The sequence below is a fragment of the Typopeltis vanoorti genome, chromosome 19, assembly GCF_054136105.1.
Source record: "Typopeltis vanoorti isolate ZY-2024b chromosome 19, IOZ_Tvanoo_1.0, whole genome shotgun sequence".
NCBI lineage: Eukaryota > Metazoa > Arthropoda > Arachnida > Uropygi > Thelyphonidae > Typopeltis > Typopeltis vanoorti.
In genome coordinates this window covers 47,389,906-47,450,853 of record NC_143567.1, presented here as the reverse complement: position 1 = coordinate 47,450,853, position 60,948 = coordinate 47,389,906, and the positions used below count along the sequence as shown (strand labels likewise).

General features: G+C 35.7%; 1 protein-coding gene across 1 annotated transcript; it reads left to right on the top strand.

The window, feature by feature from the left end:
• The first annotated feature begins 5,731 nt into the window (after window positions 1–5,731).
• Window positions 5,732–49,031, top strand: RpS30 (ribosomal protein S30). The gene is made up of 5 exons (XM_090409211.1): window positions 5,732–5,809; window positions 14,630–14,709; window positions 34,713–34,854; window positions 41,361–41,416; window positions 48,858–49,031. The coding sequence occupies exons 2-5, from the start codon at window positions 14,635–14,637 to the stop codon at window positions 48,984–48,986; spliced, it is 402 nt and encodes a 133-aa protein (XP_090265337.1). The 5' UTR covers window positions 5,732–5,809; window positions 14,630–14,634; the 3' UTR covers window positions 48,987–49,031.
• Window positions 49,032–60,948: the final 11,917 nt, after the last annotated feature.

Genomic DNA, 60,948 nt, shown 5'->3' with positions numbered 1-60,948 from the left:
TAGTAGCGGCCCAAGAAGTAGCATACCCTTGTTGTGGCACGACGCTAGTCACAGGGTTTCTGGAACTCTACTCCAGAGTAAACAACTCCAATATCCCTTCACCAACCATTGTTCCCCTCACAATCCTATATCTATCCCCATGTACTGAAGTTTATTGATTACAATTCCATGTGGTATCCTGTCAGTCTTTTGCAAAACCCAGCAGTATCACTACAAACCCATTACCTTTATCCAACTCAGCTGAAGCTGCATTATAAAGCGTGAGCAAGTTACTGAGGCCGACCTACCTTGAGAAAAAGCCATTTTCCCCCATACAGTGTTCCATTTCCGTCTATCCATTATTTTGCTCTTGGCCAACTTCTCCAGTACCCTTGACAAATGCTTCCGATATTCTGATCGGTCGGTAATTTGCTAGATCAGTCTTGGATCCTTCTTTATCCAATGGAACTATTTTCCAATCTTTCCTGCCTCTTGGAACTAACCCATAACTGAAATTTAGATTGAACAAAGTGGTCAAGTGCAGTGACAATTCCCTAGCACCTTCACATGAAATTCGAGCTGGTATACCGTCTAATCTTCAAAAGTTAGGATTAAAACGACCTCGCTTACTCCCTATATGGGAATAAAAGGCGTTTGCTGATTCTATTATTATTATTATTATTATTTACAGCAGGGCTGTTCCAACCTTAGGTAATCCAAGGGCCGCATTACAAAAAAAAAAGTATTTATCCGACGGCCGCACCACTGTGTATCTAGAAATTTGATGAGCAGCAAACCAACCTCGATAGCTGAACAAACGAACAACACTAATCGCGGGCTCACGTTCCACATGAGCGCCCGGAGCATGCGCGATGGAACAAAACAATATAAGAAAGCTTCTTTGACACGTCTAATATTTGAAAAACATGTAGGTATATAGTAATGTAAAAAACACCAAATAAAATTACCAAAATCTATATTAGCGATAGAATTAAAATATCTAATACCTAGATCGCATCTCTGCCACTCTTTTTCATTTAACAATGTTTCAGCTAATTACTCCAGGTGGAGACGGAGAATTGTAGAATAGGTGTCCTTCCTCGATGAGTCTTTGGACTCCCTGGAGGTGTTATGAATAAATAATTCCATTTGCATAAAGGAGGTTCCAATACTTGTTACAAATTACCGACCGATCAGCATATCAGGAATCGTCAAGATTTTGGAAATATTAGTCAAGATCAAAATACAGGAATGGATATATGAAAATGAAATACTGTATGGAGGACAGCATGGTTTTGTGAAGGGTAGATCATGCCTCAGTAAATTGCTCACGTTTTATAATACAGTGACTGCTGAACTGCATAAGGTTAATGGATTTACAGTGATACTGCTAGATTTTGCAAATGCCTTTGACAGGATACCACATGGAATTCTAATTAGTAAACTGCAGCAAATACATGGGGATGGATACAGGGTTGGTGAGAAGGATAGAAGAGTTGTTGATGGAGAGCCATCAGAAAGTAGTTTATTCAGGAGTGTGGTCCAAAAGAAGGCCTGTTACTAGTGGTGGGCCACATGGTTCTGTTCTTGGACCACTGCTATTTAATTTGTTCATTAATGGTATGGGAAAGGATCTGAGAGGAACTGTTCATTAATTTGCTGATGATGCAAAGTTGGGTAGAGCAATAGTGAATGCACATAATGTCAGAATTTTTCAGGATGATTTGGATAAATTGGCAGTCTGGGCTGAGGAGAATGGATATCAGTTTAATGTAGCAAAGTGTAAGGTTATGCATTTCGGAGTGAAAGAATTAGCATCAGTATATATCATTGGGGGAACTGTACTTCAGGTGGTTGACGAAGCCAGAGATTTGGGTGTGTTGGTGGATAGGGAGTTGAAGTTTAGGGGGGTACATAGCAAAAGTGGCTAAATCAGCTCATCAGATCACTTAGTTACTGAAGAATACTTTGACAAACAGATAAGCAAGTTATTGTTCCTCTGTATTGAGCCTTGATAAGACCCCCATCTTGACTACTGTGCCTAGATCTGGACCCCTGGGTTTCTTCTTGATGGGGAGGAGGTAGAGAGGATCCAGATGCGAGTGACCAAGATGATAGCTGGTCTATGGAATGAACCCTACGAGAACAGGTTGAAGATCTGTGGGCTAAAGAAATTGGTTGATAGGCAGAAAAGGGGGTGATATGATTGAGACATTCAAATTACTAAAGGTTTTTTTTTACAAGATTAATTCAGAGGAAATTTTTCAGACCAGGTCTGGTGATTGGAGAACTAGGGGCCATCCATGGAAACTGAGCAAGAGTGTGGTTAGCAAGGGTGTTAGAACTAGGTGTTTTGCTTGGAGAGTGGTAAATGAGTGGAATAAGCTGCCAGAATTTGTTGTGGGTGCAATGACTGTAAATGAGTTCAAAGCAAAGTACGATAGATACTGTGAGAATGCCGAATAGTTGTTCTTGATGTGATGTTTAGGGTCTGCCGCGATAAGTCTAAGGACTTCTTGGAGTTGCCCATAATAATAACAATAATAATACGCATTTGATTCAGATTATTTTACTTTTTCGCTCGTGCAATCAAAACCACAGTCGAGCTGCGCACAAATGCACCGCAGGATGCATCCGGTCCGCGAGCAGTGCTTTGGACAGCCCTGATTTACAGCATCTCCATAGAATCCGGAGATTCATCGTGGGAGATCTAAATTAACCATCTTACAAATCCTATCATACCGCTCCTTGAATCCATTCGCCATCAGGGAACTCACAACCAATTCTAGCAAATCATCCCACTCACTCTCCATGCAAAAAAACCTGGTCTGCACACCCCTCATAATCACACTCTTACACAACTTCCATGAATGTCCTCTACTTCTCTCACTATTTGTCACATATAGAAAATTTTCACTTGCATCAATTCTATAAAACCCCTTTAATACCTTAAAAATTTCTATCTGTCCTCTCTTCTTTGCCTGTCAACTAAACTTTATAACCCACAAACCCTCAATCTATCCTCGGGAATATTCCATAGAGCTGTCACCATCTTTCTCACTGGTCTCTGAATCCTCTTCACCACCTCCTGTCCCCAAGAAACCCGGGTGACCAAATTTGTGCAGATTAGTCAAGATATGGCCGAAACATAGGTAAAGAGTGATCATAACTTCCTTATTTTTACTTGTTAGCATGTTTTTCAACATCCAAGTAATTGTTGAACTATTTTACCAAATAATAAATTTAGTTTAATCCTTTATCCAAGTGTGAGTAAACAAAGTTTGCGCCTGAAAATATCTTCAGGACTGCGGCAAGGTAGTAGAACACTGGGCAACTCGTAGCAAAGGTGTACCAAGCTAACATCACTCCTATCTCCCATAATGCAAAACACATCTCCTTGCGGATATGTATAATATTATGCATTAAGGATCCGCAAGGAGATGTGTTTTGCATTATGGGAGATACTGAGATAAGAATGATGTTATCTTGGTCCACCTTTGCTACGAGTTGCCCGTGTTGTACTACCTTACCCCAGTTTTGAAGATAGTTTCAGGCGCAAACTTTATTTGCTCACACTTGGATAAAGGATTAAACTAAATGTATTATAGTCTAACCAAGTGAAAAATAAACGTTCAATATTTTACCACATTTTGCAATAGGCCATCTGAAAACTTTATCTCTTTGTAAACCACTCTCCTCAAATTTGAAGCCTCGTAAATTTCCTGTAAACCAATTCCATCAATGTGATACACCATATGCAACCTTTTCAACACGAAGTGCCAACCTTATATTTTGCAATATTGAATAACAATCGTCCCTTTCCAAGAATGCCAATCTGATTAAATCATCCCTAGTATATCTACATCACCTTTATCAACTGTTCCTCTCCCTAGTTTTGCATCATCAGCAAACAAATGAATAACTACTCATAAATCTTTCCCTATATCATTGATATACAAATTAAAGAGTAGTGGCCCTGGTACCGAACCCTGAGTTACTCCTATTCACCATCATTCTCTAGACTGCACTCCACCATATACTACTTTCTGTTGTCTGTCCGTCAGCCATTCCTGTATCCATGCTACTATCCTCATATCCATTCCCATCCTCTCCAGTTTTTGTTATAGGTTTCCGTGTAGATTCTGTCAAATGCCAAATTCTATCAAAAAGTAGCAGTATCATGGTGTAGCTATTGCTTTTATTCAGAACTGGATAAAAGCAATGGCTAGACCATGATACTGCTACTCTTTATTATCAAATGTGAATAAGTTACTAAGATAGGACGTACCCTTTACGGAGCCATGCTCCCCAATATAAAATATTACATTCCTATCCACTCACTCTGGTATTTTACCTTTCTCCAACTTTTCCAGTACTTTAACAACCACTCCCGATATATTAATTGGTTTGTAGTTTGTTACTTCTGTCTTGAAACCACCTTTATGCAATGGTACTATCTTATCCTCTTTCTACTCCATGGAACCCTGACAGAGATGAGACTTAGATTGAACAAGTTCGTCAGAGGCAATGTCAATTCCCTTGCACATTCATGTGGTACACAGGATGATATAGCATCCAGTCTTACTGGTTCACATTCATATTTTTTATATGCTGAACACATCCTGTTCATCTACTTCAATGTTGATATTCATCTCTGTATCATCAACAACTGTAAAATCACCACCTGGATGATACACCTTTGCAAAATGATCATTCAGCAATTCAACTATTTCTTTTGGTTCAGTTACCTTCTTACAATGACCATTATTTAAAGTCATTCTATAATAGTCATTTTTCCTCTTACTGGCTACATAACGAAAAAAGTCTGTTGAGATTGCTTTGGCTTGGTTGGCTAATTCTCTCTCCTAGTATGATCTGACCTTCCTTACCATACTAGTTCATTTCTTGCTTGCACTTCGTACTGTTTATGAGTATTCTGATCACTTTTTTTTTGTTATATTTCCTCTACAATGTTTTATTTTTCTGCAGCTCTTGCTTTATATCCCTAATCATCCACTTAATTCCAACTTGGTTTATTCTCCCGACCTTGGGTGTTTTCTCCTCTTTCCAGCCTCTTCGGACTAACTCAGAGCCGACACTTACGTTAAACTTTGTGGTTGGTCAAAGGCACTGACAGTTGCCTGGCTCCTTCACATAAAACTCGTGCTGGTATACCATCTAATCCCATAGCTATATTCACACCAAGGTTCTGTAATATGCTATGTATCAGCATCATTTTATCAGCACCATGAGGTACTTTCTTTTACCTCAGTTTTTATATGTTTTTGCTTCTCTCGTTATTATAATATCTCCACATGGATGACATTCTCTTGCAATGTGTTCATTTAACTCATCGTAGGAGACCCAAATCAACCATCCTATACACAAATCGTATCATGCCGCTCTTTGAATCTATTCACCGTCACAGAACTCACATCCAAATTTGGTAATCCATTCCACTCACTGCTCTCCATGCAAAAATTCTGGTTCGCACACCTACCAACCACACTCTTACATAACTTACACGGATGTTTCCTAGTACTTTGGTTTTGTCATGTATTGAAAAATTTCACTTGCATTAATTCTATAAAACCCCTTTATATTGTGATTTATAGAAAGAACATATCGAGAAATATATTATTATGATTATAATTAGTATTATATATTGGGCTCTTCATGTGCTTATTTCCTTTATTTTGTTTATTCCCTCTATAGTGAAAACGCATCCAGGAGTCCTTTATCTAGCTGTTGCTATCTCTTTTCTATTTAATCTGGTGTGTGCGCCATTGTTTTGCGAAATTACGTGTTTTGGATTATATGTTTTAACGAGGTAAGCTTACTTTTTAATCTTTATTTCATGTGATAAAAGAAATCAGTAGCGTTTTTTTTTTTAAGTTTGGACGTATAAATCATTTGTGGTTTAAATATATGTCACCGTAATATTCAAAAGAGAACGTATGTATGTTAGGCTATCGACGAGTTTAAATTTTCGTGGTAATACATCGTTTTTAACAATGTGATTACCCATAAAAATCTTATCGTATATTATATGTTTAATAATTATTACATCGTTCCTGATTTGTTTATCTGTATCAGAATTGAAATAGTCTTATCTCCGCTTTCCCCATTTCTTCGTCATTCCAATGTTGGATTTCGGTTCAAGTTTCATCCTCATTGCTTCCCTTTTGATATGAGTAATTATTAATCCGAGCTTGTTCCTGCTATACTGATTACTGAGGGTATATTTTGTTTTAGGATTTTTTTCCATCTCCCAGAAATCAAAGATGAGAAACTGTATTCAAGTAGTCCTGATGCGATCTTATTAGTGTGCAAAAAATAATTTCCTTCTAATATTGATAGCGGCTCTGCATTTTGTTTATTACAGTGTTCTTTAATTTTCAACCTCTTCTTCACTCCATTTTACGACGTATTATCAGTGCTTTCTCTGAGGCTATTAATAGGGCTCAACAAATGATGCAAAATCCTACACTTCTCCCCCCCCCCCTTTTTTTTTTAAATGTTATGGCAATAAATCAGTAAGATTTCCATAAACTGATCACTAGTGCTGCAGTTTTGTTTTGTTTTGTTTTCATTAAATTCTCATGTTCTGTCACTGTTTATTCCTTGCATGGGCATACTCCTTTTCTCTCAACAGCAGTCTGCCTCCTTTTTTACTTTTCCTATCTTTGCAGAAAACATTATACTCCTCCATCTCTAGTCCTATGATGCTATTGTCCTCATCCAACCGTGAAGAGTAGGAGTGAAACTGATGTGTAAAATTAACTAAGAGATTCGTGAGAAAAATGGTTTGGAAGGAATATCATGTGCATAAGGATGTCAGTTCAGTAATTATAAACAGCAGGTCAGATGAGTCACAAGTGTTGTATGGAAAGCCAAGTCAGAGTATGAAAAACTGGCTCTGCAAGTTAAAGACAACCCAAAAGAATTCTATTGTTATGCTGCAATTTGAAAAAAATCTACCAAATGCTGGTGACTGATGTAGAAGTAATTTGTTCAATTAATGAGCAGCCATTTTGCTAAAAGCTATCAATATGGCATATGCAACATTGAACTCTCTGCTACCTCTTCACTGCATGAAAACTTGTGTGAATGAGGAGGAAGTACAAGAGCTGTTGCACAAACTGAATAAGAATTCTGCAATTGGAATTGATGTGATATCAGATGTTAAGAGTGTTCAGCTGAGCTGGCTATTCTCTTGACTAGACTAGACTATATAATTTGAGTCTCAGAACAGGGAAGATGTATGGTAATCCCATTGCACAAGCGATGCAAAGACCAATGTATTCAACTATCAGTATCTATCAGGAGTGGTGGCAGAAGATTTTTGAAAAGTTGGTTAGGGCTTGCATTCAGAAATGTGTTGACAGAGAATCTCTACTTGTCAATGGCTGATTGACAGATATCAAAGCGGTAGATTGGGGTGTGAATCTGCACACCCCATGAAATTCAAGGTAACCAGTGGTGTGCCTCATGGATCAGTTCTTGGTCCATTGTTATTCAATCTATACATTAATGATATTGGCAAGGATTTGACATATTGCTATTTACTGATGATGCAAAGATAGATAGGGTAATCAGGAGTTCTGCTGAGATGTGGTACTGGCAGAATGGGCTGGAATTGTGAGATGTGAAAATGGCTGTCATTTCAATGTAAAGTCATGCACTTTGGTGTGATTAGATATCCACTGTCTTATATTGGTGGGATTATGTCTGAAGAAACTGATCAGGCTAGGGATCTTGGAGTGCTAGTAGATAAGTTCAAGGGCTATGTAGCAAAGATTGTAAATAAAACTCATAGAATAATGGTAATGCTGAAACAAATCTTGATGCATAAATAAAGCCATTTTGTCTCTTTACAAGGCCTTGATAAGACTTCATTTGGAGTATTGCACACAGGTCTGGTCTCCTGGTTTCTAGTATGATTCTGTTACAGTGGAGAGAGTGCAAAGGAGTGTCAGAAATTATCAGGATTGTGGAATACAGGTTATCAAGACAGATTGAGAATTTGTAAGGCTGTGGGCAATAGCAAACAACAAAAAGAGGGATGATTGTGACTTACAAACTTTGGAAAGGGTTATACAAAAATTTATGGAGGTGGGGAAAGGATGCAAGGGCATCCTTTCAACATCATGGAAGTTAAGAATGAACGCTATCAAGAAAGGGATTAGGACTAGATTTTTCTCTCATAGAGTATTGAGTGATTGGAATGGATTGTTGCTGGGTGTTGTGTGTGTAAGTAGCATGAATGAATTCACAAACAGGAATGACAGTTAGCGTGAATAGTATGGCCTCCCATGAAGAGTTTCTGACTTCCTGAAGGTATCTCTTAATAATATTTTATTCCAACAATTTTTGGAGGATTGGACTTGACAAAAAAAAATTCCATCCTCTAATTCTGATACCTCTAGCACGTCTATATAAACTTCATTTCAGGGTCTATAACAAGTTCCACTAATACAGATTCTGACGTGACATCATGCCTTCCACTGGCAATCCTCTCATCCATCCTACAATCATTTTAGAAATTATGGACTTTACAACCGTGTTATAACCATTTTAATTTCCTGATGTTTCGACGTAACATGAAGGTCAAAACATCGAGAAAGCTAGATTCACGATAACGATATTTTTGATCACTAATTGTCCACAACTTTGAGTGTTTAGTTGACTGGTTCACTAAAGAGAATTGGGTTCTTTTCCAAAATATGTAATGTTTTGGTGATTAAGTCTTTATCCTGTATTCAAGCATGAGCAATGGAAAGTTTGCTTGCACTTGAATAAAGCATAAAATCAAGATCTTTGTCAATGTAACTTATTTTTGGTTGATTTGAGCACTTTTGAATTGCACTTTAGAGCATTTGGAAATAGAACACCATACACACAGTATGGTGTGTTATTTCCCTTTTTAAATAACATGAAAAAGCATTTGACATAATCTCTAACTGCTTATATAGAAAAGATGCATAAGGAAGCTTTTGTCTGTTTCAATTAATGGCATTCGATTGTATTTTGTTTTGGGTTCTTGATGTTGCAAATTGCTTCTAGTTTTTTAAATTGTGGCTGTTTGTTTCCATTCTGTTCTTACTTTTTTCTATCTGAAAAAAAGTAAAGATTTTTATTAAACAGTAACATTCTGTAAATGTTTACTCCTGTACTTATTTAAATACAGACCACCAGCATGTAATTCCTTTCTCCCATCAAACTCATCCCATACATCCACATACTCAAGCCTTCTCTTCCTACATGTTCTAGCTACCATTTTGTTCATTGGTGCCCTTCAATTCTCCACTATCATATCTAGGCAGCACACTTGCTATCCAAGCAGTCTTACTCCTAAATCTAACAGTTCAACATCTCCCTCAAATCCCTTGCCACTTGATTTATGCTGCTTCTCAAATCATTATCCCAATCATTTCCATCTTTACAGCTCTAGTCATACACTAAAGTACCTCCCGGCCAACATTACTTTAAAGACATCTACCCTTTTTAATCTACGAATCATTGAATCCCCTAGCATTATTTTCTTTACTTTCCCTCTACCATTTTACTCCCCTGTTTATCCATCTCTACCAAATCATCCTTTCCACATCCACTTCCCAATCCAAATCTCATTCTTTGCTGTCTGCAATGAGCCCTAGATCTCTTTAAAATCAGGTTTGCACTTCTGCTCTTCACTCATCCCAGAATCTTTCTCACTTTCATGCACATTTTGCCTTATATTTTCATGTATCATCTCTTTAGTAAGTTTACAATTCTCATATATAACATATCTTCCTTAATCTCGTACTTTTTTTTTTTTTTTAAGCCTGAAGTTTTCAAAACTGGAAGGCTTGTGTAGCTCATTGGAAGTGGTGCTTGCATTCTCAGCACTGGGCTGCCCAAAGAAGATACTTAAGTTTGTCTAGTTGCTGATGGAAGGAACTTTTGAGCCTTCGCTGGTTCCTGAGTTGACCTCTGACATGGACAAGCAGGTTTTTTGTCCCAGAAACGAAAATTAACTGTAGAACTCACTATTTCAGACAGAAATATATCCTGTTAGGGTGGGTACCAAGAGATGGTAGCATTAGTTTGCCAGTCTCTTCATCGGTTGCTGCTTATAATTAGTGATAGTCTTGGGCCAGCTATCTCTGATTGGCTACTGATGGAGGTTGAACTGCTCACTCAGTCTCCAGAAGCTAGATAGCATTTAAAAAAAAAAAAAAAAGTCTTGCTCCCTATAAGGGAATAAAAGGCAGTATCCTTTTTACAGCAAAACTGTTACCATCCCATACATTCAAAGCAAATCTGAAAAAATATCTAGAGTGTTTGATAAATAGCCATACACCATATTTAACCATATATCAAATTGGCAACTCACCTGTTCATCTAAGGACACTCTTCATCAGATCCAGGAGTATATGAAGTGGCCTGTTCTTGTGACCTGGATTATTATGGACAGACAAGAACTGTTAACATCTGCCTTGGAGACAATAATACATTTGACACTACTATCATTATAGTAAGTTGAGAAACTGCACAAAGGTCGTGAGTAAAAAGATTGTGCTTACTGGTTGGTGAAAGAGGATAGTGAATGCTCCAAGGTTGTTATTGTGAAAGGTAGTTATTGTAGTCTGAGTGTTTGATCTCTCATGAGTTTTCAGACTCCATGGAGACTTGAAAGTAATACTTATGTTTTGTTTTAGATGCATGTAATAACTGGCAAACACTATAGGCTGGATCAGGGGTTCCCAACTGTATGCCTGCAGGCACCATGGTGCCCGTCGATCAATTTGTGTGTGCCCACTGCTGTTCAACCGTGTGCCGTATAGTTTGAAATAATCACACAATTCATGGCATGCGTTAATGACACATGACGAGTATTAAACGCATACAATGTAAAGTAGATGTTCATTCCAGTTTAAGAACTGGAATATCATCATATTCTCCTAATTATGAAGCACTGGTCAATGAAATGCAGTGCCAAAGATCACACTAACTTACATATATATATTTAAATTTTTATATAATGTAAACTTAAGTAATAAAACATTTGATTATAATGTAAGCTTTGTATGTATTCATTTAACAAACAAATTCAAAAAATTTGTTTGAAAAAATAGATGGTGCCCGTCACCCTATCGGTATTTTAGAATGTGCTCTAGGAAAAAAAAGGTTGGGAACCCCTGGGTTAGATGGTATCTACTAAAAATCATTATCTGGCACTTCTGTGGAGTACTTAAACTTGTCATTGGAGACTGCTCTAATCTTCAACTCTACTCCACTTCTTACCACCATTTTAAATGTGTGTTTTGTCCACTTTATATTTCCTCACTAAACAAATTCACAGCACTGATTCATTTGTAATATCCTGACTTTCTCATTTGATCCAGCTTATGTTGACTTTCTGATGTTTTATATTATGTAAAATCTAAAACAGGCCTATTGGTTGTCGGAAAATAAAATTGATTAAAAAAATTAGAAAAAGTAAATCCTTAGCCTGCCCACAGTGTGAATAAATGAACTATAGGTTTACAAATAAATCTTTTGTAGGGTGGGGACCACAGTGTATTGAATTATACTATTTGCCAAAAAAAATCAAAATGCAAAGTTGCTATGTGGTTTGGGACAGAAAAAGAGGTATTATTACTGCATGGCATTTTGATAGTCCTAAGACTTATCTTTAGAGATCAAAACTATCAACTATATCGTGCCTCTCCTTGAAACTATTAACAAAGCGCTTGCAACTAACTGTTGCACAACAGCTAAAAATCTAGTCCTTGCATCCTTGATAATCACTTATCCAACTTCCAGAAATGACTTCTTGTCCTGGTCTCTAGCCAGTTGCTAAAATATTTCTTCTGTATTAATCCTATGAAATCTTAAGTAACTCAAATGTTTCTTTGTATCCTTTCATTTCTCTTATCATCCAACTTTATAGAGCAGACCACTCGCCATCTTGGTTACTTTCCTCTGTGTCCTCTTCACTTCCTCATCTCAAAGGAATCCATGTGACCAGATATTAGCACAGTAATCCAGATGTTGTCATGAGGGCTTTTATAAAGAGGACTGATATCTTTGCTTGTTAGTGTGGTCTTCAATAACAAAGTAATCCTGTGAGCTACTCTGACTGCCTTATATGCCTTCTAAATTTTAACTATCTACTATTACCCCCAAATCCATATGACTACTTTGCCCCAATTGGAGGCAATATAGCTGCCTTAGTTATTATGGTAAATTTAGTTTAATCCTTTATCCAAGTGTAAGCAAACAAAGTTTGCACCTGAAGTATCTTCAGGGCTGAGGCAACTCGTAAAGGTGGACCAAGCTCTCATCACCCCTTGTCTCAGTATCTCCCATAATGCAGGGCACATCTCCTTGCAGACATGTATAATTCTATGCCCCAAGGGAAGGGCCACTACCCAGATCGATTTCGACCTTTATTGGGGTCTCGTCAGTGGGAGCCAGACCCAGAGTGCTTTGCATTATGGGAGATACTGAGACGAGTGATGAGAGCTCGGTTCACCTTTACCATGAGTTGCCTCAGTCCTGAAGATACCTCAGGCACAAACTTTGTTTGCTTACACTTGGATAAACTAAATTTATTATAGTCTAACCAAGTGGAAATAAACTTCCAACTTAGTTATGGATAGGTCTTGTGATCCTATGACCAAATCCAACTTTTACCCAGTTCTCTCCATCACATGCTGTTTCAAATAATTATCCCTCAGTAAGTATAAATTCCATTCTTTCTTGCCATGTGATCTTTTCTCTGACATTGAAGTCTTTCCCCCCCCCATAATAATTACTCAACTTGCACTCATTGTACTAACTTGCTGATGCATGTCTTTTCCATATCATCTCTAGCCTATAGCAGCATGCAATTTCATATTTTATCTTATTGGTCTCAATCTTGCATCAGATTGTCTCAAAAGAAGTGCCATCTGCAGTACTAACTCCTACTCTTGTTTGCTGCAATTCATTGGCAGTACCTTACTGTATCCTCCCTGAAAATATTAAATCCATTATATTCTATTCCTGTAATTCACCTGCTGATAACTTTTGGTGCCATTGCACTAAGCAGTGTCAAACTCCCTTTTATCCCTGATACTTCTACATCAATATATATAGAAACTATAGCATCCCCTTAGTCCCTCCTCATTGAATCCTCACTGTGACTACCCATTCAATATTGTTTGAGGTTAAATGCTACATTTTTGTTCATTCACTCATTTGCATCATGGATGTGCCTTCCCACACTTGCCTAAATCTTCCCTAATTTCATTAGTTTGACTTTTACTTCTGCACTCTGTGAACAATGCTTTCTGGCCACAACTCCAAATTCATTCAAATGCAGCCCATCAGCATTATACAAAATTTTCTGTCCATCCAATTCAGACCACAGGTTCACAAACTCTGCATTATTACTTCTTAGCTATAATTGCTCTCCTCAGTTATCTTTTTGAGAGTTCTCAAACAGTAATGCAATATAAACAACTTCAGCATTACATTTGCAATAGTTTTCTGCTTGCATTTATAAAATTAACTATGTGCTATAACAGTGGTTATTAACCTTTTCGAAGTCACGGAACACTTTTGATTATAAGAAAATTTTGGGGAACACCAAGAGCATTCGGGTCATAAAACTATAAATATTTATAAATAAATAAACTATAACTATAAATAAACAATAACTTTTTATAAAAATGGAACTTCTTTTAATGTGATACTTGAGCTTGTTGGCTTTCAGCAATATCAGGTCTAATATGTGACAAAGAGATGACCCTCATCTCTTTGTCTATATTAGTAAGTCTTTCACGCCTTTTAGTTTTTATATTGGTTAATATTGAGAAACCAAGCTCTCACCAATATGATGTTGAAAACTAACAAAATTTTCGGTGCCCTTGTGGAGAGAGCTGGGTATTCGGCTTGGACAAAAATCCAAAATTCCTGGAGTTATTTCAGAGAATTTAATTTTTAGAGTACGATCCATTGATAAGGTAACTAATTTTTCTTCTTGTAATGAAAATTCACAACTCAATGTATTAACTGTGCCAAATGAATTTCGTATTCAGTCATAATTGTGTGTATTTAAGGAAGGAAAGTAACTTGAAATCTTTTCTTCCAATATTGTTAACTGTTCTGGTATAACGGAAATAATTCCCTCGACATTTTTATTCAGAGTAGCCAATTGTACTCTGAACTGTGTCGTGACATCTTTCACCGGCGGAACACTTGTAAACAGTGCGCAGAACACAAGTGTTCCGGGGAACACCGGTTAAGAACCACTGTGTTATATCTATATAACAAAGCTTGATATGCTTTTAGATAGGTAATTCAAAACTTTTGAAACATTTATTTCATGGCTTCATATAAAGAATGAGGATCTTTTAAGGAAAAATCCAGTTTGGAAATTTTTGACAAGTATTTCCAAATGATTATTTGGAAGAACTGATTTTACTATTCTAATAATGCCATTGCCTGAAGCAACTTATCTATTTGTGTGTGTGTAAAATCTTAGTATGGAACTGATAGTCCTGAAATAATTTGAGTGTACAGAATTAGTTGTGTTAATTTCAATCATGTTCTGTGGTAGTAGTAATTAAAAATGAACTCCATATAGATTCATATTTTCACGTTTTGAATTTTTCAGCCACAATGCAGTTGTTTGTGAGAGGAGGAAAGATACATACCTTTGAATTGGAGGAAAATGAAACCATCTCCTCACTGAAAGTAAATATTGAACTTTTATTTCTTATACTCGGCTACCTGAATGTTTAATTTTGCTTTTAAATTATGCTGAACTAGTTTTGTTATCTTTTTTACTGTATTGACTTGTAACTCCACCCAAGTACAAAATAATTTAGCTGCTGACATTTTTCTAAATTTCAAACCAACCAAAACACTACAGCCAAGTAATTGTGGAAACAGTTAAAAATGTGTAATGGACAACAACTATTTTCCTATCATAGCACCCACTAGGCTGGTTTAGGGTGGTCTGCAGCACTGTGGTAAAATAATCAGCTGTTTGCCTTTTGCTGTTTTTTTATATTAAACATCTGTTTTTCATTATCTTTCTGTTCAAAGAAATTTACTAGAAGATATAGTCTTGCTTTCTTAAAACCCTGATACTCTTGTGACCTATTCTTCTTATTCTATTCTATTAACTTTCTTATACTTTATATCCTACCGGCTGCGCCATTTATGTTGTGTCCCATTTTATGATTCTTATTCTATCTAACAATTCCCGCTTATCTATGTTCTTCTATTATCTACGCTCGAGATATCACCAAAAATTTACTAATACTTAAGTTATTTCTCCCCTTAGTACTCCTAATATTTGTATTTATACTGCGCCTTTTGGGATATTTAGTTTAAGATATTATATACAAAAACAAGGAGAAAAAACTCAAATATGTCTGAAAGTGTAACTATATTGCAGTCGTGACACTTTATCTCGTTTCTTAACATTAACTTCCCGCGTGATTAGGTTCGTATTTTTTCAAGTGGTGCATTGGACAGCAATTTCAGACAATTCTTTTATCATTGAACAAAGGAGGTTTATTAAATTTCTTAACATGGTACAATTCAAATTTTGTGATTTCTCAATTTAATGCTAAACTAAATACTTACAAACTAACATTAGCTTATTACAAGTAATTAGGCTATGATCCTATAATGAGTATTACGATCATGCCGCCATACACATTCAACACGAAAATTCATTTGGCATGGACAAATAAGATTAATTCACACTTTAACTATTCAAACTTAAATCATCATCATCATCATCAAATTCCTGCCATGTACCCTCAAGGGGTGTACAGGATATGACAGTACTACATGAAAAAATTACATCATTACTAACTTCCTATCTACAATTTTCCTCCAAATCAGTCTGTTACTTGTCAAGACTCCAACATTATCAGATCTTATATTTCTATCATCTAAGGCACTTTGTACCGTATCAATCCACCTATATCTTGGTCTTCCTCTGGGTCGTTTTCCTGCCAACTTGGCAGAGAACACTTGTTTTGCTAATCTTTCCTCTCCCATTCTATTTAAGTGACCATACCATCTGAGATTAGCTCTGCTAACGCATTCCTGGATGCTGACAATGTCAAGTTCTTTCCTAATATCCTCATTTTTAATATGATATTGCCATTGATGCCATCTGTTCACGCCTCTAATTTTTCTCAGGACTCTCATATCTGCGGTCTCTAGTCTTTGGTCAAGTGTTTTACTTCTGACCCAGCTCTCCGATCCATAAGTTAAAATTGGTTTGAACACTGTCTTGTATAGCTAATTTAGTGTTCTGACTAATTTCTCTCTTATTCCATATGAATTTATTCAATTGACTTCCTACCATACCAGCTTTCTTGATTGTTGTCTATTTCCATATTTAATTTACCATCTTCACTAAAAATCATGCCTGAGCAGCTGAAATGTTTTACTTGTTCCACAGGTTTCCCGTTCACAACACAGTTGACATTTTCAACAATTCTACCTATTTTCATTGTCTTTGTCTTTTTATTGCTGACCTTCATACCATATCTATTACAACAGCTATTCAATTTAGTCAGAGAATCTTGCAGACTTGTAGCGGATTTATTTAGAAGTATAACATCATCTGCATAAAGCAAAGAGCTGACATTAACATCTCCAATTTTGATATCAGGTTTAATACCACATTCCTTCATAATGTGATCCATATAGATAATAACAGAGGGGATAATGTACATCCTTGTCTCACACCAGATTTAACATTAAACCATCTTCCTGTACTTCCTTCAATTCTAACTGCTGACTCACAACTCAAATAAAGACTAAATATTGCTTGATATAATGCCCCATTGACACCATATAACTGCAGCGTATTGAATAGCTTCTCTCTTGGCACCTTGTCATATACCTTTTCCAAATCGACAAAACTTAAATACAGATCTTTGTTATATTCCCATGCTTTCTCGACTATTTGTCGTAAAGTGAAGATCTGATCCTGACAGCCTCTATTTGGCCTGAATCCAGCTTGTTCTTCACCCAGCTTTTCTTCCACAATTCTTCTGAACCGTTTCTCAAGTATACTTGCATAGATCTTGCCAGGAACACTCAGTAGGGAAATACCTCTGTAATTCTCACATTCAGTTTTATTTCCCTTTTTATATATGGGTACTATGAGAGCTCTACTCCAATCATCGGGAATTCGTCCCTCTGTCCAGGCTTTCTGAACTATGCAGTGCAGCCACTGTAAGACTCTTATACCACCATACTTCAGCATTTCTGGTTGAATATCATCTACTCCTGCTGCCTTTCCACATTTCAAGCCTTTGATGGCTTTTTCTACTTCAAGTATGGATATGTATTCCTGACTGCATGCCTGGTCAGTGTTTTTTATCACTGTGCTGTCATCACTGCTTGTTTCATTTTTTTAGTTTTTCAAAGTAATTACTCCATACTTCAAGGATATCTTTTTCTCCTGTTTTCATTTCACCTTTATCATCTCTAATTCCTTTTACAGCACTCTTTCCTCCATTCCTAAGCTTCTTCAACAACCTCCAGAATATTTTGCCACCTTCTTGATATTTATTTTCTATATTCTTGCCAAAGTCCTCCCATGACTTTTGTTTAGCTAGTTTTACACACTGTTTAGCTTTCTTACATTTGTCTCTGTATTCTGTAAGAGTAAAAGCTGACTTATTTGCCAGGAACTTTTGATATGCTTTCTTCTTTTCCTTCACTGCCTCTTTAACTTCCTGTGTCCACCAGGGAGTTCTGATTTTTTTATCTTTGCACACAACCTCACCACATGCCTCTCTGGCAGAATCAATCAATGTTTCCTTCAGAGTTTGCCACTGAATCTCCAAGGTTTGATTCCTGTTCTAAACTCTTTCATTTTTTCTTCAATAATCTTTGTGTATTTTAGTCTACAGTTCACATCTGAGAGCTGTTCAACTTTTATTCGCTTTAAAACTTTCTTACACGTCATTCTTTTCAATATGAAATTCAATTTTATCCTGCTCATCACTATCAACAATAACATAGTCAATGAGACTTTTCTTATTCCTAGCCTCTTCACTCCATGTGAATTTGTGCACATTTTTATGTTGTAACATGGTGTTAGTAATAACCAGTCCATGTCCTGAGCAGAAATCCAACAGATATTTGCCATTATTATTAGCTTTGCTCTTTTCTCCAAATTTTCCCAAAATATTTTTGTATGTCTCACAATCATTTCCTACTCTACTATTTAGATCCCCAACAAGGACCAACTTTTCCTTTTTCATTGTGTCAGTTGCTTTTTCTAAAGCCTCAAAAAATTCCTCCACTTCTACCTTAGTAGAACCTTCTGTGGGACCATAGGCACAAATAAGTCTCATTGTCCAGTTCCCCATTCTCATATTTGCCCACATTACTCTACTTGAGACTGACTGCCATTCAAGAAGATTAGCCTCGTATTTTGTGTTGAATACTATGGCTACTCCTTCTTTTCCTTGATTGTTATTGCCTGAATATAACATTTTGTATTTATTGCTCAGAAAGATCTCACCAGTTTTGGTCTTTTTTGTTTCAGTCACCCCTATTATGTCGATCTGGTACTTATCTAATTCCTCAGCTAGCTCCATTTCTTTGCCATTCAGGCTTCTTACGTTGATAGTACCGATCTTTAACTCTGGTGATGTTGAGTTGGGGTTTGTTTTCAGATTTGTTCCAGTAGCTGACTTTTCGCTGTTCGCCCTGGTTCCCTGGCGAAAACAACGGGGGCCTTGTTTAACCGGGCGACGCCCCAGCCGGCATGAAATTTTGTCATGTTGTACCATCATTTTATATTTTGGTTTAACCAATAAGAATACAATTTGGTCGGCTAAATCCCAAATTGCCAGCCCATCCTCGTTCGTTCAGTATCAAAGTAGATACCCAACAGGGTGCACCACGAGAAGGTGAGGATTGGACATTAGGTCAGAAGCCCTGGTCTGTTCTCCGCATTCCTTTAAAGGCTATGTGGAGGTCTCCTCTCAGTTATACAGCTTTGACCCTTAAGCACCTTTTTTTTTATATATATATATATATATATATATAAAAATTTTACTTCTCATCTACCTTCCAGCATGGAATCAAGCCTATCTTCGTCGTATTAAAAAATAAAGTGCAATTATTGTCCTGTTGTTTCAGACCTCGGTTCTCGAATAATGGTCACTAAGAATATTCATCCTGGAAGCTATCAGCATGGATTCTGTCCCTCTTGATCCACAGCAAACTTAACATTTCCCCACCTTCTGACAAGTCAAAATTGAAGGAACTTACGTAGGTATTTTTATTTTTTTTTGGCATGGAGGCAGAAACCAGCTTATATTACCATTCTGTGACCCCAAAGGCCTTTTGCACTTTTGTCAGTTACCTTTTGGTTAAGCACTTGAGGGCTGACTTCACTTTTCAGATTTCCTTCTGCCAATGACAAAGCATGTCAGGACTCCATATTTCTGACAGATTATATAAATTGACCTCTCACTGACTGTATTCCCTAACCATACATGTAGCGAACTCGCATATATTTGGAATCAGTGCTCTACAGAGAATGCAACGACAACTTGTCATGAAAATGTGAAACATAAAATAGGTTATGCAATTTTAACACTAATTTCCATGCGAGAGGAATGGCAAGGTGATCAGTGGTATGTAGACAACATTGTTGACTTCAGGGTTACCAAAACATTTGTCATTTCTTACAAGGAAGATCTTACTTCACTACAGATTATTAAAACATTAAAAGCGTCATTAAAACAAACACCATAAGATCAGTGAAATTATGCTTATAGTGCATGGTTTGCTATAGTAAATAATTTTGGTATGAAAGATTTCTCTTTCCACCTCATTGTTTATGAAATAAAACGAAATCGCAGGAACCGTACAGTGCACAAATTGACATGGAAAATACAATGGCGAGATAGAAGAGACTGGAAGAGTGAAATTATCAAATTTCAGAACTTAGATTACATTATCATTTACTCGATCTTCATACTAAACTAAATATCTGCAGTCTGCCATTAAAATCAAAAATAACCTGAAAACTTCAGTCAAGTTTAATTTTTCACCTTCACTTAAATGTGATTCACACACAAATTAAAGAAATATATGGCGTTTCTTTAATTTGAAGTTTAAAAGTTATGCAGTTTGTGGGGAAACAACTTATTTTGTTTGAAATTTCCTTTTCTCATTTAAATCATATCACAATATTAATATTTTCTTTCTTTTGTTAGTTAATTTAACAAACTCCTTTATATTTTATATATTTTATTGGATGCAAGAATTTTTCTGTTAATTAATTCAACTATTATCTTTTATGCAGGGTTCTAATTTATTTTATTTATTCTTCATGTTACACCATGATAGCTGAGAATTTTATATTCTTAAGATATCAGGGTGTAACAATATGTCTGTCTTAATTTCTTTAGTTTTGACTTTTCACTTCTCCATTCTCAGTGAACAAAACTCTCTGGACACCTGAGTCCAAATCCATTTAAGTACAGTGTCCATCAAAGTTCGCATCACTAATGTGATGTGACCTTTGCTGCACATGCTACAACTCTTAAAATAAAATAAACCATGCCCTCCTGTGATAGATCTTAGCAAAACTATTTCTTTCCTTTCTCTTTTCAGAAAAGATGGTCAAAGTGTTACATAAATAACCTTTATATCAGTTGTAAACTACATCAATTTATCAACTTGTTCTAAGAACAAACTGACTTCATCTTCTGACATTGTAGACTATAAAGGATCTTGTGCTTGCAGATTTGCAAGGACTATTAAAATTTGATTCACCTTTGAATGCTTTGTAAGTCAGGACGTAACAATGAAGCATTCCAATCATTATCGGAGGCCAAAGAAGAATTCGGAACTCAATGAGGGAGGCCATACATCACTCGCACCCACATCGTACCTTCTTGAAATCATTCACACTAGATGCACTTAAGACTTCAACGGGCGAACTCTTTCTACTCACTGCTTGATATAGTGTAATACTCTTTCAGAAGTTATATTGCCCTTCTTTCTCTTGTTTACTAGTATCTGTACTCCATGTATGCTGTCCCCATAACCTGTAGTTCATAATCTAGATTGAACATTTTGTAAATGTTTTTTTTTCCCTCCACCTTTTCTACAACTTCATGTACTTGAAAACACATAACATGCAATCAAATATGTCCACAGTGCAATCATATCAAGGTCTCAGAAGGGGGGGGGGGGGTTCTCCCATTGCTCATTGGCTATATGTGACTTAGTAATCCAACCATAGTGGGTGCCATGAGGATTTTTATTATGGTTTCTATTTTACTGTCATGCATTGCTTAATGACATGCCTAGATGATTATACTTTGAATGCCATTAAAAAAAATAATAATAAATTTAAAAAAAAAAACCAGTTCTAAATTATGTAACACCTCCAAGGAATTCAAGGACTTGTTGCAGAAGGGCACTCTACTCCACTTCGCTATACATGTGCCTCATTTGATGGAATACTGAATGTTTATTAAATATATATTAAAAATAACATTTTTAGACACATATGATCATCAAATTCCTGCAATGTACCCTCAAGGGGTGTACAGGATATGATAGTACTACATGAAAAATTTCCATCATTACTACCTTCCTATCTACAATTTTCCTCCAAATCAGTCTGTTACTTATCAAGACTCCAACATTACCAGATCTTATATTTCTATCGTCTAAGGCACTTTGTACTGCATCAATCCACCTATATCTTGATCTTCCTCTGGGTCGTTTTCCTGCCAACTTGGCAGAGAACACTTGTTTTGCTAATCTTTCCTCGTCCATTCTGTTTAAGTGACCATACCACATGAGATTAGCTCTGCTAATGCATTCCTGGATGCTGACAATGTCAAGTTCTTTCCTAATATTCTAGTTTTTAATATGATATTGCCATTGATGCCATCTGTTCACGACTCTAATCTTTCTCAGGACTCTCATATCTGTAGTCTTTGGTCAAGTGTTTTACTTCTGACCCAGCTCTCAGATCCATAAGTTTAAAACTGGTTTGAACACTGTCTTGTATACAGCTAATTTAGTGTTCCGACTAATTTCTCTCTTATTCCATATGAATTTATTCAATTGACTTCCTACCATACCAGCTTTGTTGATTCTGTTGTCTATTTTCATAATTAATTTACCATCTTCACTAAAAATCATGCCTAAGTAGCTGAAATGTTTTACTTGTTCTACAGGTTTCCCAGTTCATAACACAGTTGACATTTTCAACAATTCTACCTATTTTCATCATATTTGTCTTTTTAATGCTCACCTTCATACCATATCTATTACAACAGTTATTCAATTTAGTCAGGGAATCTTGCAAACTTGTAGCGAATTTAATTAGAAGTATAACATCGTCCGCATAAAGCAAAGAGTTGACATTAACATCTCCAATTTTGATATCATGTTTAATAGACTTCATAATGTGATCCATATAGATAATGAATAACAGAGGGGGATAATGTACATCCTTGTCTCACACCAGATTTAACATTAAACCATCTTCCTGTACTTCCTTCAATTCTAACTGCTGACTTACAACTCAAATAAAGACTAAGTATTGCTTGATATAGTGTCCCATTGACACCATGTAACTGTAGTGTATTGAATAGCTTCTCTCTTGGCACCTTGTCATATGCCTTTTCCAAATCGACAAAACTTAAATACAGATCTTTGTTATATTCCCGTGATTTCTCCACTATTTGTCGTAAAGTGAAGATGTGATCCTGACAGCCTTTATTTCACCTGAATCCAACTTGTTCTTCAACCAGCTTTTCTTCCACAATTCTTCTCAACCGTTTCTCAAGTATACTTTGTCTCTGTATTCTCCAAGAGCACAAGCTGACTTATTTGCCAGGAACTTTTGATATGCTGTCTTCTTTTCCTTCACTGCCTCTTTAACTTCCCGTGTTCACCATGGAGTTCTAATTTTTCTATCCTTGCAGACAACATCATCATAATATCTCTAGCTGAATCAATCAGGGTTTTCTTCAAGGCTTGCCATTGAATCTCCAAAGTTTGGAGATTCAGTGGCAAGTACACTTTGGTTCCTGTTCTCAAACTCTTTCATTTTTTCTTCAATAATCTTTGTGTATTTTAGTCTACAGTTCACATCTGAGAGCTGTTCAACTTTTATTCGCTTTAAAACTTTCTTACACGTCATTCTTTTCAATATGAAATTCAATTTTATCCTGCTCAAGACTAAATAGTGATCACTTCCAATTTCAAATCCTCTGTACACTCTGGTGTCCTGCACCAGGGAGAAAACATCACTATCAACAATAACATAGTCAATGAGACTTTTCTTATTCCTTGCCTCTTCTCTCCATGTGAATTTGTGCACATTTTTATGTTGGAACATGGTGTTATTAATAACCAGTCCATGTCCTGAGCAGAAATCCAACAGGTATTTGTCATTATTATTAGCTTTGCTCTTTTCTCCAAATTTTCCCAAAAAACATTTTTGTATGTCTGACAATCACTTCCTATTATTTAGATCCCTAACAAGGACGAACTTTTCCTTTTTCATTGTGTCAGTAGCTTTTTCTAGAGCCTCAAAAAATTCCTTCTTCTATTCTTCCACTTCTGCCTTAGTAGAACCTTCTGTGGGACCATAGGCACAAATAAGTCTCATTGTCCAGTTCCCCATTCTGATATTTGCCCAAATCACTCTACTTGATTTGTAGATTTGAATACTATGGCTACTCCTTCTTTTCCTTGATTGTCATTGCCTGAATATAACATTTTGTATTTATTGCTCAGAAAGATCTCACCAGTTTTGGTCTTTTTTTGTTTCAGTCACCCCTATGTCAATCTGGTACTTATCTAATTCCACTAGCTCCATTTCTTTGCCATTCAGGCTTCTTATGTTGATAGTACCGATCTTTAACTCTGGTGATGTTAAGTTGGGGTGTGTTTTCAGATTTGTTCCAGAAGCTGACTTTCGCTGGTTGCCTGGCGAAAACAGCATATGATAGAATGTGTTATAAGACATGTATGATAAGAATTAAAATTCAAATTAGCTTTAGTAGAAATCTGTTCACATAAGCATGTTTAAATAAACATGCTTTGTTTGCTAATATAAATATTATCAAATTAAATTTACCTGAGAAAGCAGGGGTGAATTGCAACTTTAGCTGTAGATGAATTGCATTAAACTTTTCTTTTCAAATGCTGATTAGTACTATGCCAAAGTTTTTCAACATAACCTAGTACAGATTTCCAACAGACAATTCCATGTTATCTCATATACTTAACACGTTCGCTGCCAACTACGATTATACTCATAGTTGATATATGAGCCTCACAAGCCAACTACAAATATACTCGTATGTCGATTACTACCGGCTACGAGATTACTTGTACTGACCTTGAAGAAATGAAAGTGCTTGACGTGCAGGAACTATGCCTGAGGAGTGTGGCAGTCAACATGTTAACATGCACAAGTTGTCCTTTTTTTTTACAATATTTTGTGACATAATTTTGAAAAATCTTCATTGCTGCACATGTTATCTATAATAATTTCAAAAATGAACAGTGGCCACTTACCATCAAAACTCATGAATTAATTTTACTGCTTTTAAATCTTGATTTTCACTTTATCAGTGGAAAAGGTTTTCAGTCATAAATGAATTCAAACAATAGCTAGTGTAACTGCATGAATCAAGTTTTTGAATTCCCTTCTTAAAGCAACTGTCTACTTGAATTCATATTTTTAAATGGATTAAATTAGGTATTAGTCTTCAGTACTATGAATCAGTTTTCTAATGAGTACTTGAGAGTTCAAATTGCTTAAAAGAATGAAATCTTTTATGAAGTAACTTTTTTCATAATCAAAAGGTTAATATATTTAACAATTCTGTAATTAATTTGGGTGTTATTGGTTTATTACAAAAATGAAGGCACAAATATGATATGGTAACATTGTTTCTGGGGCAGTGCTACCTGAAAAAGGTCTAGCACTTGAGTAAACTAATACTTAACTGTACTTGGTTTTCAAAATTTGAATTGCAGATCCACTTAATGAAAGAAGTAGAGCAATTTGAAAGTAACTGGTTTTTTTTCCCCACCCGCGACTGTATAAGACTCGCCCCCTTTTTTCTACACATTTTTTAGGGAAAAAAAAAAAATTTATCACTGAATATTATAATGAATTTATAGTATTTCAAATATAAAGTAATAAGTAAGTCTACTTTCAACAAATACCTAATCTAACTAGGAAAGAGTACCCACCTTTTAATCTTCTTTGTCAAAACCCAGAAATTCATCTCTAGAGCTAAATGAAGAGACACTTGAAACCTCTTCTAAATCAGAATCTGAGTCCTCGTACAACAAATTGTCCTCTATACCATCCAGTGCATTACTAATGCTACGCTTCTTAAATGATTTAACCACTGTCTCAGTTTTCACAGCATCCCATGAAGCTTTGACCCACTCATGCACTTGCAAAAAGCTAGGCTTCTTCCTGATGGCATAACCTCAAAATCTGAAGACTGCATCCAGTTGTTCTACTTCTCCTTCATAAATCCCTTAAATGGTTTATTAATACAAACATCTAAAGGTTGAAGCTAACTAGTTAGACCTCCTGGAATTACAGCTAAATGATTACAGCAAGGAATTACAGCTCAATTCCTTGAGTTTATTTTTAACATCTTCTGTTCTGTGAGAATGAAACTGATCCCATACTAGCAGGGCAGGCTTCTTCAACAGTCCGCGAGGGTGCCTAGACCAAATTTTATCTATCCATAACTTCATTCTGCCTCCATCCATCCAGCCTTTTGCGTTAACATGTACAAACACTCTTTTAAGCAGTGTTTCTTTGGGTAGTATCTTCTTTTTAAAAAATCAATAGTGGTGGCAATTTTGTCCCATCAGCACAGCAGGTTAAAACAACTGTGTGGTGAGTTTTTTTGTGCCCCGAAGTTTTAATAGTAGCACCTTTTGTGCCCTTGGAGGGCACATCAAAAAATGAAAGGTCAGCGGAACCTCGTCCACGTTTCCTATTTGTGCAAGTTCAAAATTTTCAAGTTTCCTTGCGTTAATGACGAATCGATGAAATTCAATAATTTTTTTTTCATATTCAGCAGCATCTTTTGTGATATTTTTGTTTTAGTCTGCATATGTAGCTGGCTTCTCTTCATGAATCTTGAACACCATGATGTTGATCCAGTAAAGTTGGCGATCCTTCTGTTAGTGGCTATCACTTTCGCTTGATGAATAATCATTTTTGTAGACACTGAAAGTCCTGCTTTTCTGTGGTCTAAAATCCAAGTATTCAGTTCTGCCTCAAGTTCTGGCCATTTTGCAGTTCCGCTTCATAGGTTATGTTTACTATGGGTTGCTTTTTTTTAGATCCACGTCCTGATTCCACCAAGTTCTTATCATTTTCTCAGTTGGGGGTGGCCCGAAATGCCTCTCTGCAGTCCTCTTTCCATGTTCTTTAGCATCCACAATCACATGTAGCTTGTATGCAATATTGTAGCAATGCCGACGTTTTTCAGCCACAATTTGGCAAGAAATTTAGAGAAAATTTAACGGCAGAAATTTATCACCGTTCACAACAACCACGGCAACATATGCATTCACTGAACTCTACATAACTGGAATGTTCTCACAGACTGCAATGAAGCAAGAAAGAAATCGTGTTACTCGGAATAGAGAATTTCCAGAAATAAAAGTAATAAAAAACTGAGTATCAACATATAAGATGCACTCTGTTTTTCAGACCTATTTTCAAAGAAAAAAAGTGAGTCTTATATGCTGGCAAATACAGTAGTTTAATTATATGTAGTCATTTTAAGAATTTCAGCACAGTTGGACTAAAATGGAAAGGGGGGGAAGTAAAATGCTAAGCACTTCAAGTGTTGATATAATTGAACAGATTTCAGTCAGCTATTAGATTGCTTATCTAAAAATTTTGTTAAAAATAAATAAGCCAACTACCAAGAAACTTTAGCTTAGAAGGAACTGTTTAATGATATTGACTTTTTAAGGCTTTTGCATTATTTAGTTGGATGCGCTTTCAAAATAATGTTAACATGCTCACGTCAGGAAATGTGTTTATGTGCTGCTTCTGCATTATGTGGGCTCACTGACAGTTTATCTTTACTAATTACTCTACTAACTTCTCTAATTGCAACTCTTTCAGGAATTTTTTATTTGAAGTTAGCATTTGTGATCTGTCTTAATGACTAAAAATTTCAAAGGCGATCATACTTATTTCATGTAATTGAACATTTGGACAAATGTTAGGACAATTGTTTTTAGTTACTGTGTTTGGCAGTACAACAGATGGTTTTGCTTGAGTCTATGCAGCGTGGTTTCTGTAGGAGGGGACATGAGTTTCATTTGGTAGCACTGTTTTAATCCTAGTTTTCTAATGGTACTATTTGTTGACAAATATATTACACAGGCTGCAAATGTCTGTACCTTATTTAGTGATAGAATAAAACTACTTGTTTTTCTTGCATCGGCATGTTGTTTGCAATATAAGGACAGCTGCTTCCAGTCTTCTGACAGTATACATGTAGATCATAGGATAAGGCCCTCCATGTGGTTATTTACTGAACTAGCAATGTATACTGCTGTCTCTTATAGGTTATTGAATTTTACAGTACTGAAAGTATTTTTATTCACACCTATTCTTCCTCTTCCTCATATTTTGCAATTCTTTGCATCTTTTAGTAAATCAAGTATAGTAACTAATCAAATATCATTCTCTTTAATTATTATTATTACTATATTTTAGTTACAATTGAAGAAACAATCACAAAGTAGCATGTCTGACACGCAGGAACGAAATTGGCGGGTGCGGTGGAATTCCGCTTGCTTCATGAGATGGTTAGGTTCATGGTGAGAGCTATAATCGCCCCAATGTGAACTTGTTAATCAAGTATCTGCTTCAAATTGTGCAAAAAAAAAAATTTTTTTTTTTTTTACTCCAATACCAAGTTTGTACAAGTTTTTGATCTGATATATTACACAGGACTACATATCAGTACTAAAGGTAGAAGCCATCAAAAACCTGAAATATGGCAAGGTAGCCGAGTCATTTATTCAACTAGAAATGTTCAAATATGGAGTTGTCAGATGGTTAAATTCTAGATTATTGGAGTTGAGCTCTTTTATCTATCTATCTAAAAAGAAAACAGGATAAGAAAGGAAACTTAAACAGGCTGGGTTCTGGCCAGATAGAGGTTGTCAATATCAGTTTTGACAAGACCAGAACCCAGCCTGTTTAAGTTTTCTTTAATTAATTTCTTTAATTAATGCAAGTAGAGCAATCGTGAGAATATAACTGATCTATATTTGAGTACTGTAGATCTGGGAAACTCATATTGATGAGATGACAAGAGAAAAAATTCAAACAACTCAAATAGACTATATATTTCTATATAGTCTATTTGAGTTCTAAGTCAGTAGTTAGAATTGGAGCTATAAAAGATTTAATCCTGCAGGACACCCAAACACAATTAAGGCAGTACTAGTTTCATTGCCTTGTTTAGTTGCTTCACCATAATGCCCAAATAGTTAAGTGAAATGAGTACTCATTGTCCATTTTAATCAGCGGCTGTGGCAATACTGTTAGACTTTGCTGGAATTCAAACACTTCATCACATTTTCGACTTTAATCTATTTCCCTTTCTTTATAACTTATGAAAAGTAAGCAAGTTGTCATAATCAATCCTGACTTATTAAATCCATGCTGCACCCTACTGAACAATGATCTTTACATGTCTGTAACACTACCAGGACTGATAATTTATTTTGCTATGAATTGAATCATTAGACTATTTCCAGTCTTGTTAGGATTAATCAAATGTATTAACATTGATATCTGCTGCTCATCAAATGAGAAGTCCAATCAAAATATGACTGCTATCCTAATAATTTTCATCGGCCCCCTTTCTCTTGCTTCCACAACTGCTATTATGGTGTGGCATCTCTATAAGACTTTAAACATTTCAGGAGGTATGCCGTATCACCTCATTAGGACTGCTTCTCTTAGATTTGTTTGGGAGGATTCAAACATATAATCTCAGATGTTTTGTGAATTAAATCCAATGAATTCAGTGGCTATAACACTGGGAAGTTGCTATCATGTTTGAACCACTTCAATGATACCAGTAATGTGGCATGGAGCATTATCTTTCTGATACACTTGTCATATGTGGAAGGGAGGCACAGGTGTGTACCTGCTACAGTGGATAGTTGCTTTATAGCATTCATAGTATTGTCTATAGGTATCAGCTTAGATTCCAGGAAGCATCTTCAGTACCTACCATAGCACTGCAAGTTTCTGTTGTACCTTGACATTGGGAGTGACTTCTCCATCGCCTCCTAACCCATCCTCTACACAGCATAGCTAGAAATTAGATGATCTAAAAAACAACTTTTTTTTCAGTGGGCCAATGATATCTCTTAGATGTGAAGTGCAGATGCAATCATCAGCTCATATGTAGTAGGAGACATTAGATTCTAGTCTGGGAAATCTGCAGTTTTCTATTGGTTAAACTTCATGGTCAGCTCTTCCATAGTTTGTCATGCCTTATGTAAGCTCATAGACATTTTGTGTATTCACTGTGGTGAACATTGAGGTATAGGTGTATTATCCTGACAACTGCTATTCTGCCCAGTATCCTTTCACTCTTTACAGTACTACAGTTTCCTGGATATGCCATCATTTAACTGGTACCCCACAATCCTGCCTTTTTTTTTTTTTTTTCAAAGCAAGGTTCCTTGTTTAAGTTCTTCAGATGAAGAGTACATGGCAAATATCATTATGATGTATATCACCTTTCACTGTGAATGCTCCTTGTGAGGTCAAATGACTAATTTTGAAATAATAGGGTGGTCATATTTTGACTAGACTATCATCAACCTATCAATTGCCAAATCATTTAAGCTATCAGCAGTTTTCTTCTGAGTAACCATTAATAAGTAACATGCACACAAAATCTTTCAATGACAGCTCATACAGAAGGTGCTGGTTATACTAAATTCATTTGTTATCCTTTACACATGTTCTAAAAGCTTTATTTTTCTCCTTATTTAATTTAGTTAATGATAATTATAAATCATCTATTAAGGATGACAGATAAGAATGCTCTTTCCATAATCATTTTTTGCAGCATAATTTTTTTTTTTGAGAACTTTGGTTATTTTTCTGGCTAACTACAGATTTTATTTAGTCCTATATTATGCATAAATATGCTTAATTGTTTGCAATTATTTATCATACTTGGTTAGTTTTTCTTGAAATTTGACTGCTTTCTCGTTACTTTTTTGTTCACATTAATTCTACTTCCACATGCCTTATTGCATAAGGTCTTGTAGATAATCATCAGGATCTATCATCAGTTTTTTATATAAATCGAAATGTGCGATTTAAGATATGGGTTTACTGCTCATTATCTCTTGTACTTATTAAGCACCACACTGTCAACCAAACAAACATGCCCCTTCCCATTTCTTTATTTGGTCTCTTCTAAGTACTACAGTCAGTGCTTACTCATTACAAGAATCAGAGCCAAAATTCAATCTGCTACTTCTATAAAATCAGTGACATAACTGTCCAATCCAATTATAATAATCTACCATTTATCCAACCTTCATGACAATCCTGAAATTAACCAACCCTTGCATGTCATCTGACTTTTGGTAGAACCACCATATAAATGTACTTCAATTTTCAGAACTTGTTGTTCTGCAGTTAATAAAATATAAATAGGATAAATTAATATAAGCAGTCAGGTTTCTGTGGAGTTTCCTGGCTATAAGAGGCCTTTGAGCTTAACATGAAAAAGGAAAATAGAATTTTGTGTGCTTTCTTATGTTTATGCTTCTGTGAGGATTTCAAATTGGACAAAAACTATGTGGGGATTATTCTGCTGATTTTAACCAAATTCAACTGGCATCTACCCTACAACAACCCATCCCAAAGAAGGGTGATAAAAGTCAACCAATTGCTCTCACGTCTGTTCTCTCAAGCTATGGAGGTCATCAACAAGCATCTCTTGAACCGCCTAGAGTCGCCAACTAATCAGTGACCAGCAGTGTGAATTCAATCACTTTCGATCTACAGCTGATCTTGCTTATACCACTCACATGGTTGCCCTTGACATTTCAAAGGATTCAATCAGGCTTGGCACAGGGATCTGCCCTATGGTCTGGATCGCCAACTTTCTCACTGATCACTCACTGCGTGTCATGGGCAGTTTACTCTCCTCAGATTTCCCCACTAGTGCAGGAGTACCCTAGGGTTCTGTTCTTTCACCCATTCTTTCTCTTGTATATAAATGACCTGCTCTCTGACTTCTCCGATCCTATCCATAGCTTTGCTGATGACGGCACACTCCATTCCTCATTTTCATTTGACAAACCTTGTAGTGCTCAAGTATTAGCATCCTCAAGATCTACCATAACCAGTGACCTGAACTCCAATCTCCTAGCTATATCTCAGTGGAGAAATGACAACCTTGTAAACTTCAGTGCCACCAACACTCAGTCCTGTCTGATCCCTTGCAAGGAGCTCGCATGCCTCCTCCTTACCTTCAGTAATACTAAATAATACTTCAGTAATACAGTCAAGACTAGAATAACCACACTTCAACTATAGCTTCTGCAGCTGCCAAAAAACAGTGTACTTTTTCATATAAGACACTACTTAGCACCTTCCTAACGTAACTCTATACAAAGCTTAAATCTGCCCAGCCATGGAATATTGCTCCCATATTTGGGGTGGTGCACCACAATCCTCTAAGATTGCTCATTTCTGTCCAGAAAAGGGCAATCTGGCTAATTAATAACACCCTCTCTTACCCACTTCAATTCCTCTGACGTTCAGTTTCTGCCTTGTGCCTCTTCTACAGATACTTTCACGGACAGTGTTCTGCTGAATCTGCCACTTGTTTCTCCACTCTCATCCAAAATCATTAAAACAAGATCCACTGCTAACCAACACCCTTTTACAGCCCACCTTTTACAACCCTTGAAACTTATTGAACCAACTTCACCGCCTCCTTTCATTCCATCTACTTCTGTCCCTTGGAACATTCTCTCCCACTCTGCCTTCTGCAGAAGATCACAACCCTCCACTGTTCAAGCAAAATGTGAAGATTTCTCCTGTCCACACATGACACTAATGTGCTTTAGGTTATGTGGCCTTTCATGTGTGGATCAGATATTTAAAAAAAAAAAAAATTGAAATATAGCTATTTCTTATAATGCTTATGATCTGGAAGATTTAGCCCAATCAAAAAGAAGTGAGTTGTACTGAAAAGGCAGGTGTCTGATTGCATTTTAGCACTTGCATTTAATCATTTGAATGTACAGTCATACCCTGACTTCCGCGAATCCGGAGTTATATGGTTTCTTATGTACGTATTCTCGTCCCACTTAATGCCTCACCACTAGTCGTATCTTTCCGGCGCATTCAACAGTGTCACACTGATGTGTTTCGCGCAGTCTCCATTCATACAAGATTTTTATAGTCTACAAAACCTTGCGATCGTTTAATGTTATGTTCTTGATAAAAATTTTATCACATAAAAAATAATAGTCATCCAAAAGAAACAAGTCAGATTCTTCTACAGCTAGCAAGAAAAGAAAAACATTGACTTTGGAAGCAAAACTCAACATCATTAAGGATTTTGAAAGCAGAATGAAAATTTGTGAGCTAGCAAAGAAGTTCGATCTACAGGAATCCACAGTAAGAACAATCATAAAAGAAAGGTTTACAGATTTTGGAGGACATGCAATCTAACGAGGAATGAATTGTAGCCGCAAAGCAAGGAATAAAAAAATCATTAACTTTGTGAAGAAATTTTGCGTGACAAGAAAAAGACATTATGCTGTCAGACGAATCTATTAGATTTTATGAAACCATTGACATCGAAATAACTTTTTTTTTTATGTACGAAAAACTACAATTATGATTATATTTCTTAAAAAAATAGGTGTTTTTGTAAACCTTTGGTCCCAATTGTATGTTTTTATATATAAATTACATGCAAAATTATACCCCGAGTTACGCGAATTCGACTTACGCGCTTTTTTGTTGGTCTCGCCTACTGCATAATTTCGGGGTATGACTATAATTCCTTCATGAAATTAGGGCAGTAAACCAACTTCTTCTGACATGCTAGCAGTCAAATTGTCATAGAATGCAGAAGCCTGCATTTCCAATTTCCATGGAATTGGATAGGATTCTGGCATAGAAGGCCACTCACCAAATTACATATGATCTTCCTTTTTTGTAATTCAGTAGCTATTCTTCTTTGCTTATTCATTGTACTTAATGTTGGATGTTCTTTTCAGATATAACATAGCAGGGCTTACTTTTTACTTTTTGACTCATACAAAAATTATCTCTGAACTCGAACTTGTTGATCAGCACACTCCGTTCTTTCTACCCATTGTGACAAATCTTGTAGTGCTTAAACATCCCCCAAAATCTTTACTATACTTTACTTCCTCCTTTCCTTTTTATAACTAACAGTCAAGATGGGATTCAGATTTTCAGTATTACAAATTCCTGATGTAGATGATTAACCAGAATGCCTTCTTTTGAAGATGTTCTGGCTAATCAATCCTCACAGATGACTCCTAGTATCCCATGGTCTATCTGCATTATGCCTTTTCTATAGAATATATTCTGTAGAACTGGCATCTCTTCTAATTTTTCTAAGCCAACAGTTATCAGCACTAGAGCCACCCATTTACAGTTCAATTGCTAATCCACTTCCATTCTTTTTTTTTTATTCCATTTTAGACTTAAATGTTATTTCTCAGATTTCAACCTTCAGCTGCTCAAAGAGATAGAGAGAAGGAATCTATATTTAAATATATATATAATTCTCGTCTCGTTTGTGTGGAAGTGATATGAATAACCCGCCTTCTTAGCACTTCTCATTCATCTGCAAAGATTTTTTTTTAAGATTAACATTGTCATTGGTCACTTTGAGACATCAAAAATGACCTTATCTCCCACAATAATCATTTTCTCATTTAATTTAAACCATTTACAAATTCTTTAATTCCATGCATTTGTTATACTATTAACTCACTTTCAGCCATTTGCAATCAATTTTAGTTAGGTTTTGTTTCAGAATCTGAAAACTTTTATTTTTTATATATAGACTTGCTGGTCTTAATGGAAATGACAAGGTTTTTTCATCCACAGTGGTATTTAGCAGCAGTGAAAGGGTTTAATTTTTGGTGTTTTAAGCATTTAATTCTCTCTCTCCATCCTAATGTTGTGAAAATTAATTCCAATATAAACAGCCCAAAAAATGTTCTGTTATTTAAAAGCCCTTAAGCGCTTGTGATGATTTGAGTATTAATCCTTATCTAGTGGATTGCTGGTTGTAACGTTTTCTATACTTTAATTTTTCAATAATTAGTGACATATTACATAATTTTGGCATTGGTATATGTAGACTAAAACATTTGACCCTTCATTTGAGTCTTTTCTAACTAGTCTCAAAATTAAGATTAGTAGTATAAGTTTTAGTCATTGTTACTAAATAAATTCCAACATTCAATTCATAGATATTACAAATCTAATGTTCTTTTAGTGTAGCTTAACAGTGATTGAAAGCTAATGAAGCCCTCAAATTTACTGTTTTTAGTTAATGGCTTTGTTATGCTAATGTTAAATTGTTATTTTATATTTTTTTTACCTCTTATAGGTAGCAGTTGAATCTGTTGAACTTATTCCATGTAGTGAACAACTTTTGTATTACTGTGGGCAACCATTAGAAGATAGCTGTTCTTTGACATCATGCCTTCCTGATGGAGCCACTGTGGATGTCTGTGTTAGACTGAGAGGAGGTAAAACATTTTGCACTGTTTATTTGTCTTATAAATCAGTAATTATATAATTATCCTTTTAAATTAAGGTAATTTATCTAGAGCAGTTTTGTAGTCCAGTTCTTTCATTATACAGATGCATCTTTGTCACATAGTTATTCTACATAGCTGGTTAATGTGAACGTTGAAACTTTCATGAATATAGTATACTTTTTTTTTTTTTTTTTTTAATTACCGCCAAAATAAGTTATTTGTTGGTATATAGAATTTGGACTTAGTTCATGTATTAAGTTAGGCGTAAGGAATAAAGCTTGCATTTCAAGAGCAAAATGCCCTTGAATGGTCCTGCACAACCATTCACAATTAAAATTATCAGAATTAGTTCGTCTTTCAAATGCTTAACTTTGGTGGCCTGTTTATCTGAATGGATAGCAATAAATGTTTTCCAACAAGCTGTATGAAACCCACTATGGACAGATGTTTAAATGTCTTAGTGGGAGGTGAATTTCATTGCCTAGTGAGATCATTGCCCCACTTATTAGCAGCCTGAAGAAGTTTGAAAAAGTTCCATGTTTGATCTGGTTAGGATTAATTTTAAAAATTCTTTATTCCACTCACAGTACTAATAAAAATTAAATGTTTTTTTTTTTTTAGTCAGAGGCCAAGTCTAGCCCTAGATGTAGAGTCCAACAACAAAATATTTATCTGATATTTTATTTGATAAATTAAATTTTTTTAGCTTTTGTTATTTCACTACAATATTCTTTTGTGATTATTATATAACTATTTTTTATAACATTTTATTCCTCAGAAATTAAATGAAGCTGATATACACACGCACACGTACACAAGAATGAAAATAGTAGTTACATACTACTGTCACATATATTAATAGATTAATTTTGATTTTAAATAAATAGGAAGAAAGCAGTTAATATTTTAGTCCTGAACAGTGGAATTTTTTGAATTACTGATTGTGAATGTCTTTAAAATTGTATTGCTTTTTGTCCTCTAAAGAACCAATACAGCTTATTTTCTTTTGTTAACATGTATGAGGTTCACAATCAAAATGGACCAAGATATCTGGAATCTTTTAGTTTCTGACTCATTAATTGTAGGGAAATAAAATTAGTCCGACTAGGGTTAGTGTTTCCTAACTGACATGGCACTGAAAACTATCTGCCTTTTGCAGAATGTGTTGCACTATGGATAAAAAAAGGGCAGAGAATAAATCTTAACCTCAGGCAACATTATTTTTTAGATTGGTCCAGTGGACTCGGTCTACTGGGCATTTAATCTATGAGCCTCCAAAAATCATTCAGTAAAACAGATCTTTTGGTTGGAAATATCTGTTTTAGGACAGTGTTTCTCAAACTTCAGACATCCACGTACCCCTTCTTAAATTTTCATTATTACCAAGTACCCCCTTATCAAAATAATAATAATAATAAATAAATAAAATATATTTCGTTGTAAATGTCTATTTTATTTGAATTTAGATGTACATGTAAACAAAATCTGATTTGACAACCTTGCAGCACACCACTAGTCATCTGTTTTTGCCTCAATTCTGCCCCTCCATATACCACTTTTTGATATCTGTCCAGCAGTCACCTTCTTATCCACTTAACCAGTGTCATATCCATCCCCATTTGTTCTAATTTGTGTAACAGAGTTCCATGTGGTATTGTGTCAAAAGCCTTCGCAAAACCATCATGTAGCCATTTCCTTTATCCAACTCAGTTGTTATGCTAAGGCATGACTGACCCTTTACAAAGCAATATTGACCCTCATAGAGTCATTAACAAACTTTATAAAGATACTATAAATTTTTACTTACTTGAAATAATTTATCATCAATGAGAGGAGTGAAATTACTTGTGGTGAGATGAAATTACAGCAAAATTTGGCTCTATAGTTAATTTCAATCTCAGATGCAGTTCGACATCTATAATGCAATTCCTCTTCATCTTAATATCTACAAATTAATTTCGGCCAACTGTGCGAAGTTGGCTTAAAATCCAACTTCGCATAGATATGAACTTGGAAAAAGAAAAATGAACCTTAGAGCTTTATCTGTTAACTCATATATCATCATTCTGTATTTGTAGCCAAAATGATGATAACGTATTCTTGTTGTATTTATTTTTTAGGAAACTATCAGAAGCTAGTTCTAAAAGTTGTTCTTCTATTGACGATAGACCCTTTGGGATAGATTTGTTGATATTGAAAGGGTATTTTATCCACTCAATATTAATGTCCAATTCAGGGAAATACTTTTCTAGATTCATTTGTAAGCTTTATAAATGATGCATGATAGTAATTTTCACGTCATCATCAATTTGTTCATTTGAACTTGCGAGCAATTCATGAAGAGATGGAAACGTGTCAAATTCTCCATTACCAACCTGCTTTTGCAAGCATGGCGTTCACTTTATCTTGGACATGAAATATAGAAATTTCCTTGCCTTGTAAAGATAAATACAGCAAATATATATCTGCCAGGTATGTTAATTGACTGAGCCATTTCCAATTATGTAAATGCTTTTTCAATTCAAACTTTTCATCAAGAAAAACTTGTAGTTCATTCTGAAGTTCAAATAAACGAGTAAGGACTTTTCCACGAGAAAGCCAACGAACATCGGTATGGAAAAGAAGTTGTGTATAGTTGCTTCCCATTTCTTTGCAAAGTTGAGAGAAAAGTCTGGCATTTAGAGGACGGCCTTTAATATAATTTGATTTTTACAGCTTCAACAAGAACTTTTCTTAGGTCTGTAGACATCATATGTGTAGCCAAAGCCTCCCTGTGTATGCAGCAGTGTGTCGACTTTGCATCTGGTGCAACAGCTTGAATCCTTGAAAGAAGCCCTTTTTTAGATCCGATCATGGATTTCACTCCGTCCGTGCTTATTTCAACACAACTTCTCCAATCAAGCTTGTTTTGATGCATAAAGGTATTTATACCGTTGAATATTTCTTCTCCTGTTGTATGTTCTGGCAAGGGTTGGCAATATAAAAGGTCGTCATGAATTTTTTTTTTTCATACCTAATGAACACTCGAAGATTTGTAATGTCGTGGATTTATCTACCTGCAACGCATAATAACGACTCTTACGTATATCAGATAACAATGTTTGTTTTATATTTTCAGCCATTTCAGTGATTCTTCGATGAACAGTACTATTAAATTTGAAAGGCAAATCTGATCAAATGATCTTGCATTATCTCCGATCATAATTTCTGCTATTAATGGCAACACACGATATGCAGCTTCTAAAGCCTTCATATTTTCACCTTCTGACATGATCGACATCACTTTTTGAGATTCTTATAAATTTTTTAGTTTATTTTGAAAACATTCCACAGGTTTGTCCTAAATTCAAAATGGCGATTTAAATTAGATGGTCTCATGCTTTCATTTTTTAAAGTTTCACCGCAAATTACACAATGGAATAGGTTCCTCTTAATTTCCCGTCCATGAAAATCCACATTTCAAGTAATTTAAATCGTACTTACGAAGTTTTCTCATCTTGTTCCTGGTTGGTTCTTTAGAGATGTCAGACGACGCACACTTATCAATTTCACTTGATCCAGATACAATATCAACGTTTTCTTGTTGCTGACAGCTACTTGTATCTGTTGTGTTCTTCTCTTTTGTGCATTTTAAAAATCCAGTCTTTAACCAATAATCCATACTTAAGAATTTGAAAGCTAAAAAAATTACCATATTTAACGAACAGTCCTTCAACAAATGGATAGTGAAAGCAGAGCTTGAAACAAACAGCTCAGTAGTATATCAGTACTTCAGAAAGCTATCAAAAACCTGAAATGCAAAATCTGAGCTGGAGTAACTACTTGACATTATAAAAGCTTTGCAGCTGTCCTGTGATCCAGAATGCATGGTCACAGTTGAACCCCAGATGATTGAAGTAGAACTCTCATTGCACAAATTTATGAAGGGAATGCAATTAATATTCATATCTTTAAAAAGCCTTGCTGATCTTAAAAAGGTAATAAGGCTATTCAAAACACTAAATCTGTATGGTGTGAATAGAACTCTAAAGGGTGAAGGATCTATGGAGAAAAATTGTTTGATAAATTTGTAAAGCAGGATTTTACACCTTCTCAATTGCTACTTCTAATCTGTATGGATCATATCACTAAAGTGGTTGAAATTCAAATAGATCTTTCATTCTTGATAGATATAAATCTGCAAGTTGGTCTTAAATTTTTTTTTTTTAATATGAAAATCTGCAATAAAAAGCAGGCTGTGAATGAGGTAGGGAAACAACTATTCTCATGCAGCAGTAAACCTATGAATTGGTTATACATTTCAAACTGTTCTTAGTGAAGGTGACAAATGTAGAAATACATAATAGAATAGAACATAAGTAAGGCTGGCATTATACAATTGATCGAATTTTTACCATGAATCAGAATGATTAAAAACTGATCACTTCAGAAATTGCTCATGAGAAATTTTTAGGAGTGGGAGAATGACCAAATGGGTATCAGTTAGAATCATTCACTTTTTAAATTCAAGAATGTGTGAGCAGACCCACTGTTTATGTGATATAACTTAATCAGAATGAGAGATTAGCAAAAATGTGCAAAAAAAAAAAAAATGCAGTTAGGAGGACTAATTAAACCTGAAACTAATCTTGCTTCTGTCATATTTGGTACATCCCTTGTGCCAGAAAGTTTTCAAGGAACTTTTTGTTAAGGCTCCTCTTCAGCTTGAAGGTGTAAAATCTTGTATAGAAGGATTTTAGAATAAAATTTCTTCTATACTGATTTTTGGAAATAAAATGAATTTTATATACTTAACTCAAATTTTCTGTATTAAACATTTCTAAAAAATGTTAGAATTAATTAATAAAATATTGTACAGACAAAGAATTAACTCAGCATGCAAGACCTGAGGCTATCGCAACTCGCAAAGGTCAGTGAAGTACAGGGTTTCCCGACTTGATTCAGTGACCGCCGGCTGGCTGTCAAGAAAATCCGGGCGATTAAATCGGTAAGAGTTCCAAGGTCGGGAGAAGAGAATAGAGAGGGGACTAATAGAAGGAAAAGGGGCTTTTTGGTGTGAGCTATTCGTGCAAGGTTTTGTCAGCGTGAGTCTTTTGGAGGCTAGGCTTTCCAGTCCCGGTTTTTCCTTTCCTGCTCTAGCTACGAGGTGTTTCCAGTGCGTCCTGCTGTTCCAAGGACAGGAATCCACGTCTCGCCAGCCAAAGCCTGGCGATGATGGGAGGCTCGTAATAGCAGTGCCAATCTACTCCAGAACCCCACCGCTATATTCCTTGACGATCACCACATGTGACGTATCATCGATGTTGTAAAAAAAAAAAAAAAAAAAAAAAATACCTGTGTGAATTTTACTGGAAAGTAGGTGTCAATGATCTCTAGGGTTTATGAACTGGATGATAAAGTAACAAGTAAGACTTTTTTGTGTAGGACTTTCCTAGATGTGAAATTAATGGCAAAGATTGCTGAAATTTTTTTGTTTGTTAGCATAAAGAATAGTAGCAAAGACAAAGCCGAATTGTTGAAAATAATTGTAAAGTAGCTTTGCAGAGTTATGAGGAATTAGATAATGTTATATATTGAAGGTATGCGAAGGTTTTAGTTAAGCCTAATAAGATATATATAGTCTGAGTTAAATTAATGTAAAGTGTGTGCAAGTCTGCTCCTGTGTCTGAATTATATGTGAGCACATTTAATTGCATTAGTCATTTAGCTTAAGAGAGAATTATTGTTTAATTAATCTAGTGGAGAACCAGACACATGATTTTCATGTCATTGTATTTAGTGAAATTGAGTTGAATTAATTTAGTATGTGTAGTGTTACTTTTTTTTATGTATCTTGATTTAGCATGAATAAATTGTTTGTCAAATAACTTGCCTGATTCCGCTTGACCAATGCACTTCTCATAAAAAGATAGCACTTGTGTGAGCTTAAGAGTAAAAGTAGCCATGACTGATGAATAGTACGACTTAGAGATATTTCCGTGTTGTGCTGAGCGCTTTTTTTTTGCATGTATTGGAAGATATACAATTCCTCTACGCAATCTCTGATGGCACAGTCGTAAATACAAATAAATTTTCAGAGATCATTGTGAGAAACAGCCAGCTATTTAGACAAAGGAATTGGCTCCAGCCAAAGGCAATTCCTAATATTCTAAAATACGTACATGTGAAATAGCATAGTCACAACCTTGAGAGGGGGAAATTAAATTGATAGACTGAAAGGATTAAAAGTTGGTCTATTTCAAGCAACGAGATCAAACTCAGAGTTAAGACTGTAAAGTTAAGTAAGATTACTTATGTAAATAAGTTAAATAAGAAAAGAGCAGAAATATTGAATATACATTTCGAAGTAGCATTTATTTATTATGGTAGACAGTACATCTTCATTACAGATAACTTGCTCATAGAATGCATCTAGCAATTTTTTGCTTCTTGTATGTGAATTAAATAGAATTTTTTAATTCTTACATACATGACTTCTTTCATCTTTTCAACAGGTAAGGTCCATGGTTCTCTTGCTCGTGCTGGTAAGGTAAAAGGGCAGACACCAAAGGTAAGACTTGAGTTTAATTATTGATTCTTGTACCGCATTCTATAGTATTAAACTTCTATTATATGTAATAGACTAGAGGGTAGGCAATGTGTGGTTTGCATTCCATATGTGCATGGTTTGACAAATACCTGTGGCAAAAAATTTTTTCCAGTTGGCGAGTAGTAGAGCCATTCTAGCAACAACAACAAAAAATAATGTAACGATTTTTTTTCCAAAAAAAATTATGTTGTTTATACTACTCTTCCATTTCTTATTAGTTTCTCCTTCAAATGGTGCTTCCATAAAGGAAATCTTCTCCAAACAAAGATACAGCACCTCTAATCAGTTCACAGAACTTTTTGACTTATTGGGACATAATAAAAAATGGAATGTCCACTGTCTGTGTGTGGATGGGGAGGGACTTCATCAAATTCCTGAAATGTACCCTCAAGGGGTGTACAGGATATGATAGTACTACATGAAAAATTTACATCATTACTAACTTCCTATCTACAATTTTCCTCCAGATCAGTCTGTTACTTGTCAAGACTCCAATATTATCAGATCTTATATTTCTGTCGTCTAAGGCACTGTACCGTACCAATCCACTTATATCTTGGTCTTCCTCTGCGTCGTTTTCCTGCCAACCTGGCAGAGAACACTTGTTTTGCCGATCTTTCCTCGCCCATTTTGTTTAAATGACCATGGGATTAGCTTTGCTAACACATTCCTGGATGCTGACAACGTCAAGTTTCTTCCATAATATCCTTGTTTTTAATATATTGCCATTGATGCCATCTGTTCATGCCTCTAATCTTTCTCGGGATTCTCATGTCTTTGGTCAAGTGTTTTACTTCTGACCCAGCTCTCAGATCCATAAGCTAAAACTGGTTTGAACACATTCAGTAGGAAGTCAACTGAATAAATTCAGTTGACTTCCTATTATAACAGTTTTATTGATTCTGTTGTCTATTTCCATATTTAATTTACCATCTTCACTAAAAATTGTCCCTAAGTAGGTGAAATGTTGTTACTTGTTCCACAGGTTCTCCGTTCGCAATGCAGTTGACATTTTCAGCGATTCTGCCTATTTTCATTGTTTGTCTTTTTATTGCTGACCTTTATACCATATCTATTACAACAGTTACTTAATTTAGTCAAGGAATCTTGCAGACTCTTACCTGATTTATTGATAAGTATAACATCGTCCGCATAAAGCAAAGAGCTGATATTAACATCTCCAATTTTGATATCATGTTTAATACCACTTTCCTTCATAATGAGATCCATATTGTTAATGAATAACAGGGGATAATGTACATCTGTGTCTCACACCAGATTTAACGTTAAACCATCTTCCTGAACTTCAATTCTAACTGCTGACTTACAACTCAAATAAAGACTATGTATTGCTTGATATAATGCCCCATTGACACCATATAACTGTAGCGTATTGAATAGCTTCTCTCTTGGCACCATGTCATATGCCTTTTCCAAATCGACAAAACTTAAATGCAGATCTTTGTCATATTCCCATGATTTCTCCACTATTTGCTGTAAAGTGAAGATCTGATCCTGACAGCCTCTATTTTACCTGAATCTTCAAGTTTTTTTTCTCAACCATTTCTAAAGTATACTTGCATATATCTTACCAGGAATACTCAGTAGGGAAATACTTCTGTAATTCTCACATTCAGTATTATTTCCATTTTAATACATGGGTACTATGAGAGCTCTACTCCAATCATCAGGAATTCATCCCTCTGTCCAGGCTTTCTGAACTATGCAGTGCAGCCACAGCAAGACTTTTATACCACCATATTTCAGCATTTTTAGTCGAATATCATCTACTCCTGCTGCCTTTCCACATTTTAAGCCTTTGATGGCTTTTTCTACTTCAAGTATGGATATGCATTCCTGACTGTATGCCTTTTGAGAGTGTTTTACACTGTGCTATCACTGCTTGTTTCATTTAGCAATTTCTTGAAGTAATTACTCCATACTTCAAGGATATCTTTTTCTTCCGTCATCATGTCACCTTTATCATCTCAAACTCCTTTTACAGCACTCTTTCTTCCATTTCTAAGCTTCTTCAACAACCTCCAAAATATTTTGCCCCTTCTTGATATTTTCTATGCTCATGCCAAAGTCCTCCCATGACTTTTGCTTAGCTAGTTTTACAGTGTTTAGCTTTCTTACATTTGTCTTTGTATTCTCTAAGAGCACAAGGTGACTTATTTGCCAAAAACTTTTGATATGCTTCTTTTCCTTCACTGCTCTTTAACTTCCTGTGTCCACCATGGGGTTCTGATTTTTCTGTCCTTGCAGACAACCTCACCACATGACTGGCTGAATCAATCAGTGTTTTCTTCAGGACTTGTCAGTGAATCTCCAAGGTTTTGTTCCTGTTCTCAAACTCTTTCATTTTTTCTTCAATAATGTTTTTAGTCTACAGTTCATATCTGATAGCTGCTCAACTTTTATTAGCTTTAAAACTTTCTTACATGTGATTCTTTTGAATATGAAATTCAATTTTATCCTGCTCAAGAGACTAAATAGTGATCACTTCCAATTTCAAATCCTCTGTACACTCTGGTGTCCTGCACCAGGGAGAAAACATCACTATCAACAATAACATAGTCAATGAGACTTTTCTTATTTCTTGGCTGTTCTCTCCATGTGAATTTGTGCATATTTGTATGTTGGAACATGGTGTTAGTAATAACCAGTCCATGTCTTGAGCAGAAATTCAACAGGTATTTGTCATTATTATTAGATTTGCTCTTTTCTCCAAATTTTCCCAAAACATTTTTGTATGTCTGACAATCATTTCTTACTCTGCTATTTAGATCCCCAACAAGGACCAACTTTTCCTTTTTCATTGTGTCAGATGCTTTCTCTAAATCCTCAAAAAATTCCTCCACCTTCTACCTTAGTAGAACCTTCTGTGGGAACATAGGCACAAATAAGTCTCATTGCCCAGTTTCCCATTGATATTTGCCCACATCACTACTTGAGAACTGCCTGCCATTCAAGAAGATTAGCCTCGTATTTAGTGTTGAATACATTGGCTACTCCTTCTTTTCCTTGATTGTCATTGCCTGAATATAACATTTTGTATTTATTGCTCAGAAAGATCTCACCAGTTCTTGTCTTTTTTTTTTTTTTTTTTTGTTTCAGTCACCCCTATTATGTCGATCTGGTACTTATCTAATTCCTTAGCTAGCTCCATTTCTTTGCCATTCAGGCTTCTTATGTTGATAGTTCTGATCTTTAATTCTGATGTGAGTTGGGGTGTGTTTTCAGATTTGTTCCAGTAGCTGACTTTTCACTGTTTGCCCTGGTGAAAACATCAGGGTCCTTGTTTAACCAGGCCATGTCCCAGCTGGCATGCAATTTTGTAATTTGGTTTAAGCCAATAAGAATTACAACTTGGTCAGCTAAATCCCAAATTGCAAGCTCATCTTCGTTCGTTTAGTATCCAGGTAGATACCCAACAGGGTGCACCAAGAGAAGGTTAGGATTGGACATTAGGTCAGAACCCCTGGTCGGTTCTCTGCATTCCTTTTAAAGGCCATGTGGAGGTCTCCTCTCAGTCATACAGCTTTGACCCTTAAAGCACCCTGAGGGCAAGTAAATTTGTCATAGGAATTTGCATGATTTATCTACCCCTTCATGTGTGACTCTTTGAACATGCACATTTTGGTTGAATGCTTGTTCAGATCAACTTACATGAATAGTTTGAACAGTTATTTGACATTTTTAATGTAATTGCAGCTTTAACTTTTAGCTTACGTGTATGACATGCAAACACTGCAAGTGCTTCATTTTAGTTTGTCCGCACAACATGTGCAGAGCATAGTTGGCAGAGGTTGAGTATGCAATAGTTAAAACAGAACAAAATAGCTGTGCTCAATGAGTAGCTTACTGAATGCATATATAAATAAATTTGAAATTATTTGTTTTGGTGCCATCTGCAAGCAAATATTTTCAAATATCAACATTTGTTTATTCATATGGGAGTCTTTCCCCCCCCCCCCCACTGTCTCTTAGGACTGGTTGAGCCCTCTTAATGAGGGATTAAATGTGTATTTTATGACTAGTTCTGTGTATGTTCGTGAGCTGGTTTGCCTGTTCTGAGGGACAAAAAATCTGAGTTTCCAGGTGACTCTCGAACTCCATGTGAGACTGGCTAACCCACCTATAGTCAAAAGAGACCAAATAAAGATAAAATTCCTCAGTTCATGGACAGAAATCAAACCCAGGTCTTTGTGACCAAGAGCTTTGTCTATACCGACTGAGCTACAGAGGCTCTAAACATGAACTGTATTAAAAGTAAATCAAGAAACTGTCTGAACACAGAGTTTCTCTGCATGTTCAAAGATAAATTATGGCATACTTACTGATATTGAAACTTTCTCAAGGAGTTCCACAGCAAAAATCACATTAGTTTTTACTCCTCTCTTCACCTTAAGCTGAGATTGAGCTCTTTGTAATTTTTTTTTATTGCCTCAAAAATGACTTTTTCACTCAGAAGATTGATTCCTGTAATAGATGTTTACATAAAATTTTAAATTTCAGTTCTCTCACAAGTCCAATTAAACCTACTCTTGACTTCTGCAGTTCAACTCATTATAGAAAACAAGGGTAAGCTCATTTACTTTAGCAGGCTGCTTAAAATGACCAGAGTCTTAATACTAAAAAATTGTAAAAAAAAATTGATGGCACCCTTTCTACTATTACAAATTCATTTGGTTTGGTGTGATGAATTTATCATAGTATCTTCTTGGAATGAGACTGGTTAGTCCTTGTCTATTTGAGAGCAGCAGTTGAACACGCATTCATGTTTTGGTTGACTGTTCAGGCTAACTTGCATAAGCAGATGGGGCATTAGTTTTAGACGAGCTTCAGTTGTGATTGGATACCCTTTTTTAATGACTTAACATTTTTAGATAACATTACCTCAATGAAAAAAAAATTGAGATCTGCTCAGTCTACTTGCTGAACAGATTGCATCTCTTCTTTCCAATTTACTGGTTAAGTTCATGTCTCACATGGCATGGATGTGTCTGAATGTCTTTAGAAAGTGATTTCCATTGCTTGGTGTGAACACTTCATCCTGTTTATTAAGAGACCTAAAGTGACTAAATGTATCAACCTGCCTCAAGAATTCTGGATTTAATCCTAGTTGACTAATAATGCATGTGCCCTTTCACGTGTTTGATTGTCGTTAAAATAATAGGAGTGCTTAAAGAACTCTTTTAAAAAAACATGGCTGGGTTGAAATTGAACAATGCTTAAAAGAATTTTGAGTATTGAAGGTCTTGAAGTCATCAGATGTGGTTTGCTCAATTTGAATAATGGCCAAATAAAACTCTAATATTAAGTTGAGAAACTTAATATTAGTAGTTACAAAAGGAAAATTGAGAAATTTTCAAACATGCTATTCTGGAAATGACAAAACTTATTGTAAATTTACGATTTTTGACAGACCTGCCGTTTGAATTTTGTTGCAGTAGATGCAAACTATAGCGAACAACAACAGCTTCACTTAAAACTATTGCTTGAGTCATTAATGCTGTTTTAAAATAGCACTGGTTCTGGCCTAAATCCCCACAATTTTTTTGGTCTGACTTATATAATGCCTTTCTTATTCTGTCACCTGTTTAAGCTCATTATTACAAACAGCAGAAGCCCAGTCTCCACAATAATAATGAACTGAATTTCTTGGCAATGGCATCAAATCATTAGGTAAAAGAAATGGTAGGAAACTGTACATAAGGCACAGAAAATGGCAGCATGAAAAAATTACAAAAGCAAACAATGGGAGACAACTTGAAGAGTGTGAAATTATTAAATCGACGATTAATGTTTAAGCTTGATCATATTTCAAAATTTAATGTCGCTTACCTGAAATTTTGTTAAAGAACTAAACTTCAGAATTCAGAACTTTAGAATTTGTTTTACCTTTATGGGTGAAGAATCTTTACAATATTTGCAATTTTAAGAGAACAGCATTAATTCATGCCAGCTATATGTTACAGGATCTCTTTCCATTTAGGAAGGCTGACATTTGCATCAGCTATAAAAATCATTTTCCAACTCCCCTTGACAAACTAATGCAGACCACAGTTAATCACTTGTCTCCTCTTTGTAATTGGAGGCTTGTATTGTTTTTATAATAACAGTACAGAGTGTGCATTTAGTTTGTTGGTAAAGACATTAATATAAGCTAATGTAACATTCATTTTTATCATTTCTAGTTCTTAGTCTCCCATTTAATGTTTACAATTTGTACTTTATTCATGTTGTCGGTGTAAGATTTTCTGCTTCTCACATGGGAATATAGTGGGGAGTGAAGAAATCAGTATTCCACCCCTATAAATTCACAATATCAAACCCTGATTTTTAGGGGGGTGGGGGATTGCCACAATTTGGTATGTGGCTAATTTTCTATTTTGTAATGTTGACTGCCATTTTCACCACCATGCCATAACTGATTCTCTGATGGAGGTTATAGATATGACATTGACTTTTTATGGTATAAATATACTTTCAAAGAAACAATTTTCCAAATATCCTTAACATTGACAGTCACTCTTATTTTCAGATAGTAATCTCATAGTTCTGAGATTAATGGAGCTATAGCATTCCATAAAGATAACTTTGCAGAAAGCTTCATATAGTTGATGGACATAAAAAAACGGCTTCTTGACTAATCTCATAAAAGGTTCTAAACCTTTAGAGCAAAATAAACCTTGGCCCACTTACAGTGAATCAAGATATATTCTAATTTTTATTAGCATTTTCTGGAAACTGCTCTAGAGAAATAACCTTTCTCAATGCTTCTGGTCTCCAGTAAGTTGGACAAATAGTCTTGCAGTAGTACCCAATCTGTACACAGCTAAGAATGATATAAACTTGTTTTGAATTCCTTTTTATTGTATTAACATTCATATAACTGTAAATTTTCATTATTCTCTTCTTAGAGCATTTGTGCTTGAGTTCACCATAAACACTTATCTATATTTTTATTTTTCATCCTATTTAGCACTTATCCCACCAATGGTATTGAGTATACTGTATATTTACAACCTTTTGTGGATGGGATTTGCATTAAAAACTATTTTATTATCTTAATTTTACTATTTTGGTTGTCATTTCAGTGCTTTAATACATAAACTGTATTAGAAGGAATGCTGCATAATTTAAGTTCAGTGCTCCATATTTTTTCATATTCAGGTGAAATTAATGACTAACAATATTCATTCATTAAAAGTTATTTCTTGCTTACTGTATTTGATTTAATCTGTACTAATATCTCACCTCTGGAATAGTAAGGAGGGTGGAGAAAAGGAATTTTTATAAATCATCTCTAATAATTCATATCTTGTTAATCTAATTATCTTTGTGCCTTGATTTTTTTTGGTCATTATTGAACTTTGAAATGTTGTTATGATAGGTTGAGAAGCAAGAAAAAAAGAAAAAGAAGACTGGTCGTGCTAAGCGACGCATGCAATATAACAGAAGGTTTGTGAATGTTGTTGCAACATTTGGTAGAAGAAGAGGTCCTAATGCAAACTCCTCATAAATTTGTATGAATCAATGTTAATAAACATGTTCACTGATTGAGGCACTTCACTGTGTTTTCCTGTATGCGTATGCACACACAGATTTACTGATATTATAAAGTAGTTTAAAATATTCGTTAACAAAAGTTACGGTATTCCAAGTAATCAGTAATTTTCCTTTGAAAGAGTGGAGTGTAACAAGTGTATGCTAATGATGCTGATAGCATACAGCAAATCACCTTCCACACTATTTTTGCTAGAAAGATAAAAATCCCAAATATTGAGTAATAAATCTTTTGGTCCAGATTATATTACAATTGTTCTCGAAAAATTAATACCGTCTTTATGATACTATTATTATTATTTTTTTTTTTTTATCATCATCATCAAATTCCTGCCATATACCCTCAAGGGGTATACAGGATATGACAGTACTACATGAAAAAATTACATCATTACTAACTTCCTATCTACAATTTTCCTCCAAATCAGTCTGTTACTTGTCAAGACTCCAACATTATCAGATCTTATATTTCTATCGTCTAAGGCACTTTGTACCGTATCAATCCACCTATATCTTGGTCTTCCTCTGGGTCGTTTTCCTGCCAACCTGGCAGAGAACACTTCTTTTGCTAATCTTTCCTCTCCCATTCTATTTAAGTGACCATACCATCTAAGATTAGCTCTGCTAACGCATTCCTGGATGCTGACAATGTCAAGTTCTTTCCTAATATCCTCATTTTTAATATGATATTGCCATTGATGCCATCTGTTCACGCCTCTAATCTTTCTCAGGACTCTCATATCTGCGGTCTCTAGTCTTTGGTCAAGTGTTTTACTTCTGACCCAGCTCTCCGATCCATAAGTTAAAATTGGTTTGAACACAGTCTTGTATACAGCTAATTTAGTGTTCCGACTAATTTCTTTCTTATTCCATATGAATTTATTCAATTGACTTCCCACGATACCAGCTTTGCTGATTCTGTTGTCTATTTCTATATTTAGTTTACCATCTTCAGTAAAAATTGTGCCTAAGTAGCTGAAATGTTTTACTTGTTCCACAGGTTCTCCATCCACAACACAGTTGACATTTTCAATGATTCTGCCTATTTTCATTGTCTTTGTCTTTTTATTGCTGACCTTCATACCATATCTATTACAACAGCTATTCAATTTAGTCAGAGAATCTTGCAGACTTGTAGCGGATTTATTTAGAAGTATAACATCATCCGCATAAAGCAAAGAGCTGACATTAACATCTCCAATTTTGATATCAGGTTTAATACCACATTCCTTCATAATGTGATCCATATAGATAATGAATAACAGAGGGGATAATGTACATCCTTGTCTCACACCAGATTTAACATTAAACCATCTTCCTGTACTTCCTTCAATTCTAACTGCTGACTCACAACTCAAATAAAGACTAAGTATTGCTTGATATAATGCCCCATTGACACCATATAACTGCAGCGTATTGAATAGCTTCTCTCTTGGCACCTTGTCATATACCTTTTCCAAATCGACAAAACTTAAATACAGATCTTTGTTATATTCCCATGCTTTCTCGACTATTTGTCGTAAAGTGAAGATCTGATCCTGACAGCCTCTATTTGGCCTGAATCCAGCTTGTTCTTCACTAAGCTTTTCTTCCACAATTTTTCTCAAGTATACTTGCATAGATCTTGCCAGGAACACTCAGTAGGGAAATACCTCTGTAATTCTCACATTCAGTTTTATTTCCCTTTTTATATATGGGTACTATGAGAGCTCTACTCCAATCATCGGGAATTCGTCCCTCTGTCCAGGCTTTCTGAACTATGCAGTGCAGCCACTGTAAGACTCTTATACCACCATACTTCAGCATTTCTGGTCGAATATCATCTACTCCTGCTGCCTTTCCACATTTCAAGCCTTTGATGGCTTGACTGCATGCCTGGTCAGTGTTTTTTTTATCACTGTGCTGTCATCACTGCTTGTTTCATTTAGCAGTTTTTCAAAGTAATTACTCCATACTTCAAGGATATCTTTTTCTCCTGTTTTCATTTCACCTTTATCATCTCTAATTCCTTTTACAGCACTCTTTCCTCCATTCCTAAGCTTCTTCAACAACCTCCAGAATATTTTGCCACCTTCTTGATATTTATTTTCTATATTCTTGCCAAAGTCCTCCCATGACTTTTGTTTAGCTAGTTTTACACACTGTTTAGCTTTCTTACATTTGTCTCTGTATTCTGTAAGAGTAAAAGCTGACTTATTTGCCAGGAACTTTTGATATGCTTTCTTCTTTTCCTTCACTGCCTCTTTAACTTCCTGTGTCCACCAGGGAGTTCTGATTTTTTTATCTTTGCACACAACCTGACCACATGCCTCTCTGGCAGAATCAATCAATGTTTCCTTCAGAGTTTGCCACTGAATCTCCAAGGTTTGATTCCTGTTCTCAAACTCTTTCATTTTCTTTTCAATAATATTTCTGTATTTTAGTCTACAGTTTACATCTGAGAGCTGCTCACCTTTTATTCGCTTTAAAACTTTCTTACATGTTATTCTTTTCAATATGAAATTCAATTTTATCCTGCTCATCACTATCAACAATGACATAGTCAATGAGACTTTTCTTATTCCTAGCCTCTTCACTCCATGTGAATTTGTGCACATTTTTATGTTGTAACATGGTGTTAGTAATAACCAGTCCATGTCCTGAGCAGAAATCCAACAGATATTTGCCATTATTATTAGCTTTGCTCTTTTCTCCAAATTTTCCCAAAATATTTTTGTATGTCTCACAATCATTTCCTACTCTACTATTTAGATCCCCAACAAGGACCAACTTTTCCTTTTTCATTGTGTCAGTTGCTTTTTCTAAAGCCTCAAAAAATTCCTCCACTTCTACCTTAGTAGAACCTTCTGTGGGACCATAGGCACAAATAAGTCTCATTGTCCAGTTCCCCATTCTCATATTTGCCCACATTACTCTACTTGAGACTGACTGCCATTCAAGAAGATTAGCCTCGTATTTTGTGTTGAATACTATGGCTACTCCTTCTTTTCCTTGATTGTTATTGCCTGAATATAACATTTTGTATTTATTGCTCAGAAAGATCTCACCAGTTTTGGTCTTTTTTGTTTCAGTCACCCCTATTATGTCGATCTGGTACTTATCTAATTCCTCAGCTAGCTCCATTTCTTTGCCATTCAGGCTTCTTACGTTGATAGTACCGATCTTTAACTCTGGTGATGTTGAGTTGGGGTTTGTTTTCAGATTTGTTCCAGTAGCTGACTTTTCGCTGTTCGCCCTGGTTCCCTGGCGAAAACAACGGGGGCCTTGTTTAACCGGGCGACGCCCCAGCCGGCATGAAATTTTGTCATGTTGTACCATCATTTTATATTTTGGTTTAACCAATAAGAATACAATTTGGTCGGCTAAATCCCAAATTGCCAGCCCATCCTCGTTCGTTCAGTATCAAAGTAGATACCCAACAGGGTGCACCACGAGAAGGTGAGGATTGGACATTAGGTCAGAAGCCCTGGTCGGTTCTCCGCATTCCTTTAAAGGCTATGTGGAGGTCTCCTCTCAGTTATACAGCTTTGACCCTTAAGCACCTTTTTTTTTTATATATATATATATATATATATATAAAAATTTTACTTCTCATCTACCTTCCAGCATGGAATCAAGCCTATCTTCGTCGTATTAAAAAATAAAGTGCAATTATTGTCCTGTTGTTTCAGACCTCGGTTCTCGAATAATGGTCACTAAGAATATTCATCCTGGAAGCTATCAGCATGGATTCTGTCCCTCTTGATCCACAGCAAACTTAACATTTCCCCACCTTCTGACAAGTCAAAATTGAAGGAACTTACGTAGGTATTTTTATTTTTTTTTGGCATGGAGGCAGAAACCAGCTTATATTACCATTCTGTGACCCCAAAGGCCTTTTGCACTTTTGTCAGTTACCTTTTGGTTAAGCACTTGAGGGCTGACTTCACTTTTCAGATTTCCTTCTGCCAATGACAAAGCATGTCAGGACTCCATATTTCTGACAGATTATATAAATTGACCTCTCACTGACTGTATTCCCTAACCATACATGTAGCGAACTCGCATATATTTGGAATCAGTGCTCTACAGAGAATGCAACGACAACTTGTCATGAAAATGTGAAACATAAAATAGGTTATGCAATTTTAACACTAATTTCCATGCGAGAGGAATGGCAAGGTGATCAGTGGTATGTAGACAACATTGTTGACTTCAGGGTTACCAAAACATTTGTCATTTCTTACAAGGAAGATCTTACTTCACTACAGATTATTAAAACATTAAAAGCGTCATTAAAACAAACACCATAAGATCAGTGAAATTATGCTTATAGTGCATGGTTTGCTATAGTAAATAATTTTGGTATGAAAGATTTCTCTTTCCACCTCATTGTTTATGAAATAAAACGAAATCGCAGGAACCGTACAGTGCACAAATTGACATGGAAAATACAATGGCGAGATAGAAGAGACTGGAAGAGTGAAATTATCAAATTTCAGAACTTAGATTACATTATCATTTACTCGATCTTCATACTAAACTAAATATCTGCAGTCTGCCATTAAAATCAAAAATAACCTGAAAACTTCAGTCAAGTTTAATTTTTCACCTTCACTTAAATGTGATTCACACACAAATTAAAGAAATATATGGCGTTTCTTTAATTTGAAGTTTAAAAGTTATGCAGTTTGTGGGGAAACAGCTTATTTTGTTTGAAATTTTTCTAAAGGTAAAATACTGTTTTGACTTGAATATTTATCTAAGTTTTGATTTTAATGGTACAGTCTGCATGTATTTACTACTTTAGGGTTTCAGGTAAGTGACATTAAGTTAACATTTCCAAATTTAAATATTCTGCATGTTCACAATTTTATATTTAGTCTCTTCTTTCATGTGTCTTCCATTATTGCTTGTATTTGTACTTTTCATATGCTTTGATTCCATCCAATTCTATGTGTAGTGTGCAATTTCCTTTGCATACTGATGGAGAATATCCACTATTAGGAAATTGATACTATTGTGAAGGTTTGAGTTTTTGTTTGTAACAGTGAACTTAAGAGCATTGGGTCTATGAGACTTCAGCTGGAACTTTTTCCATAGTTTTAGTTCATAATTTCATGGTGTATGCCAGTTATCGCATACATTCTGTATATGTGCGACACAATTCTCACGCCTATGTGTATTATGTAGGCCGTAGTGGTGATTACTTAATGCATTGCTTAGCCAACTGGACTGACAGTTATTCCAACAATCTGAATTCACATTTGACTTGCAGGTGGTAAATTTTCATTGCCTGATTAGACTGCTACCCTACTTATTTGGAGGTTAGAAGCAATGAAAATGTGGGTGGAGATGGAAGATTTATATTATGATTACTTACTGGTTATTTTGGTTTTGCTGTAGGGTTGAGTTTTCTCCATGTTCTCTCACCACCACAAGAATAAAAGATATTTCAAAGCAATAGAAAATTTAGATACTTTATATCACCCTAACAGGAAAACTTTCTAATGGAAAGAATCATAATCACAGGTGCTGCAATTGTGATGTAAAAATTACAAATTTTAAAAAAAAATTGATTTCAGATAAAATACAAAAACAGTACATAATAGCATGTTTCGCATGATGTTTTTGCTGTTTGTCCTCGTTATATAAAAAATGAACTTGCCACATTTCCTACACTGAATTATAGTAGCCTTCACCATGTAAAAGGAAAATGCTGGTAGTTTACCATTCTTGGACGTTATTCTCACCACCTCCTGTACTTTGTCAAATAAAACTGCAGGTGAATACAAGAATATCAAAGTCTGTTTGCTGGCAGATACATCTGCTCATTTCACCTTTCCAAAACCTATTTCTGGCATCTCAACCTATTGGTAGAAATTTGAAGTTTCACCTTAATCCCATTTTCCCATCAGTGAAATATCTTTTTCTACAATCTGCAAACTTTTGCCTCTATCTTTTAGACGCTGTTTATCAGATCTCTTGTGAATATAATTTGGCATCCTTTGGGCAGACAGGTCATTCTGTGGAGGAGGGAAAAACAATGAACAGTACTACATTGGATACCTGATACCTCAAAAGCCTGGCTTGACAGCATACTATTGATATGGAACACAGTAGCCTGTGCAATAAAGCTCATCTCAGAAGCAGTTTTACATATGTATGCATTTTCAGAGGAAGTTGAAGCTCCTTTTACATCTGCCTAACCTGAATTGGAATGATTCTCTATCTCCCCCACTCCAAAAAAGTGGGAGAGTCTCATCTTATGTAAATATATCAAAAATGATTTAATATTAGTTTCTAGTGTGCAGCAACTAATTGATAAACTGAATGTTGTAACTTGTTTCCTGTTCTTTGATGTGCTGGTTTCCACACATTTGTTATTTTTAGTACAAAATATTTGTACTTTTCATTCATGTTTGTTACCATTGTTATATTGAATGTTTCTATCTATAATATATGATTTATTCTTAATTTGTTTACTTAAATCTATCCTTTCTTACCTAAAACCTTATACAATCAAAATCCTACCGGCTGCTCTATTGTTATATTTACCTTTCGATAATTATTCTTTCTTCTCTTACTTTAATCTTACTCTTATATCTAGGATTGTTTCCTCTTCGGATACTGGCGAATTTATATTTTGCTGTGCCAGCCAGTATCCTATAGTAGAAAAGATCCTTGCTCGGGGAGACAATACTAGATTCTTAGCTTTCTTACACATTATCTTATTTAAACTGCTGTACAGATGCAGATTATTGCAGTCGTGATCTAAATCTATATTTATATTTATATTCACTCTCTAAATCCTTCCTGCCAAAATAGGTTCTGTTTTTATAAGTGGTAAATTGGAATCGTAATCAGGCATGACTCGGGTTCGAGTAAATATAACATGTTTATTGGAATATCTAAAACACAATACAAAATTCATACACTCAATTATGCTCAATACTAAATAAAACTGGAACTAAGAGATTAACACATTCTAAACTAATTAAATCTTATAAGGCATGCTAAACACAGTAACTGCACATTGGGATATAGATAACCAATGATATGAAGTTAAGCTAAATTCCTTTCACTAGTATTACTCGTAAGAGAAAACTAACAAACATTCTAATGTCACTGAGATGCTAAATTCTACTATTCTTATTGCATTAAATTAATCCTATCACATACAAAATTACAAAAGATCTCTTCCAAACAATTCTTTTTCTCAAAGGAGGTTAACTTTCTAAATAGAGACTGTCCACAGAGTTCTTTAGAATACAGTTATTAAGTACACATTCGTAAACAATCTCTTCTAATGAACTTTCACACAAAATTAAGAGTAATTGCACCTTACTGAGCTTTTTCCGTGTCCTGCACCACGTGTATGTCGGATACTTCTCATCTATTGGCTGTCCATATGCCAATGTAGGGGTTACGCTATCTTCATTATTTCTGCCAAAAATGGACTCAATCTCTGCATTTTAGGAACATTTCGATGGGACTTTTCAGTGACGTCTTGATTCTGCTAGGACTGGAAAATTTTCCTTCAGCTTTGCATAGAATCTTACTTCATTTTAAGAACACTCGCAGTCCGACATCTTATCACAGACTTCACCCCCTCCCCCTTACGCGAAACTGCCCTCTAACTTCAGAACCAGGAAAACATTACGACCAGAGAGTCTCCGATACAGGCGCAACCCCCTCATATTCTTCTATAGAGCACCCTCTTTTCTTTTTCTCAGTCCCCTTTTTTTGCACACTCCCTTATCTTTTCACCTCTTTGGGTTCATCCTTAGCTTTTATGATGCTGTTATACTTGGATTCACAGAGTACATGGCAACGTAATTTTCTGAGTAAGCTATAGCCTCTAGCATTACGCTGTACAAGTGTAGCTTTATGCCTTCCAGGAATTATTACTTAGCAACTTTTTAGATGACTCATAGTAAATTTTACATAGCTTAAGTGAGGCTTACATTTAAATCAGATTATCTCTCCTTTTAGACATACTTAAAAATGAAATCTTAATATAATCACATCAGCTTAAATATAAGGCACTTGAAATAAAGAATACAAATTTTACATAAGGTGAAGTTTCACTTTTAATTACAGCTGATGTGCAGGTATTTCTTTGTCAGCAAGTTTTATGTTAGATTCCAAATGAATGATTTCTTTCCAAGATTCCTTCATTTAGGATCTAACACTATGGTTAAGTCATTTTTGTTTTATTTTATAGTAGTTATGCCACAGGTACCATCTTTTAAAGCTACGAATACGATTGGATGTCAGAGGGAAGATAAGTGACACATAAAAGTGCAAGTGAGCAGAGCTCTGGAGTAATTCAGCATTGATTAAAAAATCTGGTAAATGGTTATCAGATTTTTATCGCAATTAACAACCAGAGAAGACACCACTTGAGTTTCTCTAACCTTTTCTTTGGCCTGCAAGCAAAAATGGAATAGGTTGGCTAGATCAGTGGAACAAGAATAGTAGAATCCATGTTGGTGATCACTAAGTAATTGGGTTGTTTTTTTAGTTGTCTAAGCAATAGAATGAAGGTTGACTTTTTGGGGGGGGGGGAATCAGGCTAGATAAAATGTTGCTTGGAATCGACTTTTAATCTGGATGAATATGACAGCTAGGAGGGATGATACAAATGCTGTGATCTCTGGAATCAAGGCTGCAGAGCATTTTTCTGATGTCTTGGAAAAACTTCAGAGCAACCATACTGTATAGTTCGTGGAATAATGGATCTGCCTTGTTCTCTATGAGTGAGAGAACAGTGATTTAGGAGATGCCATTATATTGTCAGGATATGTGAGGTGGAAACAATGGAGGAGAAGTGTGTCCTACAGTCTTGGATGGACCAGAAGACTTGACTGCTATTCTTGGAGGGAAATGCACTAAGCTTGCCAAATTGAGTTCATTTGATCCCTTACAAACTTTTGGATTTATTGATTTTTTTTTTACAAATATGAGCTGTAGTGTATCTTTAGTGAGTGACAGGATTTGACTGGAGCCACGGGCCAAGTGCTTGATTTTTGGCTTGCAGTACAGCTGTTGAACCAGGGATTTTGAGGAATGGAGAATAGAAGCACTCAAAATTTATTAGATCAGAGCAGTTGCTAAAATCAGAAGAACAAACCTTGGAAACAGCTTATAGAAGTCCTGAAGGTCATCTCATTTGGTATCATTGTACCATAAAATATGAAGCTGGGATTGAGTGGAAGGACAAACTAGAAATCAGGTGGACAAGGTTCTGTTCACTTCAGTCAAAAGGACTAACATCAACAGTATGTGAAGGAAGAGCAAGTTAAAAATGTCATGGTGTTGGGAAATCAATTATCTGGAATTCCAGTGGATTGGTAAGCAATTTTGTATTAAATCATTACTGATAGCAGAGTGGCAGTGGCATCTCTAATAGAACTGCAGGTATGCCAGACGGTTGCATGCTGTCCCTTGAAAAAAAAAAAAAATATATATATATATATATATATTAGGTGGGATTAGAACCCAGGAGTTAAAAACGAATAGTCTAGCATTATGGATGCAAACGCCATTGGTGTTGACTGCATCTGTTATTAAGAAATTTTATTTCCATGTAAAATGTTCTCTTAAACTTTTCTGTAAGAAAAAGAATGCATGGTAAGTTTTAATTTCCCTGCTGGCAAATATGCCAGAGCCAGCATCACCTTTAATGAAAGGTTTTAAATGGACTGGAAAATTACACTTTTCTTCCTCCAAGTCAGATAAGATGCTACCAAAGCTTGTATACAGTATCGTTAATGTCGTTCGATAAGGGGACGGGAGTCCTCGAAAGTAACAAATTGCACCTGTAAAGTGAAATTCCCTGGGTTTTGTCTTTTCAGAATGAGGAAATGATAAGGAATGCGCAAAAATAATTTCTCAAGGAACGAAGCAATCGGGAACAACAACCTAGAGCCTGAAAAGTTCCATGGGGAAAAAATCTGCAAGATGGTATACACGCTATAAACTGCTTGTAAAGAGTCAGCAGACCGCCCCACCCCCCATGGGCAAGTTGCATTGTCATGTAACGAGTTACATGTTATTAGTCGCTGGTATAAATGGAAGGAATATGATGCTCCTGCATGAGTGCAAATATGTTCAAGTGAAATGGCTGTGAGAAGGGAACTCCTGGAGTTTGAAAGAGGTATTGTGATAGGATGCCATGGTACGTGCGTACATACATACATACATATATATGCTAAATTGTTGACAAATTGGGCCATCTCAGGTCAACTGATACCATACTGACATGGAAGCACAGGGAGTCAATTGCAAGCGATGACTGACCAAAGGATGATGGGGAATGTGCAGATTCTTATTGCAATTGACCAGAACTCGTCTCGTCCGACGATTGGCGTTTTTTTTTCCCCATCATCCTTGGGTCAGTCATCGCTTGCAATTGACTCCCTGTGCTTCCATGTCAGTATGGTATCAGTTGACCTGAGATGGCCCAATTTGTCAACAATTTAGCATGCATATATATATATACACACAAAATTGTTGACAAATTGGGCCATCTCAGGTCAACTGATATGGAAGCACAGCGAGTCAATTGCAAGCGATGACTGACCAAAGGATGATGGGGAAAAAAAATACACAAAATTGTTGACAAATTGGGCCATCTCAGGTCAGCTGATACCATACTGATATGGAAGCACAGGGAGTCAATTGCAAGCGATGACTGACCAAAGGATGATGGGGGGGAAAAAAACGCCAATCGTCGGACGAGACGAGTTCTGGTCAATTGCAATAAGAATCTGCACAAAATCATTCAAAACGAGGTTCACAACATAGTTGGCATTGTAATACTGCAATATGCAAGCTCTACATTACCTGATCCAACATGGCAGCATCATCTTCAGTGGTGCAAAGAGCGTGTACATTGAAGCTTGGAAAGCTGTTCTGGAGTGACGAATCGCGCCACACCCTCTGTCGAGCAGGTGGACGGATGTAGGTGCCCAGTGAACGTTTCTTACCAGTGCATTACCTCAACTATGAAATTCGAAGGTGATGGTATGGACTTGGTGGCCTCAAATCTGTTTGTGGTGTTGCGAACATTGAACTCGGAGAGGTATCTGAACAATGCAGTGCATAACTTTGAGTACAATGCATAAATTCCTGCTCTTGGAGGTTTCTATGAACCTGACCATTGTCTCTTTCAGTAAGACAATGCATCATATTATTAAGGCTGCTGATGTAACTGATTTGTAAACATGACATCACTATCATGCTATCAACCCTACTGAACATATGTGGAATGAACTGGAGTGTCAGGTGAGTTCAAGCGACTTCCACTCCACAACATTCTAGGAGCTCATTACATACTGGGAAAATGGTCCAAAATTCCAGTGATTGTTATCGTATACACTTGTGAAAAGTTTGTCTGTAGAACTGCTGGTTATTGCAGTGAAAGGAGATTCTGCATCTTAAGGTGGACGCCATGGCTGTTTTTCCTCACACGTGGTGTCCATTGGTTTCTTTCCGAGCAGTGTATTTGCAGATTGTTCCCAGCATTCCCATTTTTCAGAGAAGAAAAACAGAGCTAAAATTATGTATTCTTACCGTTTGCGAATATAAATATTTTGCCGACGTTTATTAAGATTAAATTAAAAACTGAAGTTTTAACAACTTTTCTTTTTGTTACTGATTTTTGGCAAGTGTAAAGTGAGATGTTTGTAATTGGCATAATTTATTATTGTTATTATTACATGACGCCCCCCAAGGAGTCAGAGTACTCATCGATGGAAGGCATTCCATTCTGTAAAACTCCTCGCTGTTTACGCCACTCAATCCTCTATCTACACCAGGGGTCGCCAAAGTCATTTGCCCGTCGATCCCTTCAAGCGTTTCTTGACTCTTTATCGACCCCCTATATTTTACTATTACTTAATTATAATAGGACAAGCAAAAAAAAGACGTTT

Bases quoted from the DNA above. Each gene is read 5' to 3' on its own strand.
- RpS30 (XM_090409211.1), top strand. From the start codon at position 14,635: ATGCAGTTGTTTGTGAGAGGAGGAAAGATACATACCTTTGAATTGGAG. The intron at 34,855-41,360 runs GTAAAACATTTT...TCTTTTCAACAG, and splicing joins CTGTGTTAGACTGAGAGGAG to GTAAGGTCCATGGTTCTCTT. The intron at 41,417-48,857 runs GTAAGACTTGAG...TTGTTATGATAG, and splicing joins TAAAAGGGCAGACACCAAAG to GTTGAGAAGCAAGAAAAAAA.